Source organism: Pelobates fuscus, chromosome 7 (genome assembly GCF_036172605.1).
Source record: "Pelobates fuscus isolate aPelFus1 chromosome 7, aPelFus1.pri, whole genome shotgun sequence".
Taxonomy (NCBI): domain Eukaryota; kingdom Metazoa; phylum Chordata; class Amphibia; order Anura; family Pelobatidae; genus Pelobates; species Pelobates fuscus.
The window spans coordinates 41324576-41396664 of NC_086323.1; positions in this window are offsets into that span (position 1 = coordinate 41324576).

Below are 72089 nucleotides of genomic sequence, written 5' to 3' on the forward strand. Positions count from 1 at the left end.
CACTATATAAATCTAATAATAAATAAATAATAAATAAATAAATAGTTGCAAAAGTACTGAAAAAAGATACATCCCATCACAGGCGATGTAAGCATGGGGCCTTGGGGGCTGAAGCCCAAAATGTGAAGGATATTAGTGTTTTGTTTTTTAAATTTATATCGGGCAGTTGATTGTCAAAGAAATATCATTAGTATAATGCTCCATCATGATACTAAGGGAATGGGGTGTTGCCTCTCAGATGACTGTCAGGAGGGGGTGATGAAGACCTTTTCTGCAACACCCCATTAGGTAGTGTGTTGAGTTTACATTAAATAGCTGGCTGTGTGGCATGTGCTTGTTTCAAACTATGCTTTCATTGAGATCCCAGAGAGGTTCCGCTGCACATTGTTCATCGGTAGAGATGAGGTGATATGTCATGACACACCCTGCCTCTCTGTTAGTATAAGGGTCATCATGTTTTCCGTTCATCTCAAGATTCCCATAGTAACACCAAACCACTTCTTTCGGTCAACCTGCATTAAGTAACAGTGCCCAAGTGGTCTCTTTGTTTATTTCAACCATAGATGAACTCTGCTCATAGATAAGGTTTTAAACTTCAGTCATGTGCAGAGAAGCAGTACAAAATCGACCATTTGTAACTAGGTTCTCCTCAACTAAAAAAATCTAATGATGTAAACAGATTTATCTTGCTTTTGTGCCAGTACATTCTAAAATGTATTCCATATTTACTACTTCTTAAAACAATATAATACAACATTCTTTTTTTTTTTTTTAGTAAGTTCTCCAATATCTCACTCCTGCAAGCAATTTACCTTTATACTCTGCATGTAATGTCTAGACCACATAATGCACTATATTAACACAAGCTTTGCCTCCTTGTCAGACATAACATACACTTCTATGGCTTCTCCTCTTGTCAATTCAGAGCGATGCCAAACTCTCTTCCTTTTTCCGTCCCCCCATTCATCATTTCCTCATTAGTATGTTGGGTTGTCTCTTGTATTTATGGACTTGGCAGGAATTATAATTTTGTTCTCTATGATACAAATAATATATGAGCGGATAGAGAAACTTGCTGACAGAAGGGAAAGTTGTGTCCAACTTTAAAATAAATTGTTTGCATTGATAATGTGACGCTGAATCACACACACATACAAAGGAATGGCTGTTACGGAAAATGCTATAAAAACATACTTCATCTGTCACTTCCCAACACAGGTTTGTGTGAAATGTGTGCCTCTTGCAGCCACTTTAAAACTCACCTTTAATTTTTTTTCCATGAGACTAAAAGCAGTAAACATTTCAGGAGCAAATAACTATAATAAAACTTTGATACATTTTGAACACAGCAATTTTCTTTTGGCGCAACCTTTAGTGTACAAATTGTAAGCAACAAACTTTGTTCTTTATCATGCTTTTTTTTATAAATATTTTGAGAATTTATATTTGTCTTTACTGCTTTTTTTTTTTTTTTTTACAGAATTGTCATTTTAAAAAAGCAAAATATGTGGGTAATATCAAATCAAAGAGAGGAAAGGGATGAGCAAAATATGGAAATATTTGATCATTTTACAATCTGTGTTGTGTTATACCATCAGTCATACATTATACTATTGGTCATACGGTATACCGCCAATCATACGTTATACTGTCAGTCAAATACCTGACAGTCACATTAAAAACGAGAATTTGCTAATAATTTTATACATTTAAATTTCTTGTGAATTTTGAAGTAGTGTAAGCTCGTTTTGGCAAGGGCAACCTTAACCTACTGTTCCTATATGTCAAGGATGTTTTGTTAGAATTGGTTATCTCCTTTACCTATTGTACCGCTCTGCAGAATATGTTCGTGCCATATAAATAATTCTCATCTTCAACAAGTAGCCAACGATATTAAAATCCCATTCTACATTTTTTTAGTTTACTGTTACAATCATTTAACCCGATCAAGGAAATGTATTTATTTTTGCAGGAAATCTCACAGTTATTAGAATCCTGCAAAAAGCCATTTCCTGTTCTGACAGCAGATTATTAGGTAGACATGTACTTACTAAAATTTGCTGAAAATTAAGCCAAAATTTAAAGTAAAGATCAAAAATTCCATGCACAATGAAATGAACAATCAGACCCATCACTAATCAAAGATTGTGGGTATAAATTGAGCCAAAATGGCTGAATAGCAGTTACTAATGCCCATCTCTGGAACTGTCTATTCAAAAAAAAAAAAAACATGAACAATTGCAATACAATAAAAAGGAACATCTACCATGCAAATCAATCAAGAAAAATAATAAATAAAATAAAATGCAGGTTACCCTAAGTTTTATTTGCCAGAAACAAGTGTTTTTTTTTTTTTCATAAATAACAGGTGTGTGTCACAGAATAAATTGCAGCACATTTGGAATCCAGTTTTCATGGTGTAATGGTACCGACTGATGTGAAAAACATTATTTAAAAATGTAAGTCTTTAAAAATAAAAGAAGAGTAAACAAACAACAAAAAATTAGAAAACGCCTTTTGTGTTCTGTATTAGAACATCGTAATGCAACTAGGAGCACAATAGTAAATGCTAAGTAATCGAAACCATGAGAACAGACCAATGTCTAACAAAGAAAAATATTTAAAAATATAAATAAAAATAGAGAATTATGTAAAGCAATACATTCGAAAAAGATATATTCCCTGAAGAGGGATTTGGATACATTTAAATGCAAAGTGGTGTTTTGGGGACATAAATTAAAATGATCCGTGTTGTGGGAATCTTTATGCTAGAGGGATTTTTGATAAATGTAGATGACACTGTTTTGTTATATAAATGTCAGGTGCAGGGCATGTAAAAATCCCAGTCAGGGAGCCAGCGATGCTTAGGGCTTGTAAATAACCCCCAAACCTGTGTAACTGTGTGTGACATTATCTCTCCCTAGCAATTCATACTGGTAACATTGGTAACAAATGAATAGGAGTAAATTCTTCATATTATGAATCTCCCAGGGAACTCTGTTGTTTCATTCATGTGCAAAACAGTCACGGTACACTTGTGATTTGATGAAATTTTCTGTGGAATGGAAAACAATAGGATTCTGTGAAATTTGCTATTATGAGAAAATGTTTGAAGGGAAGGAAGGGAGAGAGAGGGAGAAAATAAGTGTAATATTAAAGCAACACGTACAAACAGGTCTGCACACCTTCGACAGGTGAAAAACAAACACGATAACATCTTCGTACAACATCCTCCATCAATTCTAGTCCTCCTGCTCTGAATATTAAACAGCTTCCAGGGACATTGCTTTAACAATGTATATTTTGAATTATCGGAATAACATGTTTGTCATTTGGCAAGATGCTTTGCCAAGATATTTTATAAGTAATTCACGGAAATATTCCTTAAAAATCTCAGACAAAAAATAGGGGGGCAGGTTTATTAATCATTGGAACTGCTGTCAGAAATATATGTATTTAATATATATATATTCACACACAAACACACACACACACCAAAAAAGAGGGTGGATGATCAGGACCAGAATGCCAAATAGAAGATGTAGAGAACAGCTACGAGTACCTAGGAGTACTACAAACACATGGCAACCATGAGGAAGAGACAATGAGGATAGCAACATCCAAGTACCTCCAGAGAGTCAGAAAGGTCCTGAAATTCAAGCTCAATGGCAAGAACAAGATCCAAGCCATCAACACATACACTCTACCAGTCAGGTACCCAGCTGGAATAATAACCTGGCCAAGAGAAGAACTGGTCACCATGGATGTCAAGACCCAGAAACTACTCACTAGGATTGTAGGATTCCACCCAAACTCCAGCACCAAGAGACTGTACACCAGCCACAAGGAAGGAGGTTGGGGCCTGATGAGTGTCAAGGCCACACTCCTGGATGAAACACAAAGCATCCACAAGTACATCATGAAGATGGCTCCCAAAGATGAACTGCCGAGGGAATTCCAGAAAACAACAGATATAGGATGCAGAAAAAGAGGAGGTTCCTTGGAAAGACAAACCTCTCCATGGGTTGTACCACATGCAGATAGTGGATGTGGCTCACATGACAAAATTCTACCAGTGGCTGGAAAAGCCAGGACTGAAAGACAGCATTGAGGCACTAATCCTAGCAGCACAACAACAGGCACTCAGCACCAGATCAATAGAAGCAGGAGTCTATTACACCAGGCAAGATCCAAGGTGCAGGCTAGGCAAAGCGGCCTCTGAGACAATCCAGGACATAGTAGTCAGATGAAGATGTTAGCAGAAACAGCATACACTGAGAGACACAACCAAGTTTCTGGGAATGTGTACCGAAACATCTGAACAGAATATGGACTGGACCAGCCTAACACCAGTTGTGGATACCACAAAGGATAGTTGAAAATGACAGGGCTAAGATCCTGCAGGATTTCCAGATTCAGACAGACAGGCAAGTACTGGCCAACCAACATGGAGGTAGACAAGGAACGTAAGACTTCAGTCATGGTGGATGTGACAATACCCAGTGTCTATAAAATCAGGAAGAAGGAACATGAAAAGATGGACAAATACCAAGGACTGAAAGAAGAGCTAAAAAGGATGTGGAAAGTGAAGGCAGTAGTAGTCCCAGTTATGATAGGAGCACTTGGGGCTGTGACTCCCAAATTGGGGAAGCGACTTCAACAGATTCCAGATGGGACATCTGAGATCGCTGTCAAGAAGAGTGCAATTATAGGAACAACTAAGATACTGCGCAGAACCCTCAAACTCCCAGGCCTTTGGTAGAGGACACGAAAATGAGGAATAAAATATTCCCACTCAGGAGGGGTGAGAAAATTATATATATATATATAGTACATGCGTTGTTGTTATGGTACTTACAATGTGCCATTAAGCAGTACTCATAGTATGCAAATGTGTTTGCTGCTGAATGTAACACAAGGCTACCACATGGCCAAAACGGTGGGACACATATTTGAGATCAAGGTGTCGCTTCAGCACTGCCAACACATATCATAATTAAATATAATTAAAATCTGGTTAGAAGATATCACAATACAGATATACCTTAGCTTGATAATATAAACCACAACACTGTATATTCAGTCCTCTCCTCACGTGTATATTAAATGTTTTGGCATATGTGCAGCATATTTCAATTACTGTAGATACTGGCTGCTTGGGTTATCACGGTTTCAAAAATAAGTCACAATGTGTGAATTACATTTTGAATTTGTCCTAAATATAAAAACCTATAGAAACATCAATGTGTTTTAAGTGCATAGTATCTCCCCATTTCAAGCAATGCATTCTCGTCCTCCTTTATGCCCCATTTATATTGAAATGCCACAAAGCTTAAACATAACACACTCTTAACAATGAAACTTATACATCCCTATCGTATACATTTTTTTCATGACTAACCCTCTCTTAAACTAAACATCAAGTTACCCCAAGTTGCACAATAATCCCAGCCTCAGAAATGCACTCATGATCTTATTGTAAAACCAATCTACTGTTAGCAAGATTATGTGACATAGGTAGAACAAAGAGAAACATTTCTCTGACATGGTGCTAATCCGTCCCTCAGGGAGACGAGTGCAAGCTGTAAATGTGTCAATATTTTTATGACAATCTTTCCAGCTTTAAATTGAAGAACAAAACAAAATGGCTGTTTGTTTATTGACCACAACATTCCACTCCAGTCTCCTGAGTCTATTAATGGAAGCAAGACGGACGCATCCTATAAAACAGGAAACAATTGAACAATAGGCAAGGAGCTTTGATTTCTGAGAATTATTTTGTGTATAACATTTTTTTTTCCTAAGCCCAAAATAAACAAGACTCACAAGAGTTCATCGGTTTAGTCTCCCAGGTGATGCATTTGGGTTTGATTTGAAAGACTCCGAGGACTGCAGAGATAGCACTGGGCTGAAAGACAACTAAATCAGATATCTGTGTCCTCCAAATCACATTAGCAAAAACTCAGTAGAACAGATTCCAAACAGACACACAGAAATTGTTTTCCTTCAAATTGGTGCAGCGTGGTTTAGCCCCAAAAACAGATTCAGAGAGATACATATGACGGTGGATTAATTGATTTTACTGTGAGCCAAGGAGGAAATTTCTTGATCTGATAACTGTTTTGGGTATTACACAAAGTCTTGTTACATGAAATAGAATATACTTACATATGTGATATTAATTTTACATCCAGTAAACAATGTAACTGATATTTCTTTTAACAAAGCTCTGAAATCTAGAACACTCTATGGACACAAGATATTTTGTGTATGGCTGAGCTAAAATAAAAATATTTTTATGTTGGGAACACCTGCAAATAAGAATTCATAATACATTATTTTTTTTTATTTTTTTATCAACTGTTACAGGAGAAATATACAATGTGTTGTTTTTATAATTCTATAAAGGAGGAAGTTGAAATTAATGCAACAGTTAAGATAATGAATATATGAATGTTACACACTGCCTGATATATATATATATATATATATATATATATATATATATATATATATATTACACAAGGCCCCCAGCAGCACCCCATTAAGCATTAAGCATGTTCAGGTGAGTGCAGCCCCCTGGTTTCTGGTGTGCAGATATTAGTTTAACATTGTATTGACTATCAACAGACTTCAGGTGGAAAGGGTTCTCAATCACAATTTTTTCCCCACCATAACCTTTTTGGTTTTTGCTTCCCAATAGCAAACCAGTAACCAACCTCATGTTGATGATTTGCATTAACAATGAAACAGCTGTCCATGAGTGGATCACTGGCTTTGCATCTTTTCCTAAGTTGTGTTTCAAAGCTGTTGTATACAGCAAACACAGACTCAAAGGAATCCATGCTGTGATTATTTGTTTAACTAATTTGCATATTCCCACCCAGAATCCTTTGTGGTAGTAAAATCACTGCAAATTTGTCATTTCTGTGGGAAAAGCAAGTCTTATGGCTGGTATGCAGATATTTGATTAACATTGTATTGACTATATATATATATATATATATATATATAAGGTTAACAAATTTAAACCTATTTAGTTTAGAAAAACGTCGCCTGAGAGGGGATATGATAACATTATACAAATATATTCGGGGCCAATACAAACCATTGTGTGGAAATCTATTCACAAACCGGACTTTACATAGGACACGAGGCCATGCGTTTAGACTGGAAGAAAGAAGATTTCGTCTAAGGCAAAGGAAAGGTTTTTTTACTGTAAGAACAATCAGGATGTGGAATTCTCTGCCTGAAGAAGTGGTTTTATCAGAGTCCATACAGATGTTCAAACAGCTACTAGATGCATACTTGCAAAGACAGAATATTCAAGGATATAATCTTTCAATGTAGGGTAATAACTGCTTGATTCAAGGATAAATCTGACTGCCATTCTGGGGTCAATAAGGAATTTTTTGTCCTAGCTTGTTGCAAAATTGTGCTTCAAACTGGGGTTTTTTTTTTTTTTTTTTCTCTTTTGGATCAACAGCAAAAAACAGGTGTGAGGAAGGCTGAACTTGATGGACGCAAGTCTCTTTTCAGCTATCTAACTATGTAACTATGTAACTATGTAACTATATATATATATATATATATATATATATATATATATATATATATATATATGCAGTGTATTGTATGTATTCAATCGGGGAAAAGAAAGTACACCCTCTTATTATAACAATCATCTGTTCCTTTGCAAATCTTAAATTCGGTAAATACAACCTCAGGTGAACAACAACACATGGCATTAAACCATGTCATGATTAATTTAACAAAAATAAAGACAAAATGGAGAAGCCACGTGTTTAAAAGTACACCTTATGATTCAATAGCTTGTAAAACCACCTTTAGTTTTAGTAACTGTTTTCCATATGACTTTACCAGTCCCTCTCAGCATTGTGGAGGAATTTTGTCCCAGTCTTCTTTACAACATTGCTTCAGTTCAGTGAGGTTTGTTCAATCAGGTTTAGGTCTGGACTCTGACTGGGTCATTACAGCACCTAGATTTTTTTCTTTTTCAGCCATTCTGTTGTAAATTTGTTGGTGTGATTGGGATCATTGTCCTGCTGTGTGACCCAACTTCAGCCGAGCTCTAGCTATCGGACAGATGGCCTTACATTTGACTCTAGAATACTTTGGTATTGTCAGGGTCTTACCTGAGTTGGGAGTCTGTAGCGCAGATATGTCGCTCACCCTTGCAGATAGCCACAGGCCGAGGTGGTCAGGTAAGAATTCACCTGGCCTGTGGGTCTGTGCACGGGGGCTGTGCAGGATGCAGTACCAAATTCGCAGGACAGGCAAGGACAGAACCAGCAGGATAGTCGAGGGATAGCCGAGGTCAAAGGATGCCAGAGGTTAGAATAAACGTAGTCACAAGCCGAGGTCAAATATACGAAGCAGAATAAACAGGAACACTGGTACGACACAGGAACACAGATCAAAGACTTGACAATGAGTGCAGGGCGAGGCTGGGTTTAAATACCCTGCTGATGAAGATCAGAGTCAGGTGAGATACAGACCAGTCAAGGTACAGCCCCCGGTGTAGTAGCCAAGCCAGGAAGAACAAGACCGGAATCAGTAGTCTCTGGAAAAGCTGCTGTGGCTCAGAGGCAGAGAGCAGGACTGGGATAGATAAGTACCCCGGTTCAAGTCCCCTGTTGGGAATTCCAGGAGCGGCTACGTCTGGCCGTCTGTCTCACAGGTGAGTACCCTGACAGGTATACAGAGGAGTTCATGGTCGACTCAATGACTGCAAATTTTCAAGGTCCTGTGGTTGCAAAACAAACCCAAACAATCACCCCTCCATCACCATGACAGTTGGCATGACGTGTTTGTGCTTATATGGTGTGTTTCGTTTTTGCCAAATGTGGCGCTGTGCATTAAGGCCAAACATCTCCTCAAAGGACATTGTTCCATAAGTCTTGAGGTTTGTTCACATGCAACTTTGCAAACCTAAGCCATGCTGCCATGTTCTGTTTAGAGAGAAGAGACTTTCTCCTGGTAACCCTTTCAAACAAACCATACTTGTTCAGTCTTCTTCAAATTGTACTGTCATGAACTCTTGTTTTTTTTGCATTTTCTCTAAATGTTGCTGGGATGGTCACTCCTGGGAAGACTGGGCACTGTCTTGAATGTTTTAAATAATCTTTCTCACTGTAGAAATGATTGACTTTATATTGTTTGGAAATGGTTTTATTACCCTTCCCATTTTAATGGGCAGCAAAAATTGTTTTTCTAAAATCATTGCTCATGTCTTACCTTATTGCCTTATTGGCATTGTGTTAGCACACACCTGAATGCTCCAGACCAGCAAACTGCTTAAACTTTTTTTTTTATAGAATTGGTCACACTTGCGGATGATCATATAATCAAGGGCATTTGAGTAGTTTAATTTCATAACTATATATCCAACCATGTAATATGAAACATAGAGACATTTATTGAAGACGATACAAGAAACATTGTGCATAAGACAATGACATCTCAGTCTCCTTCAAAATATGCACCTTAGGATCTCATACCGTTCTCCCAGTGTTTTTTTTCACTGCTCCAAACACTCTGCAAAATCCTTTGCTGAAATCGCCATCAGCTGCCTCATCATATTTACCTGAATCTCTTCGATGGTCGGAAATCTCTTCCCTTTGAAAGGTGATTTTAGCTTTGTGAAAAGCCAGAAGTCGTATGGTGCCAAATCTTTCAACAGATTATTGACCATCTTTGAAGCATTTGTGCCAAACTTTTATTTTTGATGCACACATTACATCATCCCCGAAAGCCTTCTGAATCATCTGAATAGATTCTGCGGAGGAATGTTCAAGCTTAAAGCAAAATTTGATGCAGATTCGTTGCTCTACTCGCTCAGTCATCTTGAATGCGACGGCCACACAGTACACATGCTCACTCAATGGCGTCTAGCTCACTAGTACAGTGAAGTTGTCGTTCACACATGCGAACTCCAGTCCACTCTCCTTGGTTGCCAGGTTACATCAATGTCGTCCAAATGGTTCTTGTTATATTAACAATGGCTGGACTTTTTCAAGACATACCTCATATATATATTGCCAAGAATGGGGTACATTGGCATTGTGGCAGGCTTATGCCAGTATGATCATATACTGTAAATAAACCCCCATTCATTTTGCCTAGGTTTTAAATAAAACTATTGCATTATGTGTACTTTGAAATTGCTATTTAGTGAATGACTGAGTGCGCTGGATATATATATATATATATATATATATATATATATATATATGTAAATATGAAGGGTGCACCCAAAGGTCTTCTTAAGTGTCAGTAGTTTTTTTTTATATATATATACATTCTTTGTTTATAGCTTTTCAGTTTGTTTTTTTTAAAAACAGAATTTACAGAATAAAGAAAGGGAAGTGGTTATCAGGAAAAGTACAGTCTCATTGGTATCAAAAAGGAAAAGCGTATAATTTGAATGTACAGCAGAAAACATAGGTGCAAGTAGTATAAATATCACGGTATACCAAAGGTAAATATGAAGTCAGGAACAAATAGGTATATTGAGTACATTAAGATACAACGTAGCTGTGATAATTCTCCTAACGTAAATGAACCAAGGAGAAGGGATTACATAGGAAAGGGAGGGAAGAGGAGTTACATCTTAATTGGGTAGGGTGAGAGGGAGCTCAAAGGGGGTAGGGAAGCATCGCAGGTTAATACCGTAGTGCCATTGTTGCATGGGGGGATATTTGGCCCCCATGGTGTTGCCTCTTAAAGGATAGCTAGAGTCACAGGTTTTGTAGACTAGTTACCCATTGGGACAGTTCTGCTGTGTGGGTTTGTGTCAAGTGAAGTCTGAGGGGACCTGCCTTTTAGACTAAGGGAAGAAAAGAATAGACAATATAGAAGTTAAGTGGGAGGAGATTATTGGGAGGAAGGAGAAGAAGAGGTAGAGATATTTATCTCGGATGTGTACATATCTACACACAAAGAAAATAGATTATTTACTTCGATTGTGTAATGGAATGGAAATCAACAAAATGCTGGGGAATTTAAAAAATATCAGGTACCCTCTGGGTCCACCTAATGCTGAACTGCTACTTCCTGAGCTAATTATGTAATCACAAATAACCCTGTGTGCTTTGTCTGCACTATTATGATATGTTCCCAGACTTGCATCAAAAATGTCATGTGAATATTTTGGCAAGAAAAGTCCACTTCTCCTAACAATTCCCAGGGCCATGAGTGCCATTTTATTACTTTTTCTGTCTAAACTTTTCACACATCAGTAATTCTGATTGCAATATTAGGTTTCCATTCAAACTTTAACTTCTTAAAGGATTTTTGCATTTAAACACTGTTTACAATGTTGTACATACAGTTTAAATCACAATCTATATAGCCTTAGACTTTTATTAAAATATATTTTCAATACTTCCCCATCTGAAAATGAACTCATACAGCAAATATTATTCACGTTCACATTACAAATAAAGTTTGTGGACATTAACAAAACTTGCTTTTCTACTGATTTTTATTTTACTTTTGTAAGCATTTTTTTTTTAAACGCAGCCTGAAAATATTTTGTAAATATTTTTAAAGTCAACCTAGCAGTCACACAAACAATTAACCTTGTTCTATCAGTGTCAAGATTTTTGTCCTACTAATTTACCATTAAAAATTATTTTTTTTTTTATTATTTTTTATTGCTAATTACATATTACCTTATGAGATGAGTGCTAGGAAGAGCAGAATCTTAGGTAGAACTCCAAAAAGAGAGGTCTACCTGGTCCTACTACAATAGAACAAACATTACATTTATTGTAATTTATTAAAAAAACAGAAACACAGGCTACCAAGCTAAAGCAACTAAACAGATTGTGAACATTGTAATATGTGCTCCGTCATTCACCTTTAACACAAAATACAAATTGTAGAACGGCACACACAAAACATGTGTTACATTGTAAAAGCTACTTAATATCACCTATCCACTATGCCCACCACTAGGTCACACTAGGTGGGTCCTACACTCATTCTAACATGGGAGATTAACATGCTTAAACTGCTTCCAGAGACTCTCTTTAATTTAATATCTCCTGTGATAACTTCTAATGGAGCACCTGAAGTGGAGGGGCAGACTGCTCAACCCAAAAGGAATCTGGTCTGGATTCCACACAATCTTAGAAAGAAAGATCCCCAGGCACTCACAGTATTCAAGCCACAGGCAGGTTTATTGGATCACAGTGATCACACGTTTCGACCTGCTACAAGAGTCTTGGATTACAAATATACACAGAAAAATGGAAATTGGAAGGCACACCCAGGACATGTATTTCTCAGCAGTGGTGAATGTTCTAAAAAAAAAAAAAAAGAAGAGTAAAAGAAATGGATTTTCAGGGTGTGCCTCCCAAATCCCATTTTTTTCTATGCTACAACCATTATCGGCCTATACCTAGTCTCAGGCGTGTGCCCATAATGTGAGATCAACCTGGCCAATAATATAGGTATCAAAGAAGTTGACTGCACTCCGGACTTTAAAACTTCCATTCTTTATTAAATCAAATTTAAAATGATTTCAATGTTTCAGTCCCTCCTGGGACTTTCCTCAGGATCAAAACACACAATACATGCAAGTTTAAACCTACTGAAATACATACCTGTGAATAGATTGAATAATTGACTCACCCAAGCTGCCGTGGACGTGGTCCACCCCCTAGCGGCTGTGATGACGTAATGCTGCCTAATCTGTTGCCATGGCGATGCGGGATGCCGCTGTGTCCCCATGGAGATAAGTAAACAGATATCGGCAGTGTTCAGTGCTTCAGGAGAGTGCAATTCGAGTGAACAATCCTATACAGAATCATTGATCTAAGTGATTGCTAAAAGTGTAAAGATTAAGTGTGCAGTGTTATATATTAATTGTTTAAAAGTGCAAGTTAGTGCCTATATAAACGGGCATAGTAAAGACTCTTAAAGTGATAAGGTATCAAAGTGTGGTGTGCTGGCAGGTTTAAAGTACATAATGGTGCCCATATAATGAAACATTGCAAAGATCTTCAAGTGTCAAAGTACTAAGGGGATACTATCCATACATGGCAGGGTTAAAGTGCTATTTAAACTAACCACTCAAAATAAAGAGTGATTGCAAAATGAATGTATGAATCTATCATTTACAAAGTGCATATAAGTGCTACACATAACAGATTAGATAAGTATTTTGAATTTTTTTTTATAAAAACCTAAAGTGCTTGTGTAAAAAAATACCTGTGAGTGTAACCTATTATAAGCTGAAAAAGTGCAAATGGTGCCAATAATAAATTGATACTGGTGCATAAAATATATACAGGTGGGACCATTACAAATATAACACTACACCTAGCTACAAATGTTATAAAACAAATTAAACTAAAAACAATAATAATAATCAAGACAAGCTGGAGTAATGAGTGGTAGGAATGAGGAATGAGTGGTAGGAGAGGGTTTCGTTAAGTACCTTAGGAGCTACTGTATCCAGTTCATGTATCCAGAATGCCTCCCTATTAAGCAACATTTTGCCCCTGTCTTCACTTCTTCTTGGTTGGGACATGATCAATGCCCACAAATCTTAAGGATGCCAGAGGGTGATGGAATTCAAGGAAATGTTTTGCAACAGGTTTATCCAAGAATGAGTCCCTATAAGCCAGTCTGATACTTGAGCGGTGTCACCTGATGTGCTCGCACAGTGGATATATAAACTACATGGGCTTACCAATTTATATATCACAAAATGGGTTTTGCACATAATGGTATATTTAATGTTGTATTTCCTGTTGGTGTGCGTGAGATTAAAAGATTTTGCCTGAGTCAAATGCCCACACATTACACATCCCAGACAGCGGACACTACCCAGACTCTGTGGCTGTGTAGTTGATGAATAACGTTTGATGGGATCCGTATGTAACAGTAGGTCTCGGAGACTCTTGTTCCTCTTGTAACATAAATGGGGCAGTGTGTCATCTGATGATGTTGTTTTCCAATTGTTTTTTGTGACTGGTGTAAACAATGGGGTAGACCAGTGAAATGTCATAGGGAAGACTAATCTTTGTGTGGAGTTTGCCTTTGTCTGTGCGCTGGCATTTTTTGCCTTCATTAACTCTTTTTCAAGTACCTGGCGTTTATACCCTCGACACAAAATTTTTTGAGTCATTTCTTCCAATTGTACTTCCTTCTTGAATTCATCTGAATTGTTTCTGATGACTCTAAGATATTGCGCCTTAGGGAGAGAGTTTTTCAAAGCTGTTGGGTGTGCATTTTGTGCATTAAGCAACGTATTTCTGTCTGTAACTTTGGTGAACAAACAATACTCAATTTGATGAAATCCCACTGTTAATTCAAAGTCCAGATGTTGAAATTTCTCTGAACTAATATTGGCAGTTAATCTGATTGGTGTACAGAGTTGGTTCAGATGTTCAACCATGCTGATTGCCTCTGCCCGTGTACGAGTCCATATCAGCAAGAGGTCATCAATGTAACGGAAATATCCTGCCACATTGTGCCGAAAATGTGCTAAAATATGCTTTTGTTCGTATACATACATATACGCGTTAGAGTACATGGGGGCCATAGCTGCCCGCAAAGATGTCCCTGCCACCTGTAGATACCAATCTTCTTCAAATCTGAAGTAGTTATGTTGGAGTGTTAAAGCCAGAAGTTCCAATGTATACTCGATAGGGGGAACTTGATATGTTTTGGACTGGGGCAGGACCTCGCGCGTGGCTTCAATTCCCTCTTCATGAGGGATTACGGTGTACAAATTACGTACATTCATAGTGATCAAAGTTGGTCTGTTATCTCCAAATTTAATGAGTTTAATTTTAGTTAAAAATGCTTGAGTGTCTTTGATGCATGTATCCAGTTTCTCTTTTGGGCCCTTAAAAATATGGTCCAGCCACTTGGCTATTGGCTCCAGGGCTCCATCAATTGCAGACACTATGGGGTGTCCAGGCGGTCCTGTGGCATTCTTATGAATTTTTGGGATGCTATAGATGATAGGTGATCGTGGTCAATAATATATGTAGAGTCCGAAGAGAAATAATTTCTCAGTTTGTTCAGCACCAATGTCCAGGACTGCAGCAAGGGGGACCAAGAGGCCAACTTAAATGACCTCTATATCCCTTGAAGTTAATAGGAAGGTACTGCTCAGTATTTACAGAATAATTACAGTTACTTGGATACCTGCCTGAATTATTCATTCATCCTTATGTATAAGTTCAGTACTTTGGCCCAGCCTAAAAACTGTATTAAATACTAACTATCGCTATGATTGGGTATAAAGTAAGTACTTCAACTACACCCAATATATTATATAGTTAAGAAATGCATATCAGTGAATATTGACAGCTACATTGTATCCATGGTATCCTTAACTGTGGGAAATATCCAATATACGGTACCCTGCCCAGCTAATCACTTGTAGGGTTAATACAGCCTCTGAGTGCCAGCCTAGTATTAATCCCACTAAATTCCTCTGCAGTTTAGAGCAGTTTTGTAAGGATCTTACCTTGATAGTGGAGTCAATACGCAGAGAAAAAGCACCCTTTGCAATTATACACAGGCCAATGGGGACTCAAGGTAGAAATCCCCAAGGCTGTGAACCTTGGCACTGGGGCTGGTAATAACCAGTGCTTCTAGAAACGAGGTACAGGCAAGGGATATCCAATAATCATAGTCAGGGACAGAACCAAAGGTCAGGACAGGCAGCAGACAGGCAAGAATGAAGGACAAGCAGAAGACCAAAACCAGAGTCAGATGAATAGTAAACAGGAACAAACGATCTGACAACGATCAATAGCCAAGGCGGGGTTTATATAGGCTGGAATCAGCAGACATCAGGAACAGGTGAGTAGTCCAGTCATACATGTTCAGACTACTAGTAATTAGGAACCAGCGGAAGTAGCCAAAGATGCGTGGAGCCAAGGATAAGGCAGCTTGCTGGGAATACAGGTGACTCAGGTTCAAACCCAGCCAGACCCACATATGCAATAAATGCGGAAGGCACGATGACAGTTGTGACAAGTTTAGAGTGTAGTGCTAGCCTAATACCACAGCAGGTGAGAACATACACTGAGTCTTCACCTGCCTGTGCACACCAAGCCTACATTATTGAGGAATGGCTATTAACAGGAAACATCAAAAGTACTTTTTTCTTTTCTAATAAATATATATTATGTTTTATCCATGATATAAGTTATGTTTTATCCATGATAGTAGGGACCATCTCCAGGTAAAAGTCCCATGTTTATATTTGTTTGGGTAGTGTTACCTCATCTAGGAGAGGCTTTATGGAACCTGCTTGGAGAAGCAATAGCATTCATCCTACCCTCTAGTCTTTATCTACCTGCAGAGTTGTGTGCTGTGTGCTATATCTTTAAAGTAATTTACACTCCTATTCTGACAATGCCACCTTTAATGCAGGGCAAATGGGGCATTTGCCCATAATAGAGACATGTTGTAACGGCCCAAAGCAGCTGACTCACACACCATAACCTTGTTATTGTCAGTAAATAATTCACTCACCACATTATGATGAACAAACTCTATACTTATACTTAAATTTAGAGTTGGCATAGGGCCTTCAAAACATATTTCATTGGGCGTTGTTAGTAATGCTAATTTAAACCATAATAGTTCTCCCATTGCAAGTACTGTATCTGCATAACAGAAATCATCAGCCAAGCCCGCACACTACTTAGGGAATTCCTTAGCATCCCGTTCTAAGTATTTATTATGATATATCTACTATTCAGCAATATCATCTTAGGGATCTGAATGATCAACTTGTTTGTCTGAAGGAATAGCATTTTGGAATAATAACAATTAAGGCATGTTTTGTGTATGTTCCTCGGTCACCACAAAACACAAGGCCACTCGGGATTAGATAAGTATTCCCAAGCCAATGGCAGCTGCAAATTTCCTATACAAGTCTTCATCTATCAAAATGACTAATATTCAGCTCTGAATAAACCTTCTCTAGACAGGAGCAATGTGTCAAAAGTGGAATATTAAGGAAAAGAACATATGTAGATATATTCCGAGTAAGTCAAACAGGAAATGTGACCTCTTGCAATTGTGGCTAATGCAAAGGCTTTTCTCATTTGGAAAATATCAGACTAGAGGCATTTAAATGAAATTAGAGACGTGCTTTTTTATGCAGCCCTTGTTCAATACAGTTTATTTATTTCATACATGTACAAGTTAAATTAATATGTATATACTGCTATAATCCTGTAATAAGACTATATACGTGAGATTATGCTGTCTCACAAATCTGCCTCTTTCACTCTCTTTGCTGAGTAACCCTTAAGTAACATTCTTAAACTCCTACACTCCTTTGTCCTTTATACTCAACTGTGTTTCCCTGCTATCTCCAATCACACTCTTGGTTCTCTCTTTTCCCTCATCTTCTTCACCTCTCTTGTGTCTCTCTATCATCATATCTCTTGTGATTTGCCCTGTCTCCTTATTTTTAATTTTTTCTCTCTCTTTCTCACTCCATCTCACTACACCCTCCTTGTGAGTCACTTCTCATCTCCCCTACCCATCCCATGTAGCCCATGGAACAACGCAGCTAAGGTTAATGGGCTTTGACATTGCTAGGAGACAGGCATAGGAGGGCTCTAGTGGGGGGGGGACTGGCTAGGATAACTGGAGGTGGGGTTTGTGCTAGAGGAGTATACATAGTGGCCATTTTAGATCAGGGACCATCCTTATTAATTCTCACTTACCTGTTTTGTCCCACCCTCCCTCCTTTATTTTGTTGTTAGCTCCCGTTTGGTCACGGCGGCGGGGGATGGATAGAGAAGTTGGGGTGTAGGTTGTTTGTCCTGATGTAAAATAGTTTGGTTTGCTAAGAACAGTTAAGTTTGGAAGGGTATTGGTAGGTTCGAGCTCGTTGGTAGCTCCGAACCTGGTCTGTGTAGGGTGTTTCTCGGTATACCCCTACATGAAAGAAAGCTGGAAATGATGCCATCTGTGGCAATGGTTATGTTAATATGTTAATAATATGTTATAATGTGGTTTTACTTATTGTGATGTGGGTTATTGTCTGGGGGAATATTGTTAAAGGGGGTTGATATTTTATGTTAATATGTGACAATGACCTTAAAATATTTTAAGTATTTGTTTTATATATTATTAAAGCGGTGATAATTTTCTCAAATAAAGGTGTCCGAGTATTTGTGGAGGGGTGGGGGTGCGGGCAGGATTGTTTTTTTTGTTAAGCATATGCTGAAAAAAAGGCAACTATACATGTCATGCATCTTTCCATATCATCCTAGTATTCAGTACTCTGTTAAAGTGGCCATTGGAATCAGCAGATTTAGAAGGAAACATGCACAGCAGTGTAATCCCTCTGGCCACTCTACTAAAGTAAAGGGGGGAGGGTGAACACTCTCCTGACTATCTCCTCCCCCAAGTACCCCAGTGAAGTGCAAGTATTACTATTATTTCATTTACATCTGACAGCTACGTTGATTATCAGCATGTAAAAAGAAAAAAGTGCTAGCAACCTGTCACTTGAAGAGATCTAAGGCATCTACGGTTCTACACCTTAGAAAAAGGGAGGGGGGATAAGTAAATTGTAAATTGACTTCACTTTCCGCCCTACTGAAGAGTTTGAACATGAGAAAAATATGTATAGAGAGAAGGGATGAAGATGTCTTAAGAACAAAGAAAAGCAGAGTGGGCACAAAATATTTGGAGTGTTGTGTGGGTACATTTAACTTTACCAATTTCCACAAATGTATTCTTGACTATAGTTCGGCTGAGAATTGATGATGGTGGGAAAAAAATGCTAGTGGTTACTTTTCATTTTCTTAAGAAAGAGTGGTCCACCATTACTGTTTTCTTTCAACCATAAATTATCTTTAATAAAACACGAGTACCATTTTTTTTTTCCTTTAACAGTGACCAAGACTATGCTTGCAGTTACAGTTCCCGTTACAATTAGTCTGTTCACTTTTGAGCCTATTCAGAGGTTTAAATAGGAGAAACACCAACAGATGTGGGTCATTTGGGAATCATACAGCTGTGGAGAGCAGAACTGCAAATGTCTCCCTTTTTGTAATCTCTGTGAAGCCTTAACATGCCTCCTGCTGTAGGCCACAGCTGGCACTGTTATTCTTATTAAGCTTGGCAACAGCTGGAGATGGACCCCTTCTTTATTAGAGTTTGGAATGAATGGTTATGTCTGGATGTGGTCAAGTAAAAAAAAAAAAAAAAAAAAGACGTTCCTTATTTATTAATGCAAGGTTGGAACAAAAATTCGGTAATATGACGTAAAATAAAAGTAACTGAGAAAGTGGAAAAATAATACATAAACTAGCAACAATAGGAAGCAAAAAACGCTCCCGTGATGTCTAAAAGTTGCATTTACAGGTAGCCAAGATTACAAACAGATATCATCTCGTTCTTCGTTTAATGCTGAAATGAGAATTTGGAAGCACTGTGAAATACAAAGAGAGGTATGAGAGAAATGAATGAATGAGTTTATTTTGCATGCATATATAGTTTATATATTTAATGCAGGATTTGTGTCAAATGATAATGTCTCAATTTGCATAATGGAAAACAGAGTGCAAAGAAATAAAGGTAGTTTATTCTGCATTATCTCTATGAAGAATTATATAACGTGCTGAGCATCTTTCTGCATAACTTGCACAAGAAGTGAAATGGAACAAGGGAACTCAACTGCAAGGCAACAAACAAATGAAATTAAATTAAAACCCTGATATAAACTTTGTCAGAAACAAAACTAAAAAACAAACAAAAGCATCTAACAATCTCTATTGATGGAACTATGTATCTGTCTCTCTCTCCCGTTATCTATCTATCTATCTATCTATATCTATCTATCTATATCTATCTAGCTAGCTAGCTATATGTTTCTAGCTATCTATCTATTTATATCTCTCTCTCTGTCTATCTATCTATCTCTCTCTCTGTCTATCTATCTATCTCTCTATCTATCTATCTCTCTGTCTATCTATCTATCTATCGCCTCTTTATCTATCGCCTCTTTATCTATCTATCGCCTCTTTATCTATCTATCTATCTATCTATCTATCTATCGCCTCTTTATCTATCTATCTATCTATCGCCTCTTTATCTATCTATCTATCGCCTCTTTATCTATCTATCTATCTATCTATCTATCGCCTCTTTATCTATCTATCTATCTATCGCCTCTTTATCTATCTATCTATCTATCGTTCTATCTATCTATCTATCTATCGTTCTATCTATCTATCTATCTATCTATCTATCTATCGCCTCTTTATCTATCTATCTATCTATCGTTCTATCTATCTATCTATCTATCTATCTATCGCCTCTTTATCTATCTATCTATCGCCTCTTTATCTATCTATCTATCGTTCTATCTATCTATCGTTCTATCTATCTATCTATCGTTCTATCTATCGCCTCTTTATCTATCTAGCTATCTATCTATCGCCTCTTTATCTATCTAGCTATCTATCTATCGCCTCTTTATCTATCTATCTATCTATCGCCTCTTTATCTATCTATCGTTCTATCTATCGCCTCTTTATCTATCTAGCTATCTATCTATCGCCTCTTTATCTATCTAGCTATCTATCTATCGCCTCTTTATCTATCTATCTATCTATCGCCTCTTTATCTATCTATCGTTCTATCTATCTATCTATCGTTCTATCTATCTATCTATCTATCGTTCTATCTATCTATCTATCTATCTATCTATCGTTCTATCTATCTATCTATCTATCGCCTCTTTATCTATCTATCTATCGCCTCTTTATCTATCTAGCTATCTATCTATCGCCTCTTTATCTATCTAGCTATCTATCTATCGCCTCTTTATCTATCTATCTATCGCCTCTTTATCTATCTATCTATCGCCTCTTTATCTATCTATCTATCGCCTCTTTATCTATCTATCTATCGCCTCTTTATCTATCTATCTATCGCCTCTTTATCTATCTAGCTATCTATCTATCGCCTCTTTATCTATCTAGCTATCTATCTATCGCCTCTTTATCTATCTAGCTATCTATCTATCGCCTCTTTATCTATCTAGCTATCTATCTATCGCCTCTTTATCTATCTAGCTATCTATCTATCGCCTCTTTATCTATCTAGCTATCTATCTATCGCCTCTTTATCTATCTAGCTATCTATCTATCGCCTCTTTATCTATCTAGCTATCTATCTATCGCCTCTTTATCTATCTAGCTATCTATCTATCGCCTCTTTATCTATCTAGCTATCTATCTATCGCCTCTTTATCTATCTAGCTATCTATCTATATCTTTCAATCTATCTATATCTTTCAATCTATCTATATCTTTCAATCTATCTATATCTTTCAATCTATCTATATCTTTCAATCTATCTATATCTTTCAATCTATCTATATCTTTCTATCTATCTATATCTTTCTATCTATCTATATCTTTCAATCTATCTATATCTTTCAATCTATCTATATCTTTCTATCTATCTATATCTTTCTATCTATCTATATCTTTCTATCTATCTATATCTTTCTATCTATCTATATCTTTCTATCTATCTATATCTTTCTATCTATCTATATCTTTCTATCTATCTATATCTTTCTATCTATCTATATCTTTCTATCTATCTATATCTTTCTATCTATCTATATCTTTCTATCTATCTATATCTTTCTATCTATCTATATCTTTCTATCTATCTATATCTTTCTATCTATCTATATCTATATCTATCTATCTATATCTATATCTTTCTATCTATCTATATCTATATCTATCTATCTATATCTATATCTTTCTTTCTATCTATCTCTGTCTCTCTGTCTCTCTGTCTCTCTGTCTCTCTGTCTCTCTGTCTCTCTGTCTCTCTGTCTCTCTGTCTCTCTGTCTCTCTGTCTCTCTGTCTCTCTGTCTCTCTGTCTCCTCTTTATCTATTTATCTATCTATCTTTCAATCTATCCATCTATCCATCTATCCATCTATCCATCTATCCATCTATCCATCTATCCATCTATCCATCTATCCATCTATCCATCTATCCATCTATCCATCTATCCATCTATCCATCTATCCATCTATCCATCTATCCATCTATCCCATCTTTATCTATCTATCTATCTCCTCTGTATCTATATATCTATCTATCTATCTCCTCTTTATCTATCTATCTATTTATCGGTCTGTCTGTCTGTCTGTCTGTCTAACTATTTATCATAACTTGAATATGTATTTAAACAGTTTTGATTGGTGTACCTTTAAAGGTTTAGATATGTTGTGCAAATCATAAGATAAAAATTCCCCAAAATTCAATTTTAATTCCAAGTGTAACCCTACAAAATGTGAAAATGTTATAAGGAGTGAAAAAGTGCTCCTGTTTTCTCACGTTATTCTGAGTTAATCTTTCCAGTGGATTTCCTCTTAAATAATCTTTCCCACCCCCTTTTTACCGTGCTTGTACATTTCTTGTTAATAGTTACCTCTGTGCCCCAGGCTAAAACCTTACACACTGGCTTTAAGCAATTTCACCAAAACTCAATACTGTTCACTGTCACCTTACACACAAGTCAATGAACTATACGAAAATCTATCTATCTCTCTCTCTGTGTGTCTGTCTATTAAGCTTTATTTCGACAATATTCAACTTCTGTCCAATTGCAAACATGCCATACAGCACCAATGGCTCTTTCAGTGTAACAACCTGACCTATTTCTATCAAGATAAATCAGTGTTTGTAACTTGTAGCATGTAGATGATCTGATATAATTAAATTGCAGGCAGGCCATACATCTCATGTCTTTAAGGACATTGAGTGGGGTAATAGGGAGATGTAAGCAGCACATAAATAAAAATGTAATAACAAATGATAAAGAAAGATATCTCCTTCCTTACAATGTGGACATGTTACTGAGAAGATCTAAAAAAAATCCACTTTCTGTTCACCTCATTTATATAACAATCTCCATAAGAACATTGTTTACCAGCAAACTGTATGTTAAAGCAAATTTTATAGATGGATGGATGGATGGATGAATAGATAGATATATAGACAGACAGACAGACAGACAATTAGATTATAGCTAGTCAGACAGACAGACAGACAGACAGACAATTAGATTATAGCTAGTCAGACAGACAGACAGACAGATAGATAGATAGATAGATAGATAGATAGATAGACAGAGACAGACAGACTATTAGAGTATAGACAGACAGACAGACAGACTATTAGATTATAGATAGACAGACAGAGACAGACAGACAGACAGACTATTAGATTATAGATAGACAGACAGAGACAGACAGACAGACAGACTATTAGATTATCGATAGACAGACAGATAGATAGACAGACAGATAGATAGATAGACAGAGAAAGACAGACAGACTATTAGATTATAGATAGACAGACAGATAGATAGATAGATGGATGAATAGATAGATATATAGACAGATAGATAAATAGATAGATAGATATAGATAGATAGATAGATAGATAGATATACCAGTAATAATAAGATTACTATTAATTACAGAGTGCATAGGTCACAATGTAATTATACAAATACATGTATAGAAAAACTTTCCATTGAGTGAGTGAGCAGTATTTATGAAATGATTTCCCCGTTCTCGATATGTAGCAGTAACCTGGCCATGCATGTCTCGTGTACGATGGACATTCTCTGTGTAGGAGACATTTGAAAAAAATATTAAGGTAGCTTATTGGGTTCTGCCACTAATCGGCTCTCCTCATTTTGTCATAGGGGCAACCCTATGCTTCTGAAATGTAAAGGGGTTTTCATTAAATGCCAAGCAGCAACAAAGGGAAATCTGAAATGCAAAATGCAATCTAAACTAGCTAAGCTGTGCCTTTAACTGAGTTGAAGAACTTTTATGGCTCGTATACGTTTGCCTTAATTTTGACATGTGGTTTTAAAAATCCTAAATAACTCCTTTAGTCTTTCCAAAACGATAAACATAAAACCTTTATAAAATACTGACATTGACTGTGTTACAATTTTACAAACATTCCAACTCACTGCTCTGTCATAACTTTTTTCTACACTTGACAAAAAGGATTTGAAGAGGATCCCTTGGAAGAATATTGCGGTGGCCAATCTCACCTTTCCCTGCACCCCATGGGCACCAAACTGCAAGCTGAAGAGTCACTATGGGGGTCTTTGCTTTTAGCACTAATGCTGTTTAACCTACCAGCTCCCTTCAGTCACAGGTTTACCATCAACTCCACCCCACAATATCTCTGCTTTGGCAAAATTTACAACTTTTCTTTATATGTATTTATATCTTACAAATTAATCTTATACTCACCCATTTTACCAGTCTCTTCGTCATACACTTGTAATCTACTTTCTTGATTGCTAATATGTTCCAAACTTCCTTTCACAATTCATTCCTCTGCCAATCCTTTCACTGGTTTACTCCTTCATTTTGGAAGAAAAATGCTTTAACCCCTTAAGGACAAAACTTCTGGAATAAAAGGGAATCATGACATGTCACACATGTCATGTGTCCTTAAGGGGTTAAGGGAGTCTCTGAACACTATAACCACTACAGCTAAATATAGTGGTAATAGTGTGAAAAGTGTGCTATGCCTTACATTTTCTCAACCACCTTTTTGCTAACCCATCCCCAGTTCTCTCAGCCAATCATTTCTCTCCAGGTTGGACAGAATTAAAGTAAAGTGTTCATCCAAGCACCATGACCATTTCAATGACTCAAAGTGGCCATGGTGCTTGGAGTCTGTATGTGCAGTGTTTCCCTATCAAAAGCTGCACAAACAGAATGTGATCCTTTACCTGCCCGAGGTGGAACTCCACCTCCCACAGAGCCAGTCTGGAACAATAGTTCTAGGTGACTAATGGGAATACCATTACTATTGGATATCTGATATCAGCATGCACAGCATGATGGTGATAGGTATTTAAAGGGACACTATAGTCACCTGAACAACTTTAGCTTAATGAAGCAGTTTTGGTGTATAAAACATGCCCCTGCAGCCTCACTGCTCAATCCTCTACCATTTAGGAGTTAAATCCCTTTGTTTATGAACCCTAGTCACACCTCCCTGCATGTGACTTGCACAGCCTTCCATAAACACTTCCTGTAAAGAGAGCCCTATTTAGGCTTTCTTTATTGCAAGTTCTGTTTAATTAAGATTTTCTTATCCCCTGCTATGTTAATAGCTTGCTAGACCCTGCAAGAGCCTCCTGTATGCGATTAAAGTTCAATTTAGAGATTAGAGATACAATTATTTAAGGTAAATTACATCTGTTTGAAAGTGAAACCAGTTGTTTTTTTTCATGCAGGCTCTGTCAATCATAGCCAGGGGAGGTGTGGCTAGGGCTGCATAAACAGAAACAAAGTGATTTAACTCCTAAACGACAGTGAATTGAGAAGTGAAATTGCAGGGGAATGATCTATACACTAAAACTGCTTTATTTAGCTAAAGTTACATAGTTACATAGTTACATAGTTAGATAGCTGAAAAGAGACTTGCGGCCATCAAGTTCAGCCTTCCTCACACCTGTTTTTTGCTGTTGATCCAAAAGGCAAAAACAAAATAAAAAACAAAACAAAAAAAAAAAAACCCAGTTTGAAGCACAATTTTGCAACAAGCTAGGACAAAAAATTCCTTCTTGACCCCACAATGGCAGTCAGATTTATCCTTGAATCAAGCAGTTATTACCCTACATTGAAAGATTATATCCTTGAATATTCTGTCTTTGCAAGTATGCATCTAGTAGCTGTTTGAACATCTGTATGGACTCTGATAAGATTATTTAGGTGACTATAGTGTTCCTTTAAAGGCAGCTCGGCATCACCTCCATGCCATCCATATCCTCCTCCGCCCAATCTCTGGATATCTGTCCTCCTCCAGCAAGGGTGAGTGATGTCAGCAGAGGAGGGTTTGACTGAGATTGGAACTTGGACTAATTTAATTTGGGGAGGGGGAAACCAGCACAGTAAGGGTTCTAACTGAAAGTTTTATGAAACCACTGTTTTCTGCGTGGTGTAACTCTTTAAAGAAACTAATGTGTACGTTGACACAGATATACATATGTCTATCTGGCACAGGTTGTTTTTTTCACATAACCTAAATATTGGAAACATAAAATGATCCAAAAATATTATTCAAACTTTCAAACATTTAGTGTCATGGACAGTGATTTGCAAAATATGTGACTATGAAAAAGAGAGAGAACTGAACTTATTACTCATCTCTATGTAGCCCATCATGAGGAAGGCTATTTTTTTCTTTGTTAGTAAGAGCTTTGTATTGAACCATTTGATGCATAAGCTTATTATATCATTAGGAATGCCTACGTTTTACATTCATTCGCCCAGCTGCTAGACTGACAGCTGAATGAATGAGTCTTTGCAACGCATGCATGGGTTAAACAAAGAACATTGATTGTTACGCTGAAAAATATGCTGGTCGACCCCTAGTCATGAGGTTTTTATGAAACACTTATATTGATTTTTTTCTATTTAATTATTCACCATTTGGACAAAGATAGAAACTGAATTATTTTATTGTACGTCCAGTTGTTGTTGTGTGTCTGTGTGAGAATAACTGTTCAAAACATAAGTCTTTGAAATGAAGTACACATTAATGTAGCTCGATTGTATTGAATAAATACAGTACTTAGGCAATATGTATCCATACAGTTATACCATTTGCATTACCCTTTTAAAGGTAACCTTTAATGCATGCAGGTGTGAAATAAAAGGCTTATACAAATAATGTAAGGGAACTAAAATGGCATTCAAAGGTGAACAATTCTATGGAATGAGAGTTGCTAGGAAAACATGACGATAGAGTAACAGAAAAGTGTAGGCAATTTAATAAATGAAATAATGTATTCAATAGATGCATGAAAGTCTATCAGCAGAGGTTGTATGGAAAATACAGTGGAAATGTTCAAGATTTAAAATGCGTGCCCTGTTAGAGCAAAATTAAAAACTGAAATGAATGCACTACTGTGCTCAGTAGGACATAAAATAATGAATAAATCTGTTGCTTTTAAACAGGGAATTGTCAAACTAAATGGTCAAAATGGCTTTTGTTGGCTGTCAGGCTATCGGGATGTATTTTTCTATGGAGTCCTATGTCTAAATTTTGAGTTTCAGCCATTTTTTTTTAATGGCGGGTATATATATATATTTCATGGGATATGGGCAATATTTCTAAACTGGCACAAATATTTATAAAATACTTTTATTTTCAAGGTCACATAGATTTGCTGCCTAGTTTGGTTAATGTTGGTTATAGAAGTAAATGACTCTGCATTTTTACTAAAATGGGCTCCCAAAACCAATCTGAGTATATAACGAGTGAGCAGCAGGAGAACCAACTTTAATAAATAAATAAACTTGCAACAAACTTGAAGATTTTCTAAACCAGCCATAAAGTCGCCCTACACTATGCTCAACTATGAGAGATAGTCTAGGGAGAAAGTGCGTATAAATATTAAAATGATGGAAGATACTTCCATTCCTCATGCATGCCATTGTTTTTAGGATTGGGGAATAATAAAATATATGGTTTGTCTTTCCTATCCCCTCTACCATGTGAGGGGGATAAAAAGGTAATAGAATGGCACAACAGGACTTGCTATCCATTACTCCATTCTCAAGAATTTTCATGGGGTAAATAAATATATTACCCTTACTAGAGGGTGCCATGCCCCATAGCACTAACTCTGCATAACTCTCAATATTTGTCTTGTTTGTATAAATGCATTATAGTAAAAATAAAATGTGTTTATAGCCCACACCTAAAAATAAATATGAGCTTTGAAGGGAGTTATTTTCTAAATGTTTCCTTTAAAACAATAACCTCTAATTAGGGGGAGTAGCTTAGCAAATGTAGTGGACGGATGTACTATCTATGAGCACTACATTTGATCACTATTACAATCTCATTTGCAATGTTTTAAAGCCCTAATATGGGTGGTGCTGCAGCCATGGCTGATATGGATCGGAAGACCAAAAAGCAGAAGTCTGATAAACCCAGACTGGGAATGCATATCTGAGATCTTCTCCGACAGACACATGGCGCGTCTGGAACCAAGATGGCTAAATATGATGATGAATGTTCCAACTCCTCAGAGGAATTGTTTTCGGCACAGAAAACACAAATCTGCTTGTGAACCTGTCCCACAGACCACAGGTTCCAAGCCAGTGACAGCAGCAGCCTTGAAGGAGCTGTTAGCAGATCTCCAGATCAACATCCAAGCTGACAGAGTCTCGCTCTGCACTGAGCTTACAGACCTTATAAGTCAACTGGGTTTTCTGGAAACCTCATCTAAGGACCAAAATCAGAAAATATCTTTACTTGAAAACCCACTTCACGCATTGCAGCTACAGCAGAATACATTTGTGTGGCGATCCAATACCCTAGAAAAGATGAAAATCTGAAGACAAATCAGAAGACAAACAGAGCTTCCACATTTTCTGACATTTGCTAGTTGCCCTACTGTCACCTAAACAGGCCAAGTCTGATGGTTATTTGCTGGTTATTTCCACCTCCCCAAGCCGCCGAAGGCCCCAGAAGCAGTACCAAGAGACCTTGTGGTGCACTTTCAAACTCGTCAACACAAAACAGCAGTTCAGGCTGCTCTCAAGGGGACTTCTCCTTGAAATTATAAAGCTAACCTTTAAATTATAAATCTGCTTGTGAACCTGTCCCACAGACCACAGGTTCCAAGCCAGTGACAGCAGCAGCCTTGAAGGAGCTGTTAGCAGATCTCCAGATCAACATCCAAGCTGACAGAGTCTCGCTCTGCACTGAGCTTACAGACCTTATAAGTCAACTGGGTTTTCTGGAAACCTCATCTAAGGACCAAAATCAGAAAATATCTTTACTTGAAAACCCACTTCACGCATTGCAGCTACAGCAGAATACATTTGTGTGGCAATCCAATACCCTAGAAAAGATGAAAATCTGAAGACAAATCAGAAGACAAACAGAGCTTCCACATTTTCTGACATTTGCTAGTTGCCCTACTGTCACCTAAACAGGCCAAGTCTGATGGTTATTTGCTGGTTATTTCCACCTCCCCAAGCCACCGAAGGCCCCAGAAGCAGTACCAAGAGACCTTGTGGTGCACTTTCAAACTCGTCAACACAAAACAGCAGTTCAGGCTGCTCTCAAGGGGACTTCTCCTTGAAATTATAAAGCTAACCTTTCATGCAGATCGTCTGATAGCACACTGGTGTAGTGGCGATCTCTCCAACCTTTTACATCACTACTTAGAGATTGTGGCATTCACAGTAGATGATGCCTATCCCACACTCTTCTGGTCTTACATGAAGACTCTTCATACCCAGTTCAAGATCAACATGGAGTGGTGGCTCTCCTGGTGACCCTCCCCTACCATTGGAATCTCTGCCGCAGACTGGGTAACTACAGGCTACCAGGGTATTGAATAGTCACTCAAATGAATTCTGCTGTAGTTGCAATGCATGCAACGGGGTTTCAAGTGAAGAAATTTGTTAGTTGTGGTCCTTAGATGAGATTTCCAGAAATCCCAATTGACCTATAAAGGCCTGTAAGACCAGTAGATCCTTTGCATGCCCTAGTTGTCTTCCTCCGTGTTCGGTTTGTGCTCCAAGCCTCTCCTTCATTGGATAATTGGATAATTGAAGCAGGATATCACACTTTAAAAGAACATTAGTTTTGTTGGTGAGGTCATTAGACATTTTTCTATATGCATTTTATTAGCATTTTCCGTCCCCCCAGCGGAAGGCTGAGCATAATAGACGAAACGCATAGGGTTTGCTTTTATTTATTATTTTTTTTTTTACTGGGTTCTCTCCCTTAATGATTGAATTTAAAGGATTAACTTGGTGGAATGGGGTCTTTTTTTAAACGTAGATTACTATGCTACTATGTAAATATATGTATGAGATTGGGACACACATGGAGTTTTATTTGTACCATTTAATGGTGATATGCTGTTTTATCTTGATATCTTGTAAGTGCATTTTTCTTATTAAAGTTATTATTATTATTTTTAAAATGCACATTGTGTTCTATTTTTTTCTCTACATCCATGCACAAGAGGAAATTCTAATTAGTAGAATTGGTGATGTACGCCCTTTGATGGGAAATATGCCCTCTACCTTCTATATTCATGTGCGTACATTTGTAAACACTCAATACCGGCAGCTCTTAGCAGTACTACCCTATATATTTTTATTCTTTTATCTGTAGAGCCTTTCGTCTTTTCATTGATTGCTGAATATATGGAGAAATCCTATAGTCTCTGCAGATTAATGTGTATAAAAGGGTAATTGCTCTTTTTCATTGTATTCTCACTGGTAATTTTTATGTTATTTGGTATTATTATACATTGGTTTATGCCTTTAATTTATTTGATACAATATTGTTGTTTGTATGTTTTCTTTCTTACTCTCAAACATGAAAGCTGTGCCATAACTGCTATGTATCTAAGGCTTTATCATTTCTATAACAAACAATTAAATCATTTATTTCTATCAAATAGACCTCGGCTCTTGGTTGGACCCCAATAATACATCTAGGGTCATTTTTTTCAGAATTAAATAGGAGTCCATTTAACAATATGAAATTTGAGTTGATTTTAAGCATCGACATTAATAATAATTAATATATAGAATGAATTGGAAATACATAATCTATCAAGCTTTTCATATCTGAAACACAGTGTGACCAAATCTATTACTTTTTTTTTTTCAATTGCATTACCGTAAAAAAAATGTTATTTACATGCAAATTGCATAGATGGGATTTTGTTTATATGGAGAACAATGCTCAAGTGGCCAAAATAACAATAATAATGAAATTTTGCAGAGCATAGAATTTCATTCTTAATACAATTCAGTGTAAAGGACTATAGATCTATGCTATGGAGAACGATCTGGATTAATTTGAACAGGAGAATAAACATATACTACTTCCATATTACATGGTAATTCAGATCTGAAATGTAAAGTGGAGTGGAGAATGAGTTGAAATTTGTACAGAACCTACATGAGGTGCCGTGATGTTTCCATTATATAATAAAATAAGAATGAAGCCGGTACACATTATAATTTTCCTTAAACGTTCTTTAATCCGTGTTCAACTGAATGGATCTGGCAACGTTTCAACTTTTTGTCTCTGACAATTCTTTTCAAGACTTCGTCAAGTTTTCTACAAAATCCAAAAGGTCACATTGTACCAGGGCACTTCACTTGATTGATATATTAAAAGTATCTTATGGAAATCTAGAAGACGTTGAAGTTTAATTTCTACTTTACTGCATTGTTTGGTCCTAGAGTGCGGCCCTTGGTAATCATGAAATAAGCACATGTGGAAAAGTACAACAGGATAAAACTGATATTTTACAAACAGATTGCCCATGACAATTTAATTTATTCACCCATTCGTTGCCTAAATACTGCATGGATCATATACATTTTGTGAGATTTATGATATCCAGTTTCTCTCGGTCAACAAGTAGAGAACACTCAGCACAGAAAGGCAAATACTCAGTTCAGAACATTTGGTGTAACAATAGAGGTATAAGATATGTACTCAAATACCCTTATCATATTTGTTAAGAACATGAATACATGTCTGAGAATGCACTCAAAATGCCATTAGAATGTAAAAGTTCATAATGTATTCACCTCTGCCCTCCTTACCTAAATTCTCAAGTCACCTTTGGTATTGCTCATAACTATTCCATAACACTCTAAAACTCTTTAGTTTGTTTAAGTGCTTTATATGTGTGTGCTCTCTTTTTTTCATTTCATTTCATTTAGTTTTCATTAATTTTTTTGCTCTTTTTTTCCTTTCATTAAATAAAAAATTGCAGATTTCTATAGAAATTAGCACTTTTATAAATTAACCTTGTTACGGTCCCTGGCTGTCTATCAAACATCCTGTTACTTACTGGTAGTTTAGCAAAGTAGAGCTTAACTCGCAAAGCACCTGCCTTGCAAAGACTTCTGTAGTTGGACAGCCATAGAAAATCTGGGCTGAGGAAGACGTTTAGGGCTTGCAGTAGCTGCAGATACTAGATATGCAGCTATTGCAAGCCAATATTTCATATATCCCTAAAGAAAACAGGCACAACAAATTGCATGCATATATTATTTGAGGTGCATCTGCTAAATTGTTATTTTATATTTTATTTATTTATATATTTATTTTAATGCAGTGTTCCTTTAACGTTGCACAACCCTGTAGTATGAGGGAGAAAGAGATTATCTTATAATGCCCTATATCCATGAGACAGAATGACTACGGGTAATAGATTCTCAGCTAGGTAAGGTTTTGCTCTGTTGTAGTGGCTTAAATTAGACCATATATTATTATATTATTATAGATTAATGAAAGTGTCACAATTGCAGGATCAGCGCGGCCTTTGCGTGTGGCAAATAGATGTTGTTTTAGGTACAAAGTGCTAAATGTTGAGAGACACTGAGGGATATTTATTTATTTATGTGTTCTGAGAAATGACAGTTAAATCCCATCATTATTTTGATCTTGTTTTTTAAAGTGTTCAAAATATAGTAAATATTTATAGTAAATTCCGACAGTTTTTGCAGAAATGTCCCATTTTAGAATATACAATTTAGAGAGACAGGAAAAAGAAAAGTGAACTAAAATACTAAGTGTTTGTTAAGTCTGTTACGCTGTTGAAAAAAATGGTATCCATTAGAAAAGGACAGGGTACAAAAAAGCAACAGTTTAAAGAAATTGCACCAAAACTTAGAAACATAGAAACCTAGATTTGGTCAATAGTTAGATGTAAAAATGATGGCTATACTTTGATAAATATCACCGTCTCCTTCTATCAAAATGAGTCCTTAGTTTTCTCTCTTCCCCAAAATAACACCTGCTTTTGATTTGAGAAATCTCTCATGTTTCAACCTCTTCACCATCAAGTGGTTTGCGAAAAAAAAAAACACCTCCAGAATCCGATTATTTTGGGTGTCCTGGAAAGTACCGTTTAAATGTATTTTTTTTTGTTTCAGTATGCCTAGATAGCTCGATATTTAATGGAAACAAAAATGTATATTTTTGAAAAACTTTTTAAAAAACCATTTACGAATTTCACTTTGCAATGATTTTAATTGTGTCTACGCGATTGCCGGGAAAGGGTGACGACCTTGGCAATCGTGTGTACACGAGTGCTGACGTGAAGGGGTTAATACACCAGCTATTGTTTTTAAACATAATTCATGTGTCAAAGCCTCTCTTATTCAATTAAACACAATAGGTATGAAATAAAATAAATTTACAGTGCTATTAAAATTAAATTATTTTAAACAGGAGATACCGATATGCCGATAAAGCATGCCACCCAAATTAAACCAGCGGCAGACATTCATTCAAGTGCTCTTATAAAATATCCACACTCAATAACCTGCTGGTTATTCTTATAACCACAATACAATATCCACTTGACCTGTAAATATATAGTTCTTAACAAAACACAGTAAGTTAATATTATGTTAAAGCAAATATACCTGTTTAACCTGATTATCATATTATTTTATAAGAACGACAGAAATCTGAGGTTTGCTGGAAGGATTCTGTTAATAGAAGATTATTTTTTTTTTAAATCTTTGAAAGTCTATGAAGTATTTGAACCTTGGAATTTCTTTGCAAAGTGGCCTCCGGGGAGCTCTGCACGAGTCCTTAAAATGCATTCCCATTAGACACACTCAAAGGTGTATAATTTGTTATTTTAGGAATCCAGTTTTATTTTGAACACTCCACTAGCAGAACTGGTTAACTGATGTTTTAAAAAGTATTCTGGGAAGGAAAACTTTTGATCTGAAGATAACAGCCTTGAGACAGGTATTCCAGGACATCAAGCTTAATTCCAAAACTTTTGTTTGATAAATGGATCCTTTGTTTTTTCCTTATTAATTATTGCAAGATACATTTTTAACACAAAAGATTGTGCTTCAAATATTTATTTTTTTTCTAATTAAATGCTAATTCTATGTTAAAAGAACACCATAGGGTCAGAAACACAAAAGTATCTATACACCATCTGCCCTCCTGCCCCCCGGTTCTTACTTACCCCCTAAATATAGTAAAATCTTACCTTTACTCCAGTCTGCTGGTGCTGACTCTCTCCTTGATCTACTCCTTTGGCTGACGTTATCAGAAGTGGTGTTCTTGGCCAATCACAATGTTTTTCCATAGGAAAATATTGGATTGGCTAAGATTGACAAGGAGGCAGATCAGGGGCAGAGCCAGCACAAACCAAACACAGCCTTGGCCAATCAGAATCTCTTTATAGAGATGCATTGAATCAATAGTTCTCTATGAGGAAAGTTCAGTGCCTCCATCAGAGAGTGGAGCACTGCCCCAGGAAGCACCTCTAGTAGCCATGTGACGCGGCCACTGGAGGTATCCATAGGCTATAATGTAAACATTGGATTTTCTCTGAAAAAACTGTATTTACTGCAAAAGGTCTGAAGGAAATGATTATATTCGCCAGAGCAAATACAATAATCTTTAGTTATTCTGGTGACTATAGTGTCCCTTTACATGTTACATTTTCTTTTCTTTCTCTTTTCTTTTACATTTGCATTGCTTTCATCAATTTATTGACATTATATTTTATACTAAGTTAATATTTGTTATATCTTGTCCCTGTAAGTGAATCCTGCCCGTCCAGCTTTAAGTATTTTACTTTATTGTGAATATCACTGAATACTTGATTTCCCATATTTTGTAAATACCGATTTTACATTTTTCTCCAACTCGGATATTTTTCCAGCTGGACTACTTGAACTAACATTTGCAATTGCCTAATTAATTCTTGACAATGCACAGTTTAGTGAACAAGCCTGATGAATATATGATGAGGCAGGGTATTTTAAAACATAAGTGCAATATGCTAAACTGAATTAAACTCATTCAAATGTATCTACAGCACTTATCCCCCCCCCCTCCTCCCCCCACGGCTCTCTATTGTAATATAGGACCAGATTTCTCAAGGCAAAACAAGTCTTATTTTGGGTGCAAAGTGCTAAATGTTGCGAGACATTCTCTTTGTTACCATGGTGATTGCACCGTATTTAGCTCATTCCCCAGGATATCACCTGATTTTATGTGTAAGTGTTATAAGCATCTGTCCACACCTTACAAATTAAGTATACATATACAATATAACCATTATATTCTTTATAGTCCTCTATAATGTAATATAGTCTGTAAAGTGTTAAACATTATCTCTCTATACTTCTGTTATCGTTATCTCCATATCTATAGCCGATAGGCTGTTTCTGCATCATGGGAGATATAGAGAAAAAAAAAATCAGGGATACCAAGTTTAATTATTATTAATCTATATACAATAAGGATAAAAAAAAAAAGGTTTATTTTTTTTCTCTCTCTCCTTTTTCATAGTATATATTCTTAGAACCAGGACAATATAATCAGGGTCAAAATTATGCACATATTTAAAGAGATGGAAAACTACACAAATACAGAGGAAAATTCTGTAAATTGGGGAAAAAGTCAAGTTCTGCTGTAAATATAATTCTCACCTTAATTGCCACAGTATAAGATTGGAAATGTTTATATGCGATTCTTCAGGCAGTCTTCTGGTTTGATTTTTTTTTTTTACTTCTTGGCAGGAAAATGTGATTGTAATTAAATATCCTAAATTATAATTTGTTGTTAATTCATTTTGTCTTATTACAGTTCCAATTTACATTGGTCCATGGAGTTTCTTGGCTTTTGCAAACCTCATGTTTCTGTTCTTCAAAACCTTTAACGGGGAAGGCTCCAAATATAACTTTTTTTGTTCTTTGTACAACTGCTCACATTACATTAAAAATTTTGTGAGTAGATGAGTTCTGTAGCATGCAAAAAATAAAGTTTGCAGACATTTACAACCTGTAAATAAATTGTTTAAAGGGACATTCTAAGCACAACAATGACTTTAGCTTAATAAAGTGATTTTGGTGCATAGATCACACCCCTTCAGTCTATTCTCGGCCACACCTCTCTTGTGACTCACACAAACTCTCTACACACTTCCTGAAAAAAGGTGTAATATTTATACTATATCTTGCTACAAGAAGAATAAAAATTTAGCTGTTGGCTAGAGAAACCCTCAAACACTTATGTCTAGACCAGTATAGCTAGTAAATATATACTGATAAGTTAGTGTCAGGGATCTTACCTGGAGTGGGAGGCAGGCAGAGTTAAGGCACCCTTTGCAATTCGGCACAGACCGAGGGGACTCAGGACAGAAATCTCCAAGGGTGTGACACAGTGCACTGGGGCTGAAATAACCAGTGCTTCCTGGAACGCAGTACAGACAAGGGAAATCCAGAAGAGTAGTCGGTAACAGAATCAGAAGTCAGGACTGGCGGCAATCAGGCAAAACAGTAGACGAGCAGGAGATCAAAACCAGGAGTCAGACAAACAGCAGTGAAACCAAACGGAACAGGAAACACGATCTGACAACGAGGACCAGACTTGCGAGGTTTAAATAGGGAGTCTCAAGCAATGATCATGGAACCAGGAACAGGTGTGCAAATCCCAGGCAAACAGGCTCAGGCTACTGGATACCAAGAACATCTAGAAACAGTCAAAGATGCGTGGAGACCAATGTAAGGATCCTGACTGGGATGCAGGCAACTCAGGTTCGATCCCAGCCAGACCCAAATACACAATATTGTGTAAAACCCAATGATGATCCTGACATTACCCCCCCCTTCAAAGACGCCGTAGGTGAGAAGAGGAAGGCAAGTACGACCCAGGAGGTTACTTTTTAGTTTTCTTGGTTTTAGTAGTACCTGTAGGAGTGGAGGTCATAGCTCTTAGGGCCTTTTCAAAAACTTCCAAGTGCTCCTTCCGGACTAGAGTCCCATTAGAGGCATAGGTACAACCAGCAGGAGGGACTTCCTTGATAGGACTTGTAGTGGTTGTGGTGCTTGCCTTCCTAGAAGCAGACTCCTTAGGGGAAATAGCGATCTCAGGTTCTTTCGTAACTGATTCCAGCACATCCTCAGGAGCAACAACTGTAGAAGACGGAGGATTGTTCAAAGTGGTCAAGCAAGGACAGGCAGCATGTTGGCAGACAGGTCTCATAGGATATGCCGGAGTAGTACCCAGACGGAGAACCCGAGGCCTAGAAGGACGAATGGGACAAAAGGAGATTAAATGCCCTCTCTCCCCACAGTAAAAACACAGTCCATGCGCCACCCTTCTTGCCCTTTCTTGAGATGACTGACGGCACCTAACCAGCCCAATCTCCATGGGTTCTTCCACCTCGCTGCCAGATGTATGGGATGTTTCAGGCATTTCAGGAGACTTGGGAGTGGTAGGGTTAGTAGTAACATCAGTCCGAGTGAAAGGAGTAGTGTAAACCATTTCCAGTCCGGGTTGCAATATTTGGGAAGCAACAGTAGGTGTTCTCTGTACATAGGACTTTTGTGTCTTGTTGCATTGTAGCCCCAGGGACCGAATAAAGGACTCCCAGGAATCCAGGACTGGGCTTTTGGTGAGTAACAATTGGTGGGCCCAAATCTTAAGGTGCCCCGACAATAAGGTAATTGCTGTCCTCACTTTAATGGCATCTGTGGCATAGGTAAGTGGTCTCAAGAAAAACAGGACCTCGCAGTCAACCTTGAAGGTGTCAAACTTAGACCGGATCCCAGAAAATTTCTCAGGTAGAGCAACCAGCGGTTCAGATAGTCCAGAGTCATAGGTTACTCTCCCTTTAAGGGAAGCCAGCTCCTGCTGTAAGCCCTGCAAAGCCTGGGTGAGCTGGGAAACTTGCTGGGTCATGGCTGCAACGGTAATCCTCAACTCTGCAGACTCCATTTGGTCAGATCGTACTGTCAGGGATCTTACCTGGAGTGGGAGTCCGGCAGGCAGAGTTAAGGCACCCTTTGCAATTCGGCACAGACCGAGGGGACTCAGGACAGAAATCCCCAAGGGTGTGACACAGTGCACTGGGGCTGAAATAACCAGTGCTTCCTGGAACGCAGTACAGACAAGGGAAATCCAGAAGAGTAGTCGGTAACAGAATCAGAAGTCAGGACTGGCGGCAATCAGGCAAAACAGTAGACGAGCAGGAGATCAAAACCAGGAGTCAGACAAACAGCAGTGAAACCAAACGGAACAGGAAACACGATCTGACAACGAGGACCAGACTTGCGAGGTTTAAATAGGGAGTCTCAAGCAATGATCATGGAACCAGGAACAGGTGTGCAAATCCCAGGCAAACAGGCTCAGGCTACTGGATACCAAGAACATCTAGAAACAGTCAAAGATGCGTGGAGACCAATGTAAGGATCCTGACTGGAATGCAGGCAACTCAGGTTCGATCCCAGCCAGACCCAAATACACAATATTGTGTAAAACCCAATGATGATCCTGACAGTTAGTTCCAAGGAATCCTAAATAATAAGAGTGCAGCTTGTAATAGAACCCCATCCAGCCCCAGTGCTGGCTATACTGAATGATCCAAATAAGACCAGTCTCACACTGTCTACTCTAACAGTCAATCCTCAATGAAACATAGCCATGAAAACGATTACTAATTCCCTATAAATCGCTCCATACAGGCTCCAACTCCTCCTTCCCTAACTAAACACCCCAAACAGTGCGAACGAAAAATAAAGTGACGTGGTTATAAAAACATTATCTGCCTGCCTAATGCGTTTCGGCGCTATGAAAAGCGCCTTTCTCAAAGGCTGTCAACGAGCAAATGCCTGTGTTCTTGTGTTAAATATGTACCGCGGCCTCAAATCAGCCAATCAGTGATGAACATGGGCGGTGCTTCATTTGTGTGCGCCCACCGTCCTTTGATACGTGCGTGAGCCATCAATCATATATGCTCGCACCAATCAGAACGGGTAGAGGATGCAGGGAGCAGGGCTAAATGCCGACTCTGAGACGCATGTGTACTGTGTTCTCAGGGCACCAGCTAGAATGCCCATTCATACCTGAAGATGGTGATCGCAAAACGTTACTGAGATACAGGGGGTAAAAGATAATAAATAGATTAGTGCAATGCTTAACCCAGTGCCTAGAGTACTGATTCACATACTTATAGGACAAACTTGGAAATAGGCAGGAAATAGGCAGCAGCACACATTTAAAGGGGTATGCCCAAACCTGTAATAATAAAGCAACATTGATATAATACATGATATAAAATCTCCCTGTGCAAAAACGAATTATGTGCTTCTAACATGGTTCCAGTGGCTGCTGAATGGCTATAGTAAAGTTTGACCGCATGTACAATAGTTCATGAAAGTGACATATTAACATAATGATATATACAATTGATCTGTACAATGACAAACAACAAGTATAGGTCCATAAGAAGGATTTGTAATTATGAAATAAAGGGGGTGAAAGTGAAGCCTTCATTGAGGCCATTGGGGGACAGAGTGTTTAGTGTCTGAATCCAAAAACACTCTCTCCTCTTAAGGATTAGATCAAGATCACCCCCTCTTTTACCCACATTGACCTTTTCGACCCCTGCAAATTTGAAACATCTGGATGTATCGCTATGGTGTGTTCTAGCATGTCTAGCTACAGGAGTATCTCTATCCGATGAAACCGAGTGGACATGTTCCATCATACGCCTCTTAAAGGGACGTATTGTTTTGCCTACATATTTTTTTACCACATTTGCATGTCAGGAGATAGACCAGTCCCATAGAGTTACAGTTAAAGAATTGTTTGATTGGAGTCAGTTATGGACTTGGAATCTCTATCTATGTAGCAACATGCTACACAGCGTCCACATTGATAGGTACCATATACATTAAGCCAACTTTTCTTATTCTCATTACGTTTCGAAAGATGGCTTGGTACCAGCATATCCTTAAGATTTTTGCCCCTTTTTGCTGTTATTGAGACACGTGAAGGGATCACATCTTTCAGATGACGGTCTTGTGTGAGTAATGGCCAGAATCTAGCCAGGATTTTTTTGGATACCTCCCAGCCTGCGTCAAAATTCGCCACACAGCGAATTATTTTAGGGGGGGAGGGTTTAGGAGTGTTATCAAGCAGGGCCTCGCGGTCACTTAAAAGTGCTCTTTGATATGCCTGTTTCAGGCATCTATTCGGGTAGCCTTTGGCTTTGAATCTGGCTCTTAGTAATGCAGCCTTTTCTACAAAATCATCCATAGCGGAACAATTTCTTTTCAGTCGCAGATATTGTCCCACTGGGATGCCCCTTTTAAGTGGGTTAGGATGGTAACTATTCCAATTAAGCATGTTATTGGTTGATGTGGGTTTACGGTATAAAGAAGTTTGAATCCTGAGATCGTCGTGATGGTAAATGTACAATCAAGGAAGTTCAAAGAGGATATACCAATTTCCATGGTCAGACGTAAGTTGAGGTCGTTTTTGTTTAAAACTCCCACAAATTCAGTAAAAAGCTCCTTTGTACCTGTCCATATGACCAAAATATCGTCTATATAGCGTTTCCAAAGGTGGACAAAGTCCATGTATTGTTTCATACGCTCTGAGTAGACGATATGTTCTTCCCACCAACCCAGGTGCAGGTTCGCATAGGAGGGGGCACAAGATGTCCCCATGGCAGTCCCCTGCACCTGGTGGTAAAATTTGTTATTAAAAAGGAAAAAGTTATGGGTCAAAATGAACTTAAGGAGGTCAAGAACAAATGTGGTATGACGTGAATGGCTGGGACCCCTTGTTTCAAGAAACGAGCCTATATGTTGTAAACCTCCCAAATGGGGTATTGAGGAATACAATGCCTCCACATCGAGGCTGCATAGAATGGCTCCCTGTGGTACTTCAATTGTCGTGATACATCTTAGGGTATCTTTGGTGTCTCTGAGATAAGACGGTAATTTCTCTACATATGGCCGAAGAATTTTATCAACATATATGCTACCTTTGCATGTTAAATTATTAGTTCCTGACACAATTGGTCTAGCTGACAGTGGCTCATAACCCTTATGTACTTTAGGAAGACAGTAGAATGTAGAAATTACAGGGTTTTTAACAAAAATACTTGCATGTTCTTCCTTGGTAAGTACGCCATAGTCAAATGCTATATATAAGTAGAGTTTTAAATTCAGAGAGGAATTTTGTAGTAGGATTAGACGGTAGAACCTTATATGTATTCTCATCACTGAGGATCCCTTCAACCAACTGAATGTAATGGGGTCTATTCAAAATGACAATGTTTCCCCCCTTGTCTGCAGGTTTAATAATGACATGTTCGTTGTCCAGTAAATCGGTCATTGCTTTCCATTCATCTCTGCTCATGTCTCAAACAATGTTTTTGCGAACTTGTGCCAATACAAAGACAACCGACACCATTTGCATATCATATTGATCCCAACCACAAGGGCAGCCCAAAACCAAAATGCCAGCAAATTCTCTCTGCAAAAGAGTTACAGCAACCACAGACAATCATTTTTTCTTTGAGTATTGTCAGCGAGGTGTAGCTGATACCCCTCTAGGCACAGTGAGTACTGTGTCTACATCTGGGTTACCCTTTAAGCTTAGGGAAAGCCCAAGCGAATGCATTGCAACAAAAACAGAGAACATGAGAACTCTGAGAAAGGGCATGCGTGGCACTCACCACAATGCAACTATGATTCTGCCATAGAGAATCATTGAAAACAATTATTCTCTATGGCAGACCACGACAGTAACATAAAGTGACCTTTAAATTATGTCTCTGTATTGTATTGTATGAGAGCTGGGAAGTAACAGTCCTAGCTGTTTTACCCAGAGGTTTCAAGGCATCGCTTGAAGCTGTTCTTCCAAGACTTTTAATTATTAAATGAAAGGGTTTTGGGAGTAGGACGGGGTGTAGGACTAAAGGCACTATAGCAACTTCATTCCACTGAATGGAAGTACAGCACCAGGTGTCTCCAGTCACTACAACCATTTCGATGAGATGAATCAGTCACATTGCCTACAGTGTCCCTTTAAACCATTTTGCAGCAGTGTAAGCCTGAAATTGGGCCTTCAGCACCAGACACATCCCTCTGAACATCCTTCATCTTTGACTACAGAGTAGGGGGAAGGTTTAGCGCGGGATTTCAGCCTATTACTGGCCAACCTGCTAAATTTTGCACATACTGGAGACAGAGAGAAAGGAAACTGGTGGGCAGCTGTGCTCCTGCCATAATAACTTCAAAGTTGTGGAAATGCTCTAATACACACAATACATTGTTAAAGGAACATTACAAACATCATTCGGCTTTTTAAAAATACATTAGCGGTTAACAGATCTCCATCTGTCTTACTTTATACAAGAGTCAATTTCAAGAGCAATCAGAACTTTTATAAAACTCCGCTCACACAAACATGATGTTAGACTTCTCATGGAGAAGCATCGGTTCCAGTGGTTGTCTACGAGAAGCATTGCTGGCAGATTGCGGCAATTGTCTTGCATGCACCCTGTCTCCCATGGTCGTTAGTAGCATTGGATTGACACAGAGATCATTTTCTTGTGATGACCTCCCAGTGGTAGAGCAGAGCTGCCATTCAAAGCACTTGCTACTGAATTAGCGTTAGATAAAAGCTGTTTTTTTGTTGTTGTTTTTTACAGGAGCAACAGGAATCGAAATCAACTTTAGAGTACCCCAGCAATATAAGTAAAAGCATTTTATTCGATTAAAGTAAATATTCATTTCTAAACACTTTTACTGTTAAACACGTTATTTAACGTTGGTGTGTATTTTTCACTTTGCAAAATCTTATTTAGTTGCAGTTGCATTACTCCAGATTTTTCAAGAGAACCATTTTAACCAATGTAGGAAAAAAGAGTTTGCTGTTTGCTGCCAGAATTCAATCCACACAGGAAGGTTTTGGGAAGCACCTGATGGCACGTGGTTCTCTATAATGGTAACCTTTCGTGTCAACAACTGAATGAGATTTACCAGTAGGTCACTGTGAATGAGTCTTTTTACTTGATCATTAGAGTGTTCCATGAGTTTTTCATATAATTTACCTCTGGTATTAGATTTTATAGGAGTGATAATCAACCCCAAGAACCAAGATTTGTAATGCAATCATGACATAATTAATAACTACATGTTTGTCTAAACTGCCTTGAAAAAAAATCACCATTTTGACATTTGTTTGAAAAAAATATCTTGATCAAATTATTGTTTAAAGGAACACAAGCAACATATTACTATTATTATTTTTTTATTTATATAGCACCATCAGATTCCATAGCGCTGTACAATGGGACATAACCACTACATTCTATTTGTGAATGGTTTGACAACTTACCTAGAGTCTGCTAGGTGCTGCCCTGGAATTTCAAACAGTTTGACTACTGTCTGTGGGAGGGCGCCATGGCAGTCCTGACACCATAACCACATCAGGGAATTGCAGTGGTTATGGTGTTTTGAGTGTTCCTTTAACAATTCTATCACAGAGGATATATAAATACAAGTTAACATAAATGGGACTTTTTTACATCACTTCAGGAATCTACAAATACTGTATATTCTATTCTGGAATAATTTGCCCTATGTGCAAAAAATTGGACTGTGTACCTTTTAAAGAAGCCTTGCTTAGGCATCTTTACACAGACAAAGCAAGTACAGATGCAGGAATAATGGTGAATGCGTATTGATAAAAAAAAAAAAAAATACCTTTATTCACTGCATCATGGTCAGTCTTCCCCATCACTCAGCAGGCTCCTGGCTCTTATCATAAAGCTCAGGCAAATAGTATCTTTTCAACCGAAAATGGGACCAGCATTCAGACTGCACAATTAACAGCATCATCTACTGTCATTTTCTGCAGAGAGCATCGTATCCCAAGAACATTATTGTAGAAAATTATCACAACACTGATATCTTCCCTTTTTAACTCGTTATTTCATTACACAGCCATTTCATAGCCTTGTATCACCAGTAACCTATCATGCACTTTATGATGTGTGATGGCTACATCTTAGTAAACTGAATTTTGATGTGATTTTTCTGTATACGCCAAGCACATAGGTAAATAAGATGTTTGCAGAAAAAACATCTAAAAATGTACGTGAGCTAGTAAATGGCTAATATGTTTTGATGTTTTTTATCATTGTACATCTTCTTAAAGAGGCTTCGGTAAAGATGCCGGTGCAGTTAAAGTGGCAAAGAAAATATGCTTATGTGTTCATAAAGTGTAGTTATTACCTGTAATCCTTTCCTTTTATGTTATGTGATGGTTTGGTATGATATTTGCAAATTCAAATCCCTATATTAACATTTCTGAGTCTTTAACCCCTTAAGGACCAAACTTCTGGAATAAAAGGGAATCATGACATGTCACACATGTCATGTGTCCTTAAGGGGTTAAAGAGAAAATGCTTTTTTTTCACAACATATTTTTTTTTTTTTAATATAATGGTATAAACCATTTTAAAATGTATTTTTTCTGAATCATTGTTAGAGAAAATTGACTGCAATGACAATTACTGCGTGTGAACCATTTATGAAAACATCTTTAACTAGTCACCAAATTGTAAGGATATACGTAAATTATTAAAAGAAAAATGTAAATGCATCTGATAATCCAATACTATTCAATTTTTTTTTGTTATAACGATCTTTAGTGTTTTCATTCAACTTGTAATACAAAACAAGTACAAACATTTAACATGAATCTAAAATTACATTTACGACCCCAAAGCAAAGCATTCAGAATGACTTTGTCACAGAAATCAAGGGGTCATATATTAAACCAAAAAACATGTAACACAAATAACACAAGTAACCAGTCACTGGAAATACATTGTCCTCGAGAGTAAGTATATCATTCTTTGAAAGAAAAAATAATAATAGGTGATGGCCAGTATTGAGGTGAATATCATCTATTTCAATAAGCTCATTACCTTAATCCTATTAGAGAATATTCAATATTATTAGCCATTCCTGTATCCAAAAGCTATTTAGGTTGGTCTTCTTGTTAAGCCATTTGAGGCCCCTTTCTATTCTACACTGGAATAATATTTGGCATTTCAGACCTGGCCAACTAATAGTAACATTTAAATTCCAGTGTCGAGCTCAAAGTAGTTTTGTTGCAACAAAAAAGTTTTTTTGTCTATCTTAAATTTTCCCAGGGTCTGGAGTTTTTGAAAGGTAATATTCCAAAGATTAACCACAACTTCACATTGCCACCACATATGTATGTAATCTCCCCCTGGTTTATTACATCTCCAGCATTTATTATCATAATTTGGTGAAAACTTTAATATCTTTTGAGGATCAAAGTACCAAAGGTTAATCACTTTGTATCTCCTTACTGTATCTCCTAATGGCCTCAATCCAATCCTTCCTGCAGATATTTATCTGTAAAAGCTTTGCCCATTTTCCAATGGTCTTTTGTATTGTACCCGGTACTAAGTGAGCAATTAATGAATGGGATTTAGACATAACCTTGGGAACTAATTGTTCGCAGAATATCCTTTTTAAAATACCGATTACCTCTTCATCTCCTTCCATAAGGAATTTCTGTAGAAAGCCCTTAACCCTACGGAACATAAAGATTTCCTGGTAAGGTAATTGTGAGGGCCACCGTGAGAGGAAGAAGAGTCGCGCCACCAAGGATGTTCTTTTCCCCTATTCAGAGTGATGCTATCATAATCCAAAGCACGATAATCCAAACACGGTATAGCTGGTAAAGCTGTTACCTACAAACATGAGATGAGACTCTATGTTGAGGGTAAGCAGGAACTGATTTATTGGAAGCCAAAACTGGCCTTATATGCAAGGGGTTTCCCATAACATATTCCAGGGGCATCCCCCACTGGACCTGAGAGGGGAATGCAGTAAGCACAAAAATAATTACATTAACTCTCAGGTTCAGGACATGAATAACAAAAACACCCTATAATACATCTTTAACAAGTAGGTACCCTCTCAAGTCCTATTTCTCTGCATAGCCTGGATCTGACCGCACAACATATTCGAAAAGCGCTCAGATCCTACAAACGCAGCCGAAACGCCACATGGGTATAGTTTAGACTGACCGCACACAAGGGACCTGCCCAAAAGAGTTCCTCAGATTCCATAGATAAAATCACAAATATAACAGTTTGTGAGTACACTGGTCGTGTGCCCCTCATTCGGGAGTATGGTTCCAACGAACGCCGCTCTTCCCAGACGAATAGAACCGAACGTGTGTGGAGATGGAAGTCTCAGCGTTGCTCGTGCCTTCGACTGTCCAATTATAGTTCCATGTACTCGACGACCAAACACTGCTATATGCGTTCGCAACTAAAGATGGTCGTTGCCACGTGTTCGTACATACGAACGGCAACCACCCAGCCGAGGTGAAGGCTGTGATAATTGCGGTTATCGAGGTGAGAACAAGGATCAAAAGGGTCAGTGAGTAACACACGACTCCTCTGGGTGGTCTGGCCGTTCGGCAGTTTGTTCAGTATATGAACTACATGGGTCCCAAGTGTTCGGTGAATCCCATATACCTAACCACCCAGTGTAACAAATAAGTCTCAATAAAATGGATGACAATCCAGGGATAGGGGAATCTGTCATAGTAATGCATATTCAAGATTTAAGATGGGAAAGGTTTTCAATTTACCATCTCACTCTTTGCTATAGAGTCATGTGTACAATGTTTCAGACTTCTCTGCATAAAGCACAGAAGTTTTCACTCTTTTTAATATTCCCTCACTCACGGTATCTGTTAAATCTAATATTAGCAAGCATCCCCATGAAATCAGCCACCAGCAAAATAAACTGGTGACCTCTAAAACATGATTCTCGTTGACTTCATTGAGAAAGAAAGTCACCACAGTACAATGTAGAAGACCAAGACATGATGTCTCCCTTATGTGATCCTAGTTGTACCAAATGACTAAATACTATGAGGCTAAGTTTAAAGATGTCTTGATAATTAAATTATGTAAAGTGATTCGACTAAATAGACATGTTTATAGAATTATTTTTTAAATATGTTTAAAAAAAAACTTATATATATATTTGAAAAAGACTTACAAATAAATTGCTCCTAAAACAACAAAAGTAGGTAGGTGAATAGTGGTTTGGTGAGTCTCAAGTTATTGGAGAAGAAGCATTTTATCATCTTTAAAATATATAGTACCAGCTTGGCACAAGGATTCAGACCACCGATTTTACCTAATCTATTTCACCAATTCCAAATTACCCTTAGAGGCACATGGTCCCTGTATTTTGGTGTGGACTTTATGAGGTTCTGACTAATCTCCTCCTTTACTTGTTCTTACTAGTTAATTTTGATTTTTATGAAACCAACAAGCAGCCCAATCTGAAACTCAACAAGAATTATGGACTGCAAATATTTGTGAGCATATTATGAAATGCTCCCTCAGACTATAAATCACAATGCTAATTACCAATATGGATGCCGCAATCTCCTGGATCCCAGGGTGCAACTGTTGGCCAATCCTCAAAATATGATTTGCAAAAAAGTAATGATGGTCCAGGCACTCAAGTTCAATCCAGTGGGCAGATTTAAGATTTATTGGAGCTGACTTAATCCAGGAAACATATATTCATTAGGATAAATGGTGCAGGAGCAAAAAAATTGAGAAAGAAAAATGAAGGGAAAAAAAAGGGATAAAACCTAGCAACCCATGAAAAACAGTAAGGTTGGAGTAAACACATGATGTTTGGTCAGAAGTAGTAGTAGGTATCAGTTAATAGTCCATCAGAACCTAAAATTAAGTAAATTTGAGCTAAAAGAACCAGGTTGTAGTGTATTGTTCAAGTTCCTCAATAGAAATTACTATTTTACCACCAGGTTTGAATATTTAAAGAGACTCTCCAGTGCCAGGAAAACAAATCCGTGTTTCCCTCCCTACCACCCCCCATCCCATGTTGCTGAAGGGGTTAAAACTAACCTGGATCCAGCGCCAATGTCTCTTGGCGCTGGGTCATGCTCTGCCCACGCTCCTCCTGGTCGCATGCACGCATTAGACCTCCCCATAGGAAAGCATTATTTAATGCTTTCCTGTGGGGATTCCAGAGATGCTGGAGGTCTTCATGCATAGCATGAGGACGTTAAGCATCATTTAAAATGCTTTCAGTGTTTTAAGAAGCCAGAAGTACCCTCTAGTGGCTGTCTATTAGAGGAGGACTTAACCCTGCAAGGTAATTATTGCAGTTTATAAAAAGAGCTAAGGGTGATGGGGGGGTGGCACCCAGACCACTCCAATGGGCAGAAGTGGTCTGGGTGCCTGGAGTGTCCCTTTAAGGGTTGCTCCGACTTCCAAAGAAGTGGTATAAGAGATGAGCCTCAGAGGAGAGGGAGTGAGCCAAACGTGAAGATGGTTTTATACCTAAAAAGTTTACCTAGTTTGCAGGATGTTTCCTTAATCTTAGAGGTTAATGTACAATATTGCATCAGATCCAATACCTCTTGCCAATCTCGTTCTGAGAGAGAAACAGGGCACTGCTTTACATATTTTCTCTGTCACTATCTACTATTTACTATGGTCCCAAGTTGAATCAAGTTCCATTTCAATAATTGAAACCAGGACTTGCCTAATACTTTAGTAGATACTGGACTAACTTCAAGTATATGGTAAATAGCATAAAAGTCAGTAACATGGCCATGGTCATTCAATTTATCACCAAACTCATCAGGATCTAGCGTGGTGAGATAAAAAAGTGGACTATGTTCCTGAGATGGGACATGTTGGACTTCATGGAACTCATTGAGTTTATTACATACCTTGTTATATGTCCTCTTATAAGGTAGTCCATATGATGGATTTAAACCATACAATCACATTACAGATATGCTTTGGGAAGTCCATAGGAGAGTAAGGCAGTGAGGGATACGTAATATTGTATGTTAAGATTAGAGAGATTTTAATCATGTGTGTGCCTCAATGTTATTCTGAAAAGCTGATATATAGGGCAAAAATCAACATTAAAAACATTTCCTTAAAAGTGTGGGTTTAATATTATTTTGTACTTATCACAATTTAGGACATCTTGCTTCCTTTGTAAAATATTCTATGGCTCCAAAACTGGAATTCAGATGAGTATAGACTAAACGGTTGCTAAGTCCTTAAGCTTAATATGAGTAGCAGACAGTGATCTATTTATTAAACTTGAATATATATAAAATCAATAATGAAATTATGCATTTATTCCATAATAATTGAAGTATTAAATATTCTCCAACTGAACTTTTTGTTGGATCCTTTGGCTTAAACTTTGCAATTAGTTTATGAATTCTTCACAATTCTCTTTTTAGCAAACCAACTCCCGAGCCTCTCCACATGAAAACCCATTTCACAAGTTCTTCAAATGCTGGAAACTGAGAAAATAATTATATGTGCTCTATTTTAGCCATGTCGGAGAAGAATTTCTTTTACTCCCTCCTCTTCCTGAACAGTAAGCAGGAAGCCCTTCTATAATTGCTTCTTCATCCCAAATAATGAATTGTTCCTACAATATTCAAAATAAATCAAAATATGGGAATATTTAAACAAATATTTAAGAATATTAATATTGCCATTTTATATGACAGCAAATAACCCATTGGTATTAACTTTTCTTTAATAGTAAGGTTCTATTCAGAGGTGTTTTTTTTTTAATATCTAATGTGTTTTTTATGATAGTGTAGACCATGACCCATGATGACCTCTTGCTTCTTGTTAAGCAGCTGCCGGATTTTATGAACATATACAGCGGCAATTATCACAAACTGCAAATTCTGTACATTTATTATATGTTCATCTGCCTAAAAAAAAAAAATGAAAACGAAAAAGATCTCATCAATGGTAGTAATGTATGAAATAGCAAAACTGAGAAAATAAAGGCTAGATGAGTTTATTCATTTATCCTTCTTGTTTCTCTCCGAAACATCAAATTTAAAAATAACACCTGACCTGAGCAGATGCTGTTTGGAAAAAGACAAGTTTTTCATTTTTTTTTTTTTTTTTTACTTCATCAGCAAAGAGTTTAAAACGGATTTGAATTTGAATAGATTTCACAGTTGATTAACAAAAAAGCATTTCAATATTAAACTTTCAATGGAAAGTTAGTTGGAAGCATTTTTTGTTATAGAAAAAAAAACTACAAATAAATAAATGCCAGGTTTTAATTAAATAGTTATGAGAGGCTTCTGACAATATATCCATCCATCCTATTCACGTAAATGGAAGAACATGCCTGTTCATGATTATTATTGGGTAGAAATGTTATTCTATTATTTACATTCTATTATATTATGTTTAAGGAGCTGATATCTGCTAATTGCGCCAAAGAAACATCATCCCATTAACAACATCCCGATAGCCAAGTCTTTAGCAGAGAATTCCGAGCAGTCGTTGGACCTACTGCTGGGTTTGTGTTCATATATTTTGTGAATTTGTTACAGCAATTTGTAGATGCAGTCCCTACTCACTACAATATATACAGGGGGATCATTGCAAACACAACTAAACAAGCCATCAATAGGGCACAATAGTGTGTATTGTATCTCCAGAGAAACAACTTGCAAGGGTACTTGGAGTTCAGGTGCAGAGGTATATTCAGCAAGCAGAGGTATCAAGTGGGCAGCAGTTAATTGGGATGTCACTGGTTAGATTAGGGTGGATATGACTTTAGATAGTTCCACAAAATCTATAACTGGATCAGATATTTTGTCAGGTTTAAGGTAGTGGAAGCTCAGCATGCAGGTTCCAGTACACCTTTACAGTTACACAACTTGCTAGAAGGTCTGATATATGTTGAAAGGCAACCAGAAAGTAGGCATGAGCTATCTAATATAATAAGTAACTTGAATCAATATTCAAAGTTGAACTCTTCTCCAGGCAGAGGATCAATCAAGGTATAAGAGATGCATGGTCGGGTCAGTGGTAAAGGTTTGGGCACTTTATTTGAATAATAGAGTCAGATGGTAACAAGATAAAGAGAAATAGTTAACTAAAGCATGAGCTGCTTCCTTGTGCTGAAAATAAACTTATTTAGAGAAGCCATGCTAGGCACACATCCCATGATGCACCTGTGTCACTAATGCCATTGGAATCCATACGCTCTCTCATTCTACATTCTGAGAGTAGTGGAGTGCCACTGCCAAACTTGTAGTCTCACACCTAGTCGTGAACTTCACCAAGCAGAGAATGGGCAGTCTGCCTCTCTGAACTGGATCAGTTCTAATGGTTGATCTAAAAATGTAAATGTTTATGATAAGCTGACTCAGTGTATATAAAAATGTAAATTTCCCTAAATATTGCTAATTTATGAGCAAATCAGTAAAAGGCCACTAGATAATAAGATCCTTTTTTTTTGCTTTGTGGGTTTTTTTTTTTTTTTTTTGGCGGGGGGACTGATTTTGCAAACTGTTTGCATATCTTTGTGCTATAGTAAGATGTTGTGCAGAGCCAAAAACATAATGCCACTTTCATCCTGTAATCCTAAAGGAATGTGAGTTAAAAGATATTTCTATTTGCATAACTCCAGATCACCTTTCTTTTCCGGTAATATACATTTCACTTGAGCATCACCTAGTTTAATCTCCAGGAGCTCTCTCCAAAACCCATCTCACTTGGCCTCCATGCCCCTTCGGACTGGCATCCGTACCACTCTCTAATAATTTAAATGGAATTGAATTGTTGTCCGGCTCATATCACCGAGCGTTTCAGTCCAAGTTTAGTATTACAAATCATTATCTTAATGTTTGCAGTGAAATCTCCGTGCAAAATCACCACATGTCGTTTTAAATCACCAGAGACCCAGCAGCCCTGACCAGATGCACACAGTAGGACTGCATTCCCACTGCAGGTCGATTTTTACAATAATCTTCCGTTGTATTTTCTGTTCTCTATATAGAACGCACACAAAAAATATGACATTGTTAATATGACAAAGAAAAAAAAATAACAATGTGACCTTTCAAAAAAGAGCTATAATATATTGATTGGTCCCAGCAGAAGAAGCGAGCTAGCATATTTAGCATGACTTATTGTACCTGTTTTATTATACATATAATTCTTTTTTTAACTGTTGTGTCTTTATAACCCTTTACCTTTCGACTGTGAGCTCATTCGGGCTAAGCCACCATCCTGCATGTTTCTTTATGCCAACGTTTGCTTGGCATCATTTACCAGATCTTTGTGTTTACCCGTGGTACAACACTTCACAGATTGCTGGCACTTTATAGATACAATTATTATATGATATTATTTGGTGACCCGGTATGTAGCCGCGAACTAAATGACCTTGCCAATTCAAGTATTAAAGAATGAATCTCTCAGCAGAGCATTGATGTAAACACGGTAATCTATTTGGCAGGCCTTTGTGGAAACCTATAAATAAATCATATGACTATACTTTGAGCTGAAGGATTTTAGATTTGTTACATGGATCTTATTTGGAAACTCCCTAAAGATGCTGCCTTATTTAATCCTTTGCTACTCGCTCTGAACCTCTCCTACCACTCATACAAGTATTTCAAGGAGTGTCTTCAACTGGTATGTCTTTCTATTGCGTTAAAAGCCACACAGCTGCTACAAAAACCGTTTTCCTACCATTCCCGATTGGCTTAAAATGTATTTGCAATTAAATTTTAATTTCTTTTTAAACAAATAGTGAATCCAGCTGCAGCTTTCTTACATATTTTTTATTGTGTTTTGCAAATGTTATTTACATATTTTGACTTGAAAAAATCTTGCTTTTATGTAACTGTATGCGTAAAAAATAAGACTGCTTTATATATAATTCTGAATTAAATATTTATATATATATATATATATATATATATATACATTTATAAAATAAAAAGATAAATTGAAAATGAATCATAAAATTAAAAAAAATTAGTTGTTGTTATTTGGTTAGACTATAATAAAATTGATGAATTCAAATTTAGCCTTTCCCCCATAGAACCTAAAAAAACTATGATTAATTGCAGAACTAAAGGTCTGTAATCACAAGCTCGGCAAATCACAGAGGTAAAAATCTATTGTTAGGTGCACGTTGTAAGGTGAATGCAACTCATGCATAGTACTCAAGACTGACCTTTCTTGGATCACAAGAGGACAATTGTTTCCCTAAATCAGGTTTGTTTTTAAGAGTCTGCTCATTAAAAAAATGCTTAGAGTACACTTTCCTCTGAAATACATCCCTTTATGCATCAGCTGTGGCTATTAATTCTCTAATTATATTCCTTTACACATCTCACTTGTGATCTCAGATATAACATACCATAACATTCCAATTTTAATAAAGATTGTTTGTTCTGTTTCTGCAGCTGCCATTAGCCAAAGGACTCTTTGAGTGAGTGTACCTTGTCAATCAACGGATCTGAGCTCCTACACAAACTACTGTCTAGCATAATGTATTATTTCTACATAAAAGTTAGTTTTCAACAGTTGTCTCTTATTTCCCATACAATAATGTTTAAGGAGCGGATATCTGCTAATTGCACTAAAGAAACATCATCCCATTAACAACATCCCGATAGCCAAGTCTTTAGCAGAGAATTCCGAGCAGTCGTTGGACCTACTGCTGGGTTTGTGTTCATATATTTTATGAATTTGTTACAGAATTTTCTCAATTTCTTTGGTTTAAGGAACTGTGCCAATTACTGTATAGCTGAAGGAGGAGGTAGCTAAACAGATTGAAAATAGAAGTTTCATCATATATAATAGCAAACATTATACTTTTTGCAATGAGATGTAATGTGAAATGCATTATTTTATAACTTTGCTATTTTTTTCTATTATCTTCTTACTGTCTGTTATCACACTGTCACCTGGGTGGGTTCTGCGAAACCTAAAATATTATTATTATTATTACTGCTTTATTGCGCCAATGTATTCCACAGATCTTTACACTTTTACTGCGGGGATATATAATTAAAAGTATTTGACAAACAAACTTAGCTGAAACAACCGATAAAGATGGCCCTGCTCAAACAAGCTTACAAAGTAGGAGGAAAGGGCATGAAACAACAGTATTTCTGAGGGCAGGAGAGGTTCATAGATACATCTGAATCATCTGAATATCTCTTGGATTGTAGACAAATGCTTACCTACTGTTCTGCTCTCGAGCAATCTCCATTTTCAGCATACACCTACCGTATGTGCACATCCTGTCATTCCAGCAAAACATATACCATTTTGTGTGGTACCATACACAACATATTTCCAGTACCCAATACTATAAAATGATTATATTTCAAAGATTCTTGTTCCTGATTATCCCACTTTTTTTTTTTTTTGTAAATAGCTTAAACCTCATACATGACATATAAAGAGAACAATTCATGGGAAATACAAAATAGCATAATATGACATTGCAGGCATTAGCTTGTGAAATTATTATTATTTTTTGTTTAAATGAGTAAGAAGATAACACAGTGCATATATCACAAAATTAAGAGAAGAAAAAAATAACAGAAATATATGCAATGGCTGCACTTTCAGCTAAATATAGAGTGACCGTATGGAAACCCCTTGGAAAAAGACTGCTGCACTAGTTGAGTATTGTATAAACCCCATGTGAGGGCCTAGTACTGTGCCAGCTAGCCCATGGACTTAACATCGTCAGTTGATGCGCAGGCTAGTTGAAGGCAGAGAACTTTCATGATCTTTCATGAGGGTCACTTGAATAGGCATCCTGAACAGGCCCCGGAGGACAATAGCCCCGAGCTTGATAAGGAGCCAACACCTTTACTCCACAGACCCAGCCACTAATTGTGCTCCTGTCCATCCCCCTTAAAGGGACCAAGATCAGATCTGACTTTTTGCTGTCTCCTCAAGGATTCCCTCCGTAGGTGTAGGACGTGTGTCAAGGACATCTCTAGCATGTCTCTCAGCCAGCGGGAGCTCCATTGTAAAGGTACACCACTTCTTATGTTAGAAATGCCCTGCACAGGCCACCCAGACCATCCTTGGTGCTGTCTCCTATCTCCTTCCAGAGGGTAAGTAGTATGATTTAGCTGGTTTGAACGTCAGTTCAATTGTGTCAAAATGTCTCACAGATTTTATCGAAGGTTGCCAAAACCTCTGCAGTTTGAGGGTTGCACTGCAGGACTTTCAGTTTTGCGGCCATCTTGGGAATAAAGAAACTCTAGGTGGCCCCTGGCTTAGTGTGCCCTTATCCACAGATACGGACAGACAGCCTCCTCTGTGGGGACCAGGATAACCCCTACCAGTCTAAAGAGGAGAAGCAGGGAGCCAACAAGTCTAGGAACAAAAGATTGGTATGTGATAGAGGTAGGGAGTGGCCACTTTCATCACTTGGTTGTCCAATTAGTCTTCAGGTTTTTGGAGCTACAAGGTCGCTCAAAAATGACTCCAAAATGCTTAATCCTTGATCCCACTAGTTGCTAGAGGAACTGTAGCAGGAGTATAAGCAAAACTTATAGATTACAAGTCCTCTAAACCCAAATATAAAAGATCTAATACCAACTAACTAGTTCTTCTGTAACAGTCTGCTACACTGCTACACTAGTATACAATGCGGTGAGGGTGGGAGGGGTCATCTATGGGTTTGTTATACATCTAGATAGAAGCACTACTCATATTTAATTACGTTTGGTTGTATCTTATGCCTTACCTTAAATCCCAGCAACAGTAGTTATGCTTTTAAAGGGGTAATGCCACCTATTCCATCGTGTATGTTTTAATAGCTATAATTTTTGTTTTACTGACTTCAGAAGTCCAATAAATTGTTATTAAAAAAGTTTTTTTTTCCATTCATTATTTTTGTAGTGACTTGTTACTCTTGTACACTTTTTTATTGGATTTTTATTGTCCATGTCTGAATTTTGGGTTACCTCCATGACACAAGTTCCCTGTACACTACTATAGGCCCCCTTGTTGGTGACTGTTTCTCCATTTGTTTAAAGTCCTCTAAAGACAAAAACAAAAACTTTTATCCTTCTGATCTTGGGTATAGCTCAGCCAGTAAGTATGACTGTCAGATCCTCGCCCTAACACTATAGGTTTTTTTTTTGACTATCAAATTTAGTGAGAATTTATTTACCTATTCTGAGTTGAAAAAGGTGTTAATTTTTCATGCTCAATATTTGTAGAGAAAGTTGTACCCTTGGGGTGGAAGAGTCTACCATCAACATTGGAATATTCCCTTGAACCTGTACAGTACACTGTGACACACAGTACGACACAAATTCTGGTCCGCATCAATGTCCATAAATGCTTCCAAGATGAACTCTTTTAATTCATCCACTGTCTGGGGCTTCCTCTCAAAAACCTTATTCTTTACTACACCCCCAAAAAAGTTAATTAGTGCTAAGTCGGATGAACGTGGATTTATTGTGTGTCAGTGTGTATTTATAACCTTATGATCTGTTAATTTCATTAATTCAACTGGATACATACTTTTGGGTCACCCTGTATATTTCACAAAATAAGCAAGAAATATTAAAAAGTTCCATGCCATTGCCAACATATTGTCTATCGGTCCATAATAGGGTTAAGGGTCTGATGATGAGAACTCTGTAGTATGTATAATCCATAATAATGCATGTTTCGAGCCAAGATTAGGATAACTTAGTTTACTAAAAAATAATTTCTTTCTTGAGTCCAAAGTGAATGCAGCCATTGTAGATAAAATCTCATCTCTCCTCTGTGACCTATCCTATAAACACTCAATAAAAACTTGCAGATGACAACATTTTCCCATTAAGACATTTTATTTGTTCACCAGTAAAGTTTTCAATTCTTGTTTTTGCATATATAAATAAATATCATAAGGTTAATTTTCCAGCTGTATTGTGCTGGAAATAGATGCTATCACACTTCCCTGTGCATTAGAGAATATGAATATATATTCTGGATGTATTATCTAAAATAAAACAGATAACAGTAATGAAACTAATTTACCAGAAGTATATTGAGATTTTCAAATCAGTGTTTTCATTAGCTAACCAAAGGGTACTTATTTTTTCAATCTTAAAAAGATGCCACAATGATTTTCGGTGCCAAGATTACAATTACGTATATGGTGACAACCTTTTTAACGGTGCTGTACAATAGGAAACAAGGCAAAAATGTAATTCTAGGAAAACAAGTATGACATGTAGAATCAATAGATGAGCAGAGCTGACGATCTTAAGCAAGGGTGCCAAAAAGGTATAGGCACAGACTTTGTAGAACTACAACTACCATGATGCTTTGCATGCCTTTTGAATGCATTAGAATTAGAAAGCATTGTGGAAGCTGTAGTTCTACAACATATTGGGATCTACCGTTTTGGCACACTTGATCTAAAGTTGAACCTAGAACCATGAGATTGGGAACAGGTCCTATAGTTGGTGCATTAACCAACTGAACAGTTTCTATATATTTATATTGTGGACCAATACACTACAAAAATCCTAAAAGCTGATAATGGTTTTATTATATGTGAATGCAACTAGTCAGAACAATTAATAGTGTGTTTCATAACCCTTCAAACATGAACACAAAGATATTGCTAAACTTATATTAATAATAATCACTTGAACATCACAGCTTCCAAAACACTTGAGCAATTTGCTATTTGCCAAACTCTCTGATTTGATCCATCATGCTGTTGTTTTGTTGTTTTGAGTTCCTACTGCCGTAAGGAAGGACTCTGGTCAGTGGATGACCTACTGGAAGATGTTTTTTAACCAAAGAGTGAAAAAATCTGCCTCTTTTCAATAATTCAATATAGTGCACAGTGCATTAAGAACGTGTTGACGTATTTGCAAATAATCTAATCTACTCTACTTTCACTGATTCGATTCTTAATAAATGGGCATACCTTACTCGTCTGAAAGAAAAAAAACGTACTGTTATTAGCAACTGTGTAGCTGTCAGTGTGTCAGAGGTACACTGTATATGTATATGTATACTGGGCCATGTGATGTAACATGTCTCTGCATTTCTTATGTTTCACACATCAATTAATTTATTTCATATAGATTGGGAAACTTAGATCATAAATATCAATAAGTATATGAAACCTCCCTTTTGTTATTTTCTCTATCTATATTATTTAACAACAAAACCTTTTCACAATGGATTTCAATTCTTCTGTATCTGTATCTCAGAAGGAATCAGATGTAAATCAATGCTTAAAAATGTCACTCGAACTAATATAGCCTTAAAATGTTTGTTTTGTTTGTTTGTTTGTTTTTTATAAATCCCTAAGTCTCAATAAAATCACCAGTTCTATAGGATACGTTGGACTGGAGATTTGTCATCAATGCTCACTCAATGAGAAGCATTCAGTTGGACAACGCCCAGCATTAACAAGGGAAAATGGGCTGGACAAAAAGAGGGTGAATCTTCATTAGATGCTAAGGCGAGTTCTGTAGCTAATGAAAGGTAAGTTTTGAGTTTTTAGGAAATATTAGTAAATTTTAGTAAATACATATTTTTTTAATTCCTAATTTTTTGCATATATATATATATATATATATATATATATATATATATATATATATACATATATAGTGTAGATTGGATTAGCCGTATTAGTCCAGATATTATATATATATATCATTTTGAATACAGCGTTTCCCTTTAATGTTGAATAGGCAATTGCTATGTCTGATTATCAATAATATTCTTTTGGTTTAGTTTGCTTAAAACCAAATTATATTCAGTGTCTATGGCACATGTGTTATCAGTAGGAATGTTAATCGTATTACTCATATATGGAATGGCTGCACCCTCTATACCACTTTACCTACAGTTCAATGACACTGAAATATGTGAACTTTCGTTCTAAGCTGGGAAACTATCTCATAATGAAGACCCAAGAATTTGCTTTAAATTACTAAACTCCCCCTTATCATTAAACATCTTTGTTTGCTTTTAGAAGGACTTTTGTGCAACCTTCGTCTAACATGCTTGAGAAGCAATGCACGCAAAGCACTGTACATCATATGGTCAAGATGCAGCTTTGTATCGTTTTGTAACGTTCGCATCTAAAACAATTTGTTGGAGCAGCTGCCTTATATTTAGGCATGTTAATGCGATGCCTCCCCTGGCTCTTTGCCTGCAAGTGTCAAAATGTGAGCTTCCTGAGAAACCTTATATTTTCTGAAACAGAACCTCATATGAAAAATCATTTAGGGAAAAATGAGCCATAGTCTGGCATCTGGAATATGAAATTGACCTTTATGTAAAGCATTAGTCCTTCACTAACTTTCTTAATTTGTGGCTTCCATAAATAATTAACCCAGCCCTGAATTCTCATTTTTACAAAGAAAGAGCTTATCATTTCTGTGTCACTGGGTTAATTCAGTAAATTGTGGAGAATTGACAAATTGAAATTTTACGAAAAGGGACAAGTTAGTAAAAATAGTCTAACTTGGATGTATTGAATTGAATTGACATTAATTTGATTAATTCACTTCTTAGCAAATAAACTCCTACATGGTAGAAACCATTCCAGGATTTTAACAAGTGTTCTCTAGGGTTCTCAAATAGAATTAACTCGGTCCCTGCATTTTGGACTATGTTACATGATAATAAGGAGAACCCTTTCTTTAAACATCCAACCCTTCATTCCATCACTGATACAGTCAGAATAATGGACAAAGAAGGATGAACATCTCAGAAGACCCTAGGTCTAAGTAATAAGTCCCCATACCCCCTTCATTCTTCACATAGGAATGGTTAATGGGTCTACACAAATTCACGGTTCCGGGACACTGTCGAACCTTAGGTTATTCCTACGAATTCTAGCAGAAGGGTTTTATATATGTATTATTTTCTTTCTTTCTTTTTTTTTTTACATTTAAAAGTTATTCACTTAATAGTGAAATGTGGTAAGTGAGAATATCTAATTGCTACATATCAGTCAAAATAAGAGAGGTGGGGGAAAAAAATCTAAAATTCTGCTATTTTTCCAGCTTGGATGTTTTCCTTTATGTTTTCTAATTTGATTGCCAGCTTTCCAAAGCTCATTTTTGATCAATAAACTGTTCCAAGTAATTTTTCCTCTTCTGAGCTAGTTGAATGGTGCCTTGCTTTAGTTTATATAGAACATAGATAAGAAGTCATGCAATGAAAAAAGCACATTCGTTTATTAATACAAATGTAAAACTTGAATTCTAGAACTAGAATTATAAAATGATTTAAACTTACCTAGACACAAGCCATCTCTATAACAACTGGTAAAGTGCCAGGTAGAAGATTGAAATTCTCTATAATACAAAATAATACAAGAATTTTGCACAGTATGAAAATTCGCCTCAGCCTACTTTTCCCAAACCAGAACAATTTTTTTCCAACCGAAATATTTTTTCTGAAGCACAAATTTCAGCTGAATGTTGATTCAGCAGAATTTTGGTACCGAAATCCCAGTTTAGAAATCAAATCATGCAAACCAAAAGTGGATGAAAATGGGCCAATCAGTGTTCTGCAAAATATCTACATATTCTGATGTATACTTTCACAGTATACTGATAGGGGTATTAGCCACCATTTGAGGGAAAAATAAAAAAACAGAAGGTGCAGTTAAATAAAGCCTATTTATAAATGTTTTGAAATTGTAATATATAAATATACACATAGTTTTTGCTGCTCTTCCTTTTTATATTTTTATTTCTCATTTCTAACTTGATATGTGAATAAAATCAACATATACTGACTGTCCCCTAGCCATCAATCATCTTTTTTTCTCAATCTTTTCAATTTTTGGCACCATGGTCAGAATTCAGAATCACAAATCGAAACGAGCCACCTCGGCCATTGCAAGTTTCGGTTGGCTCAGGATTCAGCACCAGATCTCAGGATTTCGACCAATCCCCCAATTATTAAAAGGACAAGGCATGTTTCCTTTGCGAAATATCAAGAGTTTGTAATTGAAATTCCTCCACAGGTGTATTCATTCAAACACCAGGTTCTGAAATTTTCGAAATCGCCAGAGTTGACTCGTACAAACGATAATGCTACTGTTCTGTAGAGAGACTATTAACACACACAGCTCAGTTTGTGTTATCATTCTCTCAAAAGTTGAGATTATATCCACATCATCAAGATATCCTTCCTGAATAACAGTGTCTTCTACACATGCCTATGTTCATTTATGCATAACTTACTGGTGTTTATACCAGGTTAATTGGAGCCATAGGTGAAATTATTTTATGATGATAAAAACAAAACAAAAAACATTTTTTTCTACATACACTAAATGCTTTAGGTTGGAGTCAACTGTTTCAGTATTGTAATATTTTGTTATATTAATAACAAATGGCATCATGGGTAGGTAGTTAACCAAATAAATAAGGATGATATAGAATATTGTTTATATATTCATTTGCTTGCTTGTTTGCTGCTTTATATTTGCATTTCTGTGGCTATATGGTTAGTCAATTAGTGGCTCATTTGACTTTGTAATATAGTTTATAAAATATAACTTAACACTAGCAAAAAAATAAAAAAATATCACACTCAAGTCAAGTTTCATTTTCAAACTATTTATATAATCTAGTCTAGTCCATAACTGATATTTTATTTATAATTTTGAATAGTAATTGGATTTTACTTAAGAGACAAACTTTACATGAGGCCGCCTGTCTCTACGCCTCACAGTATAATTATTATATAATGTTAGGCAATGAAATGCTCACATGCGATGAGCAATGAGTGAGATGATCTCATCACACATTAAGCTCCTACCTTTGCAGCCACTTTTTTTAGTTTTGAAAGAAAAAGCATGAAATTAACATTTCAATAAAGCATATTTGGATCCTCAACCTTTTCAAAATATCACCTTTTAGCTTAACATCATAAAACCTTGTAATTTTTGCTCTTAGATTTTGTTAATTGTATTCCAAATAATGTCTCCACATTTTTTACTGGAAAGGAATCTGTAGACTGACATTTGATTTCAGCGTCACATGTACCTAGAAACCTTTACAAAATATTTGATTTTATTTCTAATTCATTTTTAGCTTCATAAAAAGGCACTGACTGTGATTACTAACTAGTAATAACAAGACTTTTTTTAGCATTTAATTTCTTATGCTAAAGCTTTTTAAAGCAGTATAAGTGTCATGGCCTCGATTTAATATTTTTGGACATACTTTTGAAATTATTTTGTATTTTTGGATAAACTTTTAATATTATTTATTTTTTTCTAAATATTTAAATATTTACATAATTTTTCAAAATATATATATTTTTTTAAAGTTTATACAAAAATATCAAATCATTTGTCTAGCTTATCCCAAAAAAAAAAAATCAAGGCATATATTTGTATAACTCACAAAACGTTAAGTACTTTTTTTGAATACAATGTCAAAATAAAGCATCTGTTTCAAAGGATATTGTAAAAAGCAAACCATAAAAATTATATTTTAAAAACACAAACAAAACCCTGTTGTACTATCCCTTCTTTAACCCCTTAAGGATACAGCTTCAGAAGGTTGTCTTACCCTTAACCCCTTAAGGACACATGACATGTGTGACATGTCATGATTCCCTTTTATTCCAGAAGTTTGGTCCTTAAGGGGTTAAGGACACAAGCCATTTTTGCATTTCTTGCTGTGTGTGTTCAAACGCAATTTGCATCTCTCTCATTTATTGCACCAACACATATTATATACCGGCAAACAGGGCTTTAATTTGATGTCACATATACATAGATACATTCTCATTAATTATAAATAAATAAAATGCCAAAAAATCCAAAAAAAAAATTTTTCACAGTTTTGGCAATAATAGCGTGTGCATAATATGTCCAGCTTAGAAAAAGTCATTCAAAATAAATTAATTTATGTGTCTTGATTTATAGAGTACATCATATGTATAGGATTTCAGCTTAATGTGCAAGCTACAGGTCACAAAATACAAGGACTAAAATAAAATTTCAATGTGCAACATTTTTAGAAGTTAGTATGCTTGTCTTGTAGGTTTAGTAGCCATCACAGAAAAAAAATTGCCACAGAAAAGTATATATTTATATAAAGTAGACATCACGGTCTATTTACCTAAGGTTAGTTTGACACTTTTTACATTTCATCGCCAATCTCGAAATAATCGCTAAATATTGGAGTAAAATTGTGTTTTTTCTTTATTTTGGCATATACACATATAACAAGGTTTTTGTAATGTGTATTTCGTAAAGCTGGTGTGTGCTATTCCTGCACAGAACCCCATATTGTGCACAGCTGCATCTGCTGAGTATAACAATACCACCATTGTATGCCTTTGGCACTATTCTGTAAAGCTACAATGCCATATAAGAGACAAGGCTATTTCAGTTTCTATAGTTAGATTTTTTGTAGATTGATTTGATGGGCCTATGTCTCATTTTAGGGTATTATAGCAGTGTGACTGTTCAAATAACCCCACAAAGGGCTCTGATTTAATAAAGCAGACACCCCAAGGTATCTTATATGGTTCATATTGTGCCTTAACTTGTCACCATTTTTTCACCAATTTATGTCAATGTTTGTTGTGAGGGGGGAAAGAATTGTATTTTTACATATATGTTGCATTTTTTCTGAGTATTTCTTACACTTGATATGTACCACTGCCATAAAAAGCCCAAATTAGGCTTAGTTACATCTTCTGAGTAAAACAATAGGTCCAATGTATGACCTAGACACTATTTTGTGAAGTTACAGTGCTGTAAAAGAGATGTTCAGGTTTTTAAGTGTGAATTTTCATGGAGGGTTTTGATGTGTCTGTGTCCCACTTTGGAGCACTTGAGCAGGTTACATATTCCAGCTACACCATAAAGACATACTCTTTCTTAAAGAAGACAATTCAGGGTATTTCAAAAGGCATACTTTGAACCTTAGCGTGGGATAATTCTTCCACTAGCTTGTACCAAGTGTAGAGGTAATAAGCATTTTTTCTGCCTTTTTGGAAACCTTATGTGTGCTACAACTGTATAATACTTCATATGTGGCGCAGCTACGTCATCTGAGTACAGCAATACCCCGTATGTACCTTTGCCAGGTATATGTGGATATTGAAGGGGCACATTTGAGATGCAGCCATTCAGTTTTTTTCTAACTTTGAAGTTTTACGCTGTGTCCATGTTCCATTTTGGAGTAGTTTAGCTGGTTGGTTATTCAAACTTCCCCACAAACACATACTATTTATTAAATAATACACCCCAGGGTAATTCTAAAGGCTTATTTCGAACCTTAGCGTGGGATCATTTTTTCTCAAGTGTGTTCCAGGTGTAGTGGTAATGAACATTTTTAAATGTATTTTTCTACTTTTTAAAACTTTTTTTACTTTTTAAAACTCGTTTTTATTTTTTTTTTGCTTATTACATTTTTTAAACTTTCTTAAACTTTCATAAAACGTTTTTTACACATTTAACATTTTAATAAACTTTTTTTTACCGTTAACCCCTAACTAGCAGTAAGCACCACTTAAATTCCCCAATGTCCCATAACTCCCACCCACCCCAGCTAGCAAAATATATAATTTTAAAATATTTAAATTAATTAATGAAATAAATTGAACCCCTGAGGTTTAAAAAATAAATAAAAGTTAACCCTAAGGGGTTAAAAATAAAAATCGGATCACAGTATAATACTGTGATCTGTATTTTGATCACTGTAGGCAGTGATCAACTGGCAGGGAAGGGGTTAATTTTTTATTAGGACTGGGTAAAGGGGGGTGGGATTTCTTTTACTTTTTTAAACACTATTAAAACATTTTTTAACTTTTTAAAACTTTTTAAAAACTTTTTTAACGTTAACCCCTAGCTAGCCTAACACCAAATACCCCAAATTTCCCACTAACTTCCACCCACCCCAGTTAGCTAAATATATCATTTTAATATATTTAAATTAATTAATAAAATAAATGTAACTCCTGAGGGTTAAAAAAAAATCAGATCACAGTAAAATGTAGCCCCTGCCAATTGATCACTGTTGTCAGTGATCAATTGGCATGGAAGGGGTTAATTTTTATTTAAAATGGGTAAAGGGGTGGGATTTTAAACTAACTTTATTTATTTTTTACACAGGGAGAAGATCAGCCCTGCTCCGTCTCCCTGCACCTCACACAGAATGCGGAAGAGCAGGGAGGCGGTTCAGGAGTCCCTGCAGCACAGGCTATCAGAGCGATCACAGCTGCAGGAACAGCACGATCGTGTGCTCCCAGTCTGCCTCGAATACCAGGGACGTATTAGCCGCGAGGCAAACAAGGCATTTGCCTTGGGCGGCATTTTTCAGGGGGCGGCAAAAAAAGCCGCCCCCAAACGCCCAGGGCAAATGTCTTGTTAGCCTTGCGGCTAACAGACATGCCGGATGGGCTGGCTGTTAGGCGCGGGCGGCAGTGGCGAGGGAGCACTTTCCCCTGAGCTCTCTGCTCAGCAACCTCGCGCGCCGCCCGCAGAGTGAGGCTGGGAGCCGGAATATGATGTCATATTCTGGCTCCGCCTCCCAGCCTCACTCTGCGGGCGGCGCGCGAGGGAGCTGAGCAGAGAGCTCAGGGGAAAGTGCTCCCTCGCCACTGCCGCCCGCGCCTAACAGCCAGCCAAGCAGCCCGACCAGCAACACCAGAAAGAGAGAGAACCCTCCCCCCCAGCATTCCTAAAGGTAAGGAGGCTAGGGGGGGGTTGTTAAATAAATAAAAAAAGTGAGTGTTAATGTGAGTGTGTGTGTTTGTCTGCTAGTGTGTGTCTCTTAGTGTGTGTGTCTGTCTCTTAGTGTGTGTGTCTGTCTGTCTCTTAGTGTGTCTGTTAGTGTGTGTCTGTCTGTTAGTCTGTCTCTTAGTGTCTGTCTCTTAGTGTTAGTGTCTGTCTCTTAGTGTTAGTGTCTGTCTCTTAGTGTCTGTGTGTTAGTGTCTGTCTCTTAGTGTGTGTTTCTTAGTGTCTGTCTCTTAGTGTCTGTCTGTTAGTGTTAGTGTATGTCTCTTAGTGTCTGTCTCTTAGTGTCTGTCTCTTAGTGTCTTTCTCTTAGTGTCTGTCTCTTAGTGTCTGTCTCTTAGTGTGCGTCTCTTAGTGTGCGTCTCTTAGTGTGCGTCTCTTAGTGTGTGTTTCTTAGTGTCTGTCTCTTAGTGTCTGTCTGTTATTGTTAGTGTCTGTCTCTTAGTGTGTGTTTCTTAGTGTCTGTCTCTTAGTGTCTGTCTGTTAGTGTTAGTGTATGTCTTAGTGTCTGTCTCTTAGTGTCTGTCTCTTAGTGTGCGTCTCTTAGTGTGCATCTCTTAGTGTGCGTCTCTTAGTGTGCGTCTCTTAGTGTGCGTCTGTTAGTGTCCGTCTCTTAGTGTCCGTCTCTTAGTGTCTGTCTCTTAGTGTCTGTCTCTTAGTGTCTGTCTCTTAGTGTTAGTGTGTGTCTGTTAGTGTCTGTCTGTTATTGTCTGTCTGTTAGTGTGTGTGTGTCTGTCTCTTAGTGTGTGTCTGTCTCTTAGTGTGTCTGTAAGTGTGTGTGTCTGTCTGTCAGTGTGTGCCTGTCTGTTAGTGTGTGTCTGTTAGTGAGTGTGAGTGTGTTTGCCTGTTAGTGAATGAGTGTCTGTTAGTGAGTATGTGTTTCTGTCAGTGAATATGTGTGTGTGTGTGTATTTAGAATGTGGGGCAGGGTGGAAGGGTTGGGTGGGGGTGGCGCGTGGAAGGGTTGGGTGGGGATGGGGGGGGGGCGCCTGAGTTTTGTCCTGCCTAGGGCAGCACAAAACCAGAATACACCACTGTCGAATACCGAGGAACACCCGGGGGAGTGTTAACCCCGCGATCGCTTCCCCGGTATGACGGACCGCGTCCGTCATTAATCATTAAGGGGTTAACGAATCACCGGCAGACCTCTTCATTAAAAGAGCATAAAACTCAGAGGTATTGTAGAAATAATAGTGCAGATTGTTAGAATATGCAAGTAGTTATTATTATTATTGGTATTTATATAGCGCCAACTAATTCCACAGCGCTTTACAATATTATGAAAGAATGGGGGAAATTTACAATAATGAGACAAAGGAACAACAGGTAGACGAGGGCCCTGCTCAAATGAGCCTACAGTCTAGAGGAGGTGGGGTAAAAATACACAACAGGCAGGAAGGGTGACAGCCGCCAGACAAGGTGGAAAAGTAGCAGAACTGGAGGTGAGAGTGGAGTGTGACTCTTTAGGAGAGAGATTTGTATAAGTATAGATAAGTTACTCTGGGAGTCCATAAGCATTTCTGAACAGATGTGTTATGAGGGATTTCTTAAACAATTGAAGACCCGGGAAGAGTCTGATAAGTGCAGGCAGGCTGTTCCAAAGGAAAGGAGCCACCCGCGAGATGTCCTGCAAGCGCGAGTTAACAGTGAGGGTGTGAGCAGTGGACAGTCCACTGCTCGCACCCTTACTACTAACTCGTGCTTGCAGGACTTCTCGCGGGCGGCTCCCTTCCTTTGGAACAGCCTGCCTACCCCATCAGACTCCCCCTGAGTTAAATATGCAGATCTGATTGCTAACCCTCATTTACAAGAGCTATATTATATTGGGTAGATACATATATGCAATTATATATATTTTAATTGGGTAGATACACCCACTGGTGTAGAGATATCTCAATGTAAATATGGCTCAAAGCATCTTTAATAACACGCTAACATTAACAATCTGATAAAACCTAAATTAAAATTGAAACCTCTTACAGACTGTAGTATGATAGTCTATATAACATATAGCTGCTACCCACTTGTAGCGCATATAAATATCGCACAAGTCAGTTCTGTGATTCTGTTCAATCCAACTCTCATGGCTTCCATGAACTGCACACGTATTTATATATGGTGCATGTGTGATCAACACAGGCATTGTTACATTCCTGTATATGTGCTATTTAATAAAAAGTATAGTAAATTAGTCACTTTGATAAAGTCACTGCCACCATCCTCCATGTCACACAACAAAAACTACACATTAGATTTGTTTGTAAATTACGCAGGTTGTGTTGCATTTCTTACTTCCCAAGCCTTCAGCAAACATTTAATGTTTCTTAAAATAAAGCCCTCTCTCATCAGAGGGGAATAATAATTTAACGTTGCTAGGTAGCACAGGGACCAGAGCTGCACAATGGTACTTGTTCCTTCATTTTATTTCTTGGGGGGAGGTAAAAAAGGAATAATAACAGGCCTAGGTTCCCAAAAGTATATGATTCTGATCTCAAATGCAGAGACAGAATACATATAGGTACTCAAAATACTTTCCTATTGTTTATGTTTATATGTAATAAGTTAGATTTGTTAAATCTAACTTATTACACCCAATTTTGCCACCTAACAAATGGTTTTGGCCAGGTGTATCTTCTGGCCATGTGCTATGCTGTTAAATTTAGTTGAAAATATATTTCCTTTCCTATACCTCCCTTTGCTGTTATTATTAGTAATACATTTACTCTAAGCACCAAACTACTACTTCAGATTGTTTAGTTTTGTTTTGTTTTTTCAAAAAGAAAAATTGTAAATTGATATTTTTATAACAGCCTAAACATTTACAGTATACATTAAAATATATGCACTTAGTAGGGTGCAAGTCTTCTTTAATCTTAAATTTTCATTCTTCATTTCTGATTTCCCACACAATTAAAACCCTTTACAATTTAACTCGTAAAAACAAAAGGATGGCAAAATATTGGCTGTGCATGTCATAATTGGCTCTTAAATATCTTTCCTTGACAACAATGCATAGAAAAGTAAAGATTCACAATGACTTTTCCATGGGTTGTTCCTTTGTTTGGAGATTTCAGATCTGATTCTCTGGTGAATGACTGTCAGAAATTGGACTAATTTATTTATGATCTTTATGTTTGATCCCATTTTGATTTAATCTTTTTACTTTAATTATAATATTATTATTGCCTTATAATGTTTGTCTCAGTAGAACACTTTTAATTGTTTTATTTTTTTATTGGTATTGTTGCTTTATACTTGTCGTATTTTTTTGTGTGTGCTTTTTTTCTCTTTATGTTTTTCTTAATTTTTTCAAATTTGTAACATTTGTTATACCGAATACTTATTATGATGCTATCATAAAACTAAGAATTAATATATATATATATATATATATATATATATATATATATATATATATATATATAAAATATATATTAAAGAATTAAAAAAAAAATATATATATATATATATATATATATATATATATTCCATTTAATCAGCCCCCCACATTCCCTGAACAGGCACTTATGATAAATTCAAAGTTAGAGTCACCAATATGCGTTCCCGTTAGTGTACACAAGTCACATATTTCTAGGTTTTGTGAAAGTGCACAGTTAACAAGACAGCGGCTTCTTGCAAAGATAGACAATTAGTATATAGGGAGCTTACAATCTGCATACATTTTTGCTAAATTTTCTTCTTTTTATCATTTAGTTCTTATTAAACTTTCTCCCAAATGCTTTTTGGTGGCAGACTTCTGTTAACATAACATCTGGGGTCTCTTCTAATTGTAGTTAAGGAGATTATTAAGATAAATATACATATTTCCTCTGCCAATCTGTTGCAGTAAGAAAAAAAAAAGTTTGCTAGTTTTTGTTGCACCGTCCCTGCTATGCATTACGTGAGAATGGATGTTCTGTCTACATATTTTACAGTTATAATATAAAAAGCCAGAACAGATTTGCTTCTCCACAACTGCTGCAGTATAAATAGTCTCTCTTTGATTAATAGTGATATTCAGACATACAGCTAATTCAAAAGGAAATGTGGAGACAGAAAAAAACCCGAGCAAGAATATGTAATAACAAAGACATAACAGAGCCGCCTACGTTTCAAAGCAGAGGAGCATCCTCAGTAGGGTATGTAACAGTACAAATGGAGATAAATTAATTGTGCTGAGACAATCTCCAATGCAGCTTTTTAATGCACATCTGTTAAAAATTTGTGTCCTGAATAAGATAAATTATTTTATCGCAACATGAGCTTTTGGGTTTTTCACAAAATAATCGTACAAAAAAAAATCCAAAGCAGAAAAAGAATGTGCCAAATCGAAGTGTTGGGCTTCAGTAATGCTTATCCCTGCAGCTGGAATATAGAATGATTTAACTTTGGCACAAGATATGTGATTGTTAGTGTGATTTTATTCTGCAGAGAACACAAATCTGGCTTAATGCCTTTATGAACATACATCTCCGCACGGAAACGCTGGATGGCAAATTTGTTTGTTGTTTTAATTTCAGTCTACTGAACACTAGCTTGGTTATATGCCTGGATTTGTTTTCTTGTTGTCTTCCTAGACAGTCAAATCAGTCTCTTTTATTTGGGGGGTTTTGGGGGAATCAAAAAAATAAATAAAACAAAAATCCTGTTTCTTGCTGTTGTGTTTGGTCAGCGGCTGAGCCAACTTAAAAGCTGTCTAACATAGTTATGCTCTTGTGAGACTGTGAATTCATTATTCTCTGATGATAAAAAAGATGCTGTTTAAATCGAAAATAATATGCAGCTACATGTTGACATTATTCTAGAATTTTGGCAAATGTTACCCATTTGCGTTGATTGTCAATAACACTGCAATGTGATCTATAATTACTCAGCTTGTTACCTTAACAAATCCAAACACAAACAAACAAGAAAGGGAGATCCCATAAAAAGCCTTAATGTAGTCAGTACATTAGTTTGCAAACAAATAAACAGGATTTTCAGATAACCTAGAAAGATACAAACCCTTTTCACATCTTCAGAGTGTGTTTCAGTCTTAGCATCAACAAAGACAGTCTACACTTCAATTCTTACTTCTAAGTAGGATTTTGCACAATTTCACACTGATGCGGCCCAAAAAACAAGTCAACCCTAGGGATTAGTGAAGACTTAGAGGGAGAAGAGTGTCACGTTACACCATTAACAGATACAACGCAGCTGGCATGATGCAAGGTTCCCATGGGATTCTGTTAAAATGTATCCAAACTGTCTGTTTTACGGACAGGCAAAGGAATATCGTGGGCCATTGTACCATAACGTTTCTGGATATCAAGAGAAAATAGGATCTGTCAGGACTCTGAGCAAATAATTGGATTATCACCACCTTCGACAGACAACTGTTTCAAACTACTTTATAAAATTCTTTCAAGAAATGCAAACCTACAGTTTGACGCCAGGAAAGAAGCGATCGGGGTGCATCGTCTACCCATTATCTAAATCATCTACAACGCTCAGACATCAGTTTTCATTTTAATTTGCAGATGCTAAAGCTCCTTATTTTTTCAGCTTCTAAAATTATTTTTTTAGTAAGAGCTGGTGCCACTTCTCCTAGACATGTCTTGGATGCACAGAATAAAATATCTGAGCATTTTAAGAAACATAATGCACGTTTTTAAATACTTCTGGTCTAAAAGAAAATAGCTTGCACATCTTCTTGATGCAAGAGTTCATCAGTGTAAGAGTATGTTATGGAAATGATAGGGTGCAGGTGTCGGAGCAATTTAGCATCCTACTCTATCCTATATTGTTCGAAAACTGTCCAGAATCACCTCACCAGTGATTGTCCTTGGAAAAGACGCTTAATGATATACAGTTGTAATCAAAATTATTCACCCCCCATTAGAAATAAGGTTTATTGTCAAAATATACAGACTTTCAGCTGCTTGCAATGAACAAATCAAACAAAAGCCATTGACATTTTCAATTGGGGTTGAATAATTTTGATTACAACCGTATATCTGCCTACCCCAAATCCTCATAGATTGTAAGCTTGTGTGAGCTGGGCCTTCTTAAACTCTAAATACCCTCTTTCTTTAAGTAAAGTGCTGCAGAATATGGTGGCACTATATAACTGAGTGGATGAGGCAGTATCATTATCATTTGTAGATAATAATGCAGATATCTGTTGGGCTCTAAGTCCTGAAAGAAAGAGCATTTGTTAAACCACTCAAACATAGCTTGACGCAAGCTTTTAGTATGGCGCCAAAGACTCTCTGCAGCACAACCAAAGAGCTATAGTGCTATGTGTGTTTAGAGTGTCCATTTAAGCACATATCTTTAAAATGAGATACTGATACATGTTTTGTTTTTTATTTCATTTTATTTTATTTTTGTATTTATTTTCTTGTTTCTTTATTTTAAAAAATGTTTTATTTCAAAATATACATACAACTAGCATAGCTATAGTAGACACAGAAAGCATATAATTATCCGGAGTTGTCTGGGGAGGAGGGGGTAAAGGGACATCGCTCTATATAA